The sequence below is a fragment of the Malus sylvestris genome, chromosome 2 (genome assembly GCF_916048215.2).
Source record: "Malus sylvestris chromosome 2, drMalSylv7.2, whole genome shotgun sequence".
NCBI lineage: Eukaryota > Viridiplantae > Streptophyta > Magnoliopsida > Rosales > Rosaceae > Malus > Malus sylvestris.
The window spans coordinates 27082045-27144905 of NC_062261.1; the positions used below are offsets into that span (position 1 = coordinate 27082045).

General features: G+C 38.7%; 4 protein-coding genes across 4 annotated transcripts in view; 1 reads left to right on the forward strand and 3 right to left on the reverse strand.

The window, feature by feature from the left end:
* The window catches only part of LOC126613976 (haloacid dehalogenase-like hydrolase domain-containing protein Sgpp), a 4429-nt gene extending 608 nt beyond the window's left edge, over positions 1–3821 (reverse strand). Inside the window, exons 1-4 of the mRNA XM_050281600.1 lie at positions 3588–3821; positions 788–902; positions 549–703; positions 1–161 (exon numbers count right to left, since the gene is read on the reverse strand). The exon at positions 1–161 is cut by the window's left edge and continues 101 nt beyond it. Coding sequence (XP_050137557.1) covers positions 1–161; positions 549–703; positions 788–902; positions 3588–3745 — 589 coding nt within the window. The 5' untranslated portion in view covers positions 3746–3821. The remainder of the gene's footprint in view (positions 162–548; positions 704–787; positions 903–3587) is intronic.
* An 8933-nt stretch (positions 3822–12754) lies between these two features.
* Positions 12755–19806, reverse strand: LOC126613973 (phragmoplastin DRP1E-like). Its single transcript, XM_050281597.1, has 15 exons — positions 19484–19806; positions 19135–19198; positions 18908–19015; positions 18260–18361; positions 16783–16833; positions 16633–16694; positions 16051–16141; positions 15885–15949; positions 15397–15591; positions 15185–15304; positions 15027–15097; positions 14222–14447; positions 14050–14100; positions 13530–13964; positions 12755–13088 (listed from the first exon to the last, which is right to left on the reverse strand). The coding sequence occupies exons 1-15, from the start codon at positions 19610–19612 to the stop codon at positions 12960–12962; spliced, it is 1899 nt and encodes a 632-aa protein (XP_050137554.1). The 5' UTR covers positions 19613–19806; the 3' UTR covers positions 12755–12959.
* A 7247-nt stretch (positions 19807–27053) lies between these two features.
* LOC126613975 (26S proteasome regulatory subunit 8 homolog A) lies at positions 27054–30702 on the forward strand. Its single transcript, XM_050281599.1, has 9 exons — positions 27054–27325; positions 28082–28179; positions 28319–28543; positions 28674–28736; positions 28844–29007; positions 29445–29601; positions 29705–29803; positions 30139–30249; positions 30346–30702. Exons 1-9 carry the CDS (start codon positions 27130–27132, stop codon positions 30484–30486), a joined length of 1254 nt encoding a protein of 417 aa, XP_050137556.1. The 5' UTR covers positions 27054–27129; the 3' UTR covers positions 30487–30702.
* An 808-nt stretch (positions 30703–31510) lies between these two features.
* On the reverse strand, positions 31511–59619 carry LOC126613974 (NAD-dependent malic enzyme 62 kDa isoform, mitochondrial). Its single transcript, XM_050281598.1, has 19 exons — positions 59240–59619; positions 58623–58719; positions 57603–57721; positions 57250–57417; positions 49126–49254; positions 48335–48395; positions 47384–47487; positions 47197–47280; positions 44499–44605; positions 43905–44016; positions 43237–43350; positions 42727–42792; positions 34717–34789; positions 34526–34612; positions 33485–33539; positions 33315–33386; positions 32471–32533; positions 32232–32346; positions 31511–31908 (listed from the first exon to the last, which is right to left on the reverse strand). Exons 1-19 carry the CDS (start codon positions 59429–59431, stop codon positions 31834–31836), a joined length of 1893 nt encoding a protein of 630 aa, XP_050137555.1. The 5' UTR covers positions 59432–59619; the 3' UTR covers positions 31511–31833.
* Positions 59620–62861: the final 3242 nt, after the last annotated feature.

Here is a 62861-nt window from a genome sequence, read left to right on the forward strand (position 1 = left end):
CGAGAATTTCAAAGAAGTCTGTGAGCCCTAATGATGATATCATTAGCTCCCCACTTGCTCGTGGAGAATTTGTCACTGCGGCCCGTCTCAAGCCTTGCTTTTCAATCCATTTGCACAACTTGTCAAGGCCCTTGACAGGTTCCAATTCTTCAGATGCCAATCTGCATGTGTGTCGTAAGTTAGGCTCAGAAAGGTTCTCCTTAGATAACAGAAAAAATAATGGATAGAAGCAAAACTTGAACACTTAAGATCGAGTGTGTCTTTACGGAAATCTTCTTTTAGTTACCGGAGTCTGACATGTTATGCTAGGACACTGTCAAATCCAGAATGTAGACAGGTAATGCGACACGCTATATATATAACAAGATCAGAATCTTTTACAAATCAATAAAGGTGGTAGTTGATACAACTTTAGCTATAGAAGTCCTGTCATTCGTGACAAAAGTACAAACTTCATCCAATATCCATACATAAATATGCCAAATCATTTTATATAACAGAAAAAGAACATTAATTGTGTGATCAAAGACAGTTTGATATAGTTTTACCTTCGGAAAAAGGCTTCCTTATCTTCCAAGAATTTTCTTGCCCTTTTGATTTCCCAATCGGGAAAGATGGTACCGCAAAGATACTCATTGTTCTTTCCACTAATATGTTCACTGTAGAATTCCTCAGTGATAGGAACCCCTCCATTATAGCCTACCTGCGGTACACAAATATTTGTGAGTTTCATATGCTAAGTATGCGTGTATGTGTGTGTGCGAGAGAGAGCGAGCGAGAGGTCTACTTCTTGAAGCATTTCACGGAAAGCATGGTAATGGAGGGGATCTGAATCACACAATGTTCCATCGATATCAAACAGAATTGCTTCAAGAGGAGCGAGAAAAGCCAGGGAGGATTTGCTGCCATTACGAAATGGGAGGATAAGGATGATTAGGGCCAGCAGAAGAGCAACAAAAGTTTTAAACATAAAGAAAATAAAATAAAACAAGATGCTTGTCTGGACAAATTTACAGAAACTATGCAAGTTCTTTGAGGCATTTCATCAACTACCTTGTGCGCAATGATCGTAATTAAGCAAATATTAAAGAAATATTACAGTGTTAAGAAAGATCATCATTTATCACAAACCATATCATTGTTGCTAATACATTTGATATCAAATTCAAAAATATTATTCTTACCATCTTTTTGTACACATCTTTCTAATAGAGAAAGAGCCCACATGCATTAGCGGATCTTAACTTTATTAAAGAGATTATATAAATGTTGGTACAAGTAGATGGTAAAAGTCGGACTACTCTGTCAAATTTAATTTGGAAAAGTGCTTATGGATTAATAAAAGCCAAATGACACATAACCCAAGTCATCATCAATTCGTCATGCAAATATTTCAAAGATTTTATGGAATGCACTTGTTTGATTAATATAAGTATGTTGATATTTTTAAATAGAGTTTTGTTTTTGGTAAATGTCTTAATGATTTGTTAAATTACACATTTAAAAACTTTAACTTACAATAAAAATTAAAAAAATTTAGATTTTAAAAATTGGCCGAATTTTTCAAAGTGTTATTACAACAAAACTGCAGAATTATACACGCACTACATACATTTCATATTTTACTAACTACGCCTTTGCAATTGTCAAAGCACTAAATATAATAATTGAGAAATAAAAAAACACTAAATATAAACTATATTTCTCTAAATGCGACAAAATTTGTGCTTTTTCAAGAATCTCACATGTATTTTTCAAACGTTTGGTTGTTGTTAAGAACTTTAACAAAATACACGTGACATTCTGGGAAAAGTATTATATGTTAAGAAAAATATCACATGTGAAAAAACATTAGATTCATGAAATACAAAAATAATGCACAAAACGATGAGTTATTGTTTAGGGGGCTCAATTTTAGGATTGGCTACAAAACTTACACGTGTTTAATAAATTGACATTTGGTGGACAAAATAATTCATGTAAATATATGTATTTATTACATTTAATTATTATTTGACCGTCGAAAATGATAATTATATTATATACATGCAAGTTGTAGTTAAATCCCATTTGAATGTACTATTTCTATTATTTTAACACCTCTCGTTATTTTAATTATAATAATGAATGGATTAAATCGAAACAATATACATGATTAAACATATAATTTAGAAAATTTTAACGAAAAGCTCTTGGTACTGTTCACTTTAACGAAAAATCACATTTTTACACTAAAAAGTCAATTATGGTACTATTCACTTTACCCTGTATTTGATCATTATCGTTAAAACTTAAAGTTTTCAAGCCATTTTCATTCATTTTCCTTATATTTTATCATCTCTTCTCTATTAATTAATGAAACTCTCTCTATCAACCAAAAGATGGTGAAAATACTACTTAGTCTTCCTTCACACAAAAAAAAAATGATGGGTAATAATGTAATTTTATAGGTTCAAATTTTACTGTTTTTTATTGAAGTCTCACCTACAAATGATGTTAAAATACCTCCAATATTAAAAAAATAAACAAATAAATAAATAAATAACCAAAAACAAAAACCTATCACTCCTCCACGTTCTCTCTCTCCCCCTCTCTTCTCATTTTCTAAAAAAATATATTATAATGAAACGTTCTTTATCAACCAAAAGAGAGTGAAAAAACTACTTAGTATTCTATCATACAAAAAAAATGATGGGTACTAATGTAATTTTACAGGTTCAAATTTTACTAGTTTTTATTGAAACTTCATCTACAGGTGATGTTAAAATACCTTTAATATTAAAAAAAATAAATAAATAATAAATAAAAAACTTCTCACTCCCCCACGTTCTTTCTCTCTCCCTCTCTTCTCATTTTCTAAAAAAATATATTCTTATACATAAAATATGTAGGTAAATGCTAGTATCTATTAATATTAGCGTACGTGTGTTTCGATGCCTGTAAGCAAAATGATATACGTAATATAAAAGCCTATCTTGGTAGGAAAGACAGACGCATTTATCTTCCTTATGTGAATAAAATAAACTGGTTTGCTTAAGGATAACGCATGCACGGTGGAGGTGCATCCAGCAATCATCATCCCGATGTGGGAAAAGCAAACTGTGTTACATTGCAATACTTAATATAAATTATTTAATATTATGATCTAATCGTATTTTTTTACTCGTAATCTACAGACTTTATTCGTTATTGGTCTTATTTGAAATTTATATACACAATCATTAAAAATGATACATATTTTGAGTATAACAAGCGTGTACATACTAAATGAAAAACCTAAAAATTTATAAAAAACAAAAGGACTGACGCATTACCATCATGTAATATTTTTCTTTGACTATACAATATTCTAAACTACCATAATCTATATATAAAAAAGAGATTGAAAATAGAAAGCAAAGGGGAGGACCCACGACCCTGGCCAACCGCCTTAACGTTTGTAATTAAACAAAAACAAAACACACTCAAACAAATAACTCAATACTCATCTTTAAACTCAAAATTTCTAAAACATGTAGTAGTACTGAAACAGAAGGAAGAAGGAGGTTGAAACGAGAAGCTTCATGTGCAAGAAAAGAAAAGCAAACCTGTCATCAACAGCTGGGAGAGAATTTGATGAAATATTTGACATCCTGCTGCTGCTGGTGTAAAAACAGGATACAAGAAAGGAAGGTATTTCAGAAGCTGAGTTAATTCCTTCTGTGATGAGCTTTTGGCTGATATAGTCTTCTGCAAATTCTATCATCTTTTATAAGTGGTCAGAAAAGAGTTTGATATGCAGCTGGACGTTTCCTATAAGGATATACTTTCTTAGGTCAAAATTTAATACCAAAAATATCAAATTGACGTGAGTGAATGAAAATTTTAATTACGATTGTACAGTTAAGTTGAGTCCAAAAACAAGTGGATTTCAGTGGACGTGTGTGCCATGTTCCATGTCTCTTGCATATTCCCCTTTCATTCTCCAGTAATCTTTCAGACGGTCACATAGCGTTAATAATTTCGCTTATTATAATTTTTTCACTTCAAAATAGTAAGTATATGGCGCTAGCATTCGCTAAGTCTGATGGTTGCTTCCACGTAACCTCCAACATATTTATAAAATATTTTGAAAATCACCTACAAGAATCAATCAGTGCAACCAAAGAATATTCCACTACTGAAAAAACGAAGTGACAGAACACCACGGAATGGAAAAAGATCGATAATTGTGGTCCAGAATTAACTAAACCTACATCATTAACCCCTCCCTTAGATTTTAATTAGACAATACAAGACAAATATTAGAAGAGTAAGAATATTGACAACATAATCTAACTACAGTAAAACTTCTTTAAAGTAATACTTTATAAAATAATAATCTTTTTTAACATCACACAAATTTTTGGTCCCAACTTAGAACCAGTTAACTATAGGAATAAACTCCACATTGTATTAAGTGATAATTTTTCTTGGTCACATTTTAAGGAAACACACCTCCGCATTGTTATAATTGTCAGTGAATACACAAATATGCAATATCAGAAATAAAAGTTTTAAGATGAACTAAAATATTTCTCTAAAGTTTGGGATAATGTTTTAGATTTTAGAGTTGATGGCTCATCTTTGAGCTTGCGGGTATGTAATACTTCATTAGCATAGATATCTTATTGTTGAAGTCAAAATGTTTCTAACTTCTCAAGTATGTTGGGTAAGAAACAAAATACTCGGTGCCAAAAGAATTCTATTTAAGAGATACGAGATTTATTAAGGATAAATATATTTGTATGATATTTTTGTTTCTTTGAGAGAAAAGATAAAGAGTTTTATTGATAGAAGAACCAACAACATTACACCACACAGGGAGCTTAAACAAAGTAACCCAACTGCCCATTACACTCTTCCAACGACAGATCATAAATGATGTCATCAGAAAGTTGTTCAAACCAAGAAAACCTTCGATCCTCAAAAAGAGCATTACGTACGCCAACCTTTGATAGGAAAGGTCGTAGCGAACCACAATTACCATCTTAGATTAAAAACAAAAAGAGCATTACGAGCAAGGTGGTGGGCAACATTGTAATACCCTGAAAACTTAAATATATGAAATATATTCATAATTATGAATATGTGGAGAAAATTGAAAATAAATCGATTTACAGTTATGAAGATAGAATTGAGAAATTATTATAATTCACGTAATTGTATTATTGAGATTTTATGTTATTTTTCAAGAAATTATATTAGTTTATTTGAGATCGGTTTTTAAATTAAACTAATTACGAAGGTTAAAGTTTGGAAATTAATTATTTAAAATCCATAGATCTTTTGAGGTTATAATTATATTTTTTTAATAGAGTTCGATCTCACGAACGCGTAGGCGCAAACCGTTCGTGAAACGGAGTTATAATGAGAAAGTTATGAACGATAGAAGTTGAGGGTAAAATAATTATATTGTCATTAAGTGGGAAGATTCTAGAAAATCTTGAAACAAAAGGGGAGTGCCACGTGTGTGGCACTGATGGAAAGGAAAGGAGAGATAAGGGAGAGTCTCGGACCAATCATGGGGGGAGAAGGAGGGAATCAGGGAGAGAAAGGAGGGAAAAGAGAAACAGGGGATCGGGACCCGACCTTTGGTGACACGACCCGATCGGCACCCTTAGCAATTTCCGATGGGTTTTCACCCATTTTTCCTGTGAATTACACCAAACAATCACTTGGAAACCCCTCCACGACCTCCCCCTTCCTATTACATCCCAAAAATATAGGGATTTGGACTTTAAATCGGGAGAAACCGCACGGTGGGGTGCGGCGAGTGGGTGTTCGAATCCACTAAATCTGAAGCAAACTACATCCATCTCCACCACCATTAGACTCCCCTTGAGGTCTGGAACAAAGCTCAAACAATGGTAGGGACGGCGGAGCACCGGAGGTGACGAATCGAGGACACCCATTTATAGGGTTTTCGGTGGGTTCAAGGAAAATTGGAGCCTTTCTAGGCCAAATTGGACTTAGCCACAGGTATAAAGTTTTCTCTACTATTTGAGATCTTTATTTCTGTAATTTTTGAGAATTTTTAGAAATAATTAATTTTCCAGCTAGTCGGGGCGGCCGACCGCCACCCGCGGCGGCGGGTGCAGTGGCGCACGGCCAGGGAGCCGACAATTGTGTTTTATGCAAATTTCATTATTCTAATTATGTTTTGAGATCAAATTGCTGTGGTTTGAATATTAATACGATTTTGGTATATGTTGGATTAAATGAATATATTCAGATTTGGTTTAAATTTTGGAATATGTGAACTATGAAAGGCTTGATCCCGCTAACGGGTACGTAGGCAGTCTAACAGTGTTAGATGCAGCCTTAAATAACCGAGATGAATCATACTTTAGAATTTGTCTAAGAAGAGAAATTGGTAGATTAATTTACTACATTTATCTTATGCTCTTGATGAATGAGTTGGGTTATGGATTTTGTGGGTAACTCATAATTTGTCAATCAAGAATTATTTTATGTTGAGAAGTTGAGTTATTAGAAGAAAATTAGATTTGATAGAAAATCTAGGCACATGCCTTAGTGATTAAGATATGTTACAGTTAATGAGGAGGAATTAAGAAATTTAAATAGAGAATCGTGATTTAAACTTTGCTAAATAAAGCGGGAGTTTATTTTGGGCCTATCATCAACATTATTCCCCGTAAACAAAATATATATTTTCAGGGGCGGGGTGTTACAAACACCGTTTGCTTGATGGTGAGTATGGTAATTGAAACTCCAATGATCACGAAGAGTAGAACCTTTGCGTCCTCCCCAATGTGTAAAACGGGAACCAAATTGGTGAGTTGCTGTTGGAGAGCTGCCACGATCTGAAGTGAATCACACTTATGAAATCCCATTTTCGTCCAATGGGAGATATCTATATGATTCATATTCTAGCTATTGTTGTGAAGCAAGTAGAATCCTTGTTTGACACATCAAATTGCACCTTAATATCACAATGATCATGTAATAAATAGCGATACAATGAAAGATAGAAGACTATGTTTGTAGAACTCAACTCAATAATGAGTGAGCCGAATTTCATTAATATTTATAGGTGAACACAACTAATCAATACAGGAGTAGGATTTACAATTCAATTATAACTATGCTAGGATTCTGTGAAACTAGAAGCAAACTTCATATCTGATGAGAAGTCTTTCTGCGATATGGACAAGTTTGGACAACAAGAACTCAAAACGAACAGCAAATAAACCCTTGGTGAGAAGATCAGTGAGTTGGAAGAGACATAATCAACCTGAAGTTCCTTACAAGTACCTTCTCACGGGCATAATGATAATCGACCTCGACATGGCACATTCGTTGGTTGTCAAGTGGATTTGAGGTAACAGAAATGGTACTGACATTATCACGCCAGAGGCGCATATGAGCAAGAGGAAGGTGAAGATCACAAAACATGGTTCAAAACTAGGAGAGAGCAGCGGCAATGTAGTCGAGTTGTCGATATTCAACTTCCGTACTAGAACAAGACACTCCTCGTAGCTTCTTCAAACTCCAAGAAATAAGGTTGTCGTCAAGGAAAATACAATATCTACCAGTAGAGCGTCAGTCATCAGGATCACCAGCATAATCAGCATCAACATAGGCAGTGAGTGGAAAAGCACTCGGACAATAAATGACACCAAACGTATAAGTGCCTTTAATACAACAGAGAATACGCTTAACAGCAACCTAATGAAGTGTAGTTGGCTTAAGCATAAACTGATAAACTTGATTAACAGCAAATGTTATATGAGGACGAGTGAAGAAAAGATATTGTAATGGTTCTACGACACTCCGAAACTCGGTGATGTCCGATAATGGTTCACCATCATGCACACTAATACGACGGCCACTAATCGCAGGTCTTGAAATTGGCTTGCAATCCACCATCTTGGTACATTTGAGATGATCAGTGATGTACTTGGTTTGAGTGAGATGGAGACCATGACTAGTACGATGAACTTTCATGCCAAGGAAATAATGGAGGGGCTAAGATCTTCATAGAGAACAATTGACTCAACTGCTGAATTAATCAAGTGATATGAGCCATGCTATTACTAGCAACAAGAATATCATCCACATAAATCAACAAGTAGATGATCATAGAGCCATCAAAGAAAGTAAACAAGGAGGAATCCGTATGTGATGATATAAATCCTACATTTCCAAATGTTGAGAAAAACACTGAAACTAAGAACGAGGTGCTTGTTTGAGACCATAGAGAGACCAATGCAATTTGTATATATGAGAGGGACGTTGAGGGTCAATAAAACCTGATGGTTGCCATATATAGAGCTCTTCATTCAATGTTCCATGGAGAAACGCATTTATACATCCAATTGGCGAAGTGGCCAATTAAAGTGAACTGCAATGGAGAGAATTAATCGAATAGTCACATGATTAACAACGGGACTAAACGTCTCACCGTAGTCCAAACCTTCTTGTTGGTGAAACCCATTAGTGACTAATTGTGCCTTATAGGGCTCAATGGTGCCATCGGATCTCTGCTAGATTTTGTAAACCCATTTGTTTGGAAGGATGTTCATATTGGATTGGATATGAACCAAAGTCCACGTACCATTCCTTTGCAAGGCATTGAATTAATCGGCCATTTCTTTGCACCATTCTGAAGATTTGTTAGCCTGACTAAAACACTTAGGCTCAACCAAGTCATGATCAAGATTAGTAGTAAAAGCATACTTTGTAACAATCTTATGAATTCCAACTTTAGCACGAGTAACTATGGAATGGGATGATTTACCTACCTCGAGAGTAGATGGAACCGATGCACTGGAGAATGGGGCTAGTGGCAGGTCACTTGGTGGCAGTGCAGAAAGGTTAAAAGGCTAAGCTGCAAGTTTTGGTCTGCAAGTATAAACCAGCAAAAGGTGATGCAGTGCAGGTTGAGGAGAAATGGCAAGAGAAGCATCAGAATGAGGCTGGGTAATGGGTGCAGGTTGCGATATGATAGGCTGCAAAGGAGATGGTGGCGGTGAAGGAGACGGACCAATGTGAATGACAAGATCCATAGACAAGGAGAGCGACGACAGCAAAGTAACAATAGATTCTTGATATGAAAAACTATTCTCATCAAACACAACTTGTCAAGAAAAAAAAATGCGTCCCATAGAGGGATCTAAACACATATAACCATGATGATTAAGGGAATAACCCAAGAAAACACAAATGTTTGGAACGAAATTGCAATTTATTGTTATTGTACGGACGCAAATAAGGATAACATGCACAACCAAAAACTTTGAAAAAATTATATTGAGGAGATTTTTGAAACAATTTTTCATATGGTGAAAGATTTTGTAAAAGAGTACGAGCGGGCAAATTATGTAATTAGCAGTGTGAAAAGCCTTGGCCCAATATGGTGTGGGCAAACTGGATTGAGCTAAAAGAGTAAGGCCGGTTTCCACTATGTGTCGATGTTTACTTTTGGCCAAACCATTCTATTCAAGGTGATGAAGACATGTGAGACGGTGCAAAATGCCATGTTCATCTAAAAAGTTTTGAAAATACGATTAACAAATTTCCCACCACCATCAGTTTGAAAGGCCTTAATCTTAGAATTGAATATATTGTAAACTAAGTTTTTTTTTTAACTAAGTTTTTAAAAGTAACAAAGGTAGAGAAAACATCAGATTTTCATCGTAAAGGATATAACCAAGCATAACAGGAGAAATCATCCACAAATATCACATAATACTTAAAACTAGAAACAGAAAGAGTTGGTGAAGACCAAACATCAAAATGGATTAATTCCAAAGGAGAAGAAGACATTGATGTAGATAAAGAAAACAGTAACTTATGACTCTTACCTAGGGGATAAAATTGACAAAATTGACTAGAAAACGTGCCTGTAATTGGCAATTTATTCACAGAATTAAATGTTTTGAAATAGAAAACAAAGGATGACCTAGCCTAGAATGCCACAAAGCATCAGTTACACGTTCACCTAACAAAGCAAAAAAAAACCTTGAGTTTAAGGAGAAGAACGACAAGGATAGAGTCCATTGTCACTCCGGCCTTGTAAAAGGGTCATCCCCGTCCGTGAATCCTGCACACGATAAAAATTGGGATGTAAGGTGAATAGTCAATTATTATCATCGGAAAATGGTTTAAAGAAATTATGTTAGTGGAGGCTTGAGAACAATATATTGTATTAGGCAAACGAAAATAAGCATATTGGGTGCGAAGAAAGGAGTCACCAATTTGAGAAATTCGCAAACTTGGACCACTATGTACACCACAAATTTGATCAGTTCCATGATATCATGAAGATTATGTAATTGACCAGCATCATTGGTTATGTCAGAGTTGGCTTCGGAGTCGAATAACCATTGTTGCACAAATGGTGCAGCTGTAAACACATGAGAAGAAGGGACAACTGCATAAGCCTGAAGATCAGACGAAGGAATCCTACCTTCATACGACATGTTGAGACGATTAAAGTAATCAATAGCTGAGTGACCATAGCGTTTGCAAATCTGACATTGAATGCGGCCAGATGAAGAGAAGGTTTGCGGTGAACTGAAGAAGCCATTGGAACCAGGATGAGGTATGAGAATGTCATTGGAAGAGGATTACCCTAAGAAGGGGCTGCATATGAAGAATGTTGTGGAAAATAATTGTTTGAACTATGAGAAAAACCACCACCACTTGAATAGCCACCACTGCGATCACCACGAAACGAACTAACACGGCCACAGGAATAGCGCCACCGCAACCACCACGCACAGCAGCAAAGGCAGAGGTGTCGACATCTGAAGGAAGAGAGAATGCATTGTGACGTTGTTCTGCACTCAGGAGTAAAGCTTCCAAAGCATTGTAGGTAATAGGAGTGTCACGGGCTTAGGCAGAAGTAACTGTAGTCTCGCACTGGGGACCAACTTTTACTCATAATGAGTGAACCAGATTTCATTCATATTTATAGGAGAACACAACTAATCAATATAGGAGTAGGATTTACAATTCAATTATAAATATACTAGGATTCTGTGGAACTAGAAGCAGACTTCATATCTGATGAGAAGTCATTCTGCGATATGGACTTTGTAGTTGTAGTTTCAGTAACAGAATGGAACTTTGGTTTATCATACAATACAATATAGATAGTATTGCTCCCTTCCAGAAGGGTTGCCTTCAACAAAATCAAAAATCAAAAACAAAAGAAATAAGAGCAAAATTAGCTCTTGATATGATAAAATTATGCAATATGCAACAGTTTATCTCTATAGATAATTATAACACTGTTCTAAAAATCCTAGGCTAGCGCCGCCTAGCACTGTCTAGGCCCTGCCTAGGCACTAGGTGGCTGGCCACCGCCTTGATTAATCCCTAGGCATTTGAAAATTCAAAAAATGCGCCTAGCCCACCAATCTCACTTAGACAGAAAATAGTTACATTTCATTTTTTTCAATAATTTGTAAGAGAATTGATTAATACTTAGAGAACATTGTAAACACGGGAATTCCTGCGATGAATGAGACAAGAACACGTGTACAAAATAATATTTGTATTAATGATTTAGGGGTTACAATCTCTTCTACAAATTTAGCCTCTGATTCTATCTTTGTAATGGGTAGATTTGTTGATGTTGTTGATCCAAAGGGCCGTCGGGACTTGATCTTTAGGATGAACGGATGATGAATGATGAACACTTTCTTCAAGGGCCGTCGGTGCTTGATCTTGAATTAGTGGAAGTTTCTTCAAGAGTCGTTGGGGCTTGATCTTGAAGGAGGATTTTAACGAAGAACGAAGAGGGCTTTCTTGATTCTTCGGGATTTGCTTGAGAGCTTTAGAGTTTCGAGGCTTCAAGGCTTTGGTGTGTGTGAATTCTCTTCCAATTTGAGAGTAGAGAAAATGTATGTCAAGTCCTCTTCTATGCTTGATGGAGAAGCCTATTTATAGGCTTTGAGAATGAATCACCACCATCCATTTGTTTGGTGAAGTAAGAGGATGTTGTAGGTGGGATGAGTGTTTGTTGTAGGTGAAGTGAATGAAAGTTATAATTTTAATACAATTGTCAATATTTATTTCACCGAAATTTCAATGTCTACAAACACCTTATATACTTGTTCCCCATGTTTTCATTATGTTCTAATACTTAATAATCTATAAGTCATTCTATTTTGCAATTTATGTATCTCAATGCAATTATGTAATTTGTAGTATAGGCAAACTTATTTATACAATATATAATAAATTTACTTAAATCCGCTAAAACCCCCTAGTTGCCAAGGTGGTAGATCCTAACCCACTGCCCAACTAATACCTAGTGTATTTTAAAACCTTGAGTATAAGTGGTGTACCAAGCAATGATCCTTCTAGCTAAGCTTGGGTGTGCTCGATCCTCGTGCCTTGTCGAGTCCCAAGCAAGGTGTGAACGCTTGGTGGTCATCCAAAACAAGCAAGGTGTGGCCTGCGTTGGTTACGGTTGCCTCGTGGACCCCCTAGGGCTTCACACACTAGGGTCGTACTACGAGAAAAACACCATGAATAATGCTAGGAACACTAACTTTGTGCACCAAATTTGAGTCACAAGTGATGCGGCAAACGACAAACCCTGTTGTGGCTCCAAGTTCACTTGAATTAAGAAGGACAAAACAGGATCGTTACCTTGCAAGGGAGGAATGTGATCACAATCCAATCATTGACATATTGGTCCAAAAACTGATTAAAATTAGGGGATGAAAAAAAAGATTTGCGAGACAAAAACAAGTAATGCGTGATCAATCTGATATACTATACATATATAGTAAAAAATACTAGAATTTCCCAAACCATGAGAATTTGGGTCAACACCTACAAGAATAACAATCGAAAAACAGAAGAAAAAAAGAGAGGACAACATCTCTGTTGTCCAACAATTCAACAAATTCGATCGTGTTAGCAGCAGTAACTATAACGTCTCGGAATAATAATCCATCTCAGCGGACCCATGCTACAGAATCAATCTCATCCCTAGCTGATTTGTACAATTCAAGCCTTTTAGCACACTCTTGCCTCCTCTCCATCAAGGCCGGATCTTCGTCAAGCAGCTGGGAAAGCTGCTTAGCCTGAAGCACAAACCAAAGCAACAGTAATTAAAAAACAGAAGCGGTAGTAGTTATTCGTGTCCCAAACAAAAATCATTCTTAGTTTTGGTGGTTATTTTGTATTTCACATTATCATGAACCACTGAACTAGAGATGTTCGGACTTCAGAGCATAAGCTTTCACCACCAAAATTAACACCGCATTTGGAAACTGAAAGGGCATAATCACATAAAATAGTAACCAAAACAAAGCAACAGCTCCAAGCAATGCACTGATGACAATCAAAGACCCATTACGACACTTCAAACTTTAAAACTTTTCTATTTTCAGAAAGTTTTAAATATGTTTTAATCATGATTTTGAGGAGTATTATCCTATTTAACAACTCTGATAAGTCAATGAGCATCAAAAAGTGTTCCTGTGCATTTTAGAGAGAGAGAGAGAGAGAGAGAGAGAGAGTACCTCTCTCTTCCCTATTTGTATGTAGAAGTGATTCAGCAACGACATTTTAGCCTCTCTGACTTGACAATGAACAACAGCCTTGGGGATTGTGTTCCTCAGTGTCTCAGACACCATTCTCACATAAGAGGATACGTTCGATCCTATCCTCTGAAAGTGGCCCTCTGAGTAGCGGTCCACAGCAGAGGCAGGTGTTGTACCAGGCTTTCCTGCTGGTGTTGTACCAGGCTTTCCTGCTGGTGTTGTACCAGGCTTTCCTGGGTTTCCTGTGTTCTCTATTTCCTGGGGAAGTCTCCGAAAGAAATCCACAGTCAAATATGCAGATTCCATGTCCACTAATCGAAGAGTTGTCTTCTTACTTTCATCACGGAACCTATCCAAGGCTTCATTACATGCAGCCGCTATTTCAGCTTGCAGACTAGGAAAGCGCTTCAATTCCTGAGTTACGAACATCAATATCAATCCCGTTTCTCACTAAAAGAACACTAGTTAAAATTTATAACTAACAATAAACTCCATTCACCTGAGTTTCTGCTAATGACTTCCTCACAAGTTCTTTTAAGACAAAGTGAACCTACAGTGGATTTTCAGCCAGTAAGTGATAAAAGACTGATCAAAAGTTCTGTACGACTAGACGAACTTTAAGAACACTCACAACCTGAATAGTAGAGAGTAAAGAAAAAAGGATAACTTACAGCATCCACGGAAGCTTCAGCTGGCCCTCTAAAATACCTCAGTGACCCTTCAATTAGGCGGCGGTAACCTTGCTCCGGAGCAATCAAGTGTGGCTGATAACCATCAGCCTCTGAAACCACTTTCCTTACATTCTGCATAGAAAGATGTCGATCAAATGGAAGCTTCTTCAATGCAGCAGGCAGTTGGTTATCAAAGACACCATAAATCCGATCACCTCCGGCCCGTCTAATATGACAAAATGAAGAACAAAGATATCAACAAACCATAGTAATTATTTTGGTCAAAAGAAATCAACAAATCTGATGATACTACATACAACTTTAACATCATAAATCCCTATGAAGCAGAGTATTACACAGATGAAACTATTGGCAACCAAGTACCAGCACATGTAACCACCAGGGTTATCCAGATCCAGAAGAGAAAGGATGGGTTAAAACCTACTAAAACCAATCCAAAGCCAAAACCTAAGTTACCTAATTATTAACTACTTATAAATTTCAAACCATGATAGTCCAAGGTTCTTTCGTATTAAATACTGGAACCAGCCAAACAATTTAATGCTAACTAAGCATAATACATTATATTTAGATCACCTGCATGGGCTGTCCAGCATACTGTATTGAATACAGAATACCCACATGGAGTTTACAATCATACTCATCAATCATATCTCAAGCAAGGTCAGCTTATGCCAATTTTGCTAAGGATTTGAGAACTAAAGGGAAAACAATACATAAATAATCCCCACTACCTTAAAAAGGTAAACATTGGAGGGACAAAGCTTAAACAAGTAGATCTTACCCTCCATCTAGATGCTCCTTGAAAATCCTGTCAAATGCACGGCAGAGTTCCAGTATAGTGTACAATTGGGCCTAAAATACAAACTCTTGGTCACAAACTCATGATTGCTCAAAGATCATTTCATTTATGGTCAAGTGTCACAGATAAAGACGGCTTACCCCAGCATCAACGGCAACAGGCCTACCGAGATGGTCCATCTCAGATTCAAGTTCATCAATGCTTTTGTTAATCATAGACAAGATGGTTGGTATTCGAGCCCTAATCACAGCCTCCAAATGCTACAAACAATATCAACCCATCAAAATGATACCCAATTATATTCAATTGCAACAATAATATTCATACTCAAATACATTCAACTGAGTCAAACCTTTGAGAGAAGTTTTGCAAGATACTCAGAACCCATTCTATTAGCTAAGTGCCCATAGTCAGGACTGGTTTCAAAGTATTCGCGCTCCTTACGCCTCGCAAGAACCATGTCTGTATTTTTATTAATATCTGCTTGTGAACGGTTCACAACTCCAACCCAAGGATGTTGCAGGCGATAAGATCTTCCTTCAATAACCTATGTGGACAGACATAAGAAATGTAAACTATATTTGAACATATTTCTTTGTTTCAGGCACAGAGCATGTAAAGAAAACCACAGTAGAGCTTGAAGGATCACTTCCATTAAATACGAACACATAACTATAGCATGACTGAAAACTTCTACAGTTTAAATGTAAATGCAACTTGCTAAAAGCCTGGTCTCAACTATTGGAAAGTATTAATGTAATTTACTTGTTAGAAAGTCATTCATATAACAGTTAGCTGTGTAGGAAGGAAGAAAGAAAGAAAGAAAGGAAGAGATCATACATCCAATGCGTTAGTTCCCTTGTCCATCAAATCAAGCTTTGTCAACACCCCAAATGTCCGTTCACCTGCGTAAAGAAAATGATATAAGAGAAGACAAAATAGAGCAATAAGACAACTGCGCAAGTCAAAAGGCAGAAATGGTTACGCTAGAATAAATAGAGCATACCTGTTGGATCCACTTCCCTAGAAAGTTTGATAGCATCTGATGTGGCTATATCTTGGTTGGCAGGAGATATTGCTAGTATAATGCTATTAGGCTACAATAAGCACAAACACATCAATTAGAATTTAGAACACTATTGACGTTCATAGGAAAAAAGAAATGATTATTGACTTTTAATGGATGTAGAGAAATCACATAAAAACTTCAGGAGTAGGACCTATGTTGCGGGAATGCAAGAGGTCAGTCAACGACCAACCTCTGACATTCCTGCAAAACCGGATCTCACTCCTGAGGGCACAAGAAGTAAAAATAACACCACATGTTTAAATAAAGCAGTGACAGAATGATTTTATAAAACTGAAACACTAAAAGTACAGCTTTTGACAAGGCTATTTGGAATTGAAAAAGGCCAGGAATCTTCAACTACTTGCTCTACCAAATCTAATTCCACTCACAGACTGAAGTTATACAGTGAACAAAAATATCAACCACACCATACTACATCAATATTTCCGTGCATAATGACAAGTCAGTGACTTCAAAGCTCCCGTGAAAATTATATGTGATTTCGTAATGATTCATTACCTTCTCAACATAAGATCGAACCATGTTTTCAATATCTTCAACAATACTTTGAGGCTGGCCCTCTGAAAAGAACAACCGTCATTGTTAGCATCTGATAAATAAATTTGCATCATGCAAATCACATCAATTATCATTGGAAATATAACATACCGACAGCAACTTTCGTCAAACCGGGTAAGTCAATTAGGGTTAAGTTGACAACTGCCAAACGAAGGAGATCAAGAATTAGTGTATGGAAACGAACACAAAAATTAATAATGTAAATAAAACTCCAACATTCATCTCTGTGGAAAAGTGAAATATAAAAGCAAGAGAAGGAAAAATAGATTAAAAGCAATAATACCTAAAAGTATCAAAAGGGGTCTCAAAACTATGCCGCTTAATTTGCAAATATCAAGTATCGAGCTTACAACTATATTTTCCTCTAACATAGAAACATATTTCTCTTGGGCCGCATTTGTTATGGAGGTGTACTTACACGGAAACTGCATTGGTTTCCATTCCATCAAAATATAAAAGAAAGGCGTCTATGGAATTGCCTGCAGTCAATTCTGCCACACAACCTGAATTGCAATACTGACAGGGACGCCCGAATTTCTCTTCCGTTCACTTACGTAATGAAAAATTACTTCGTATGCCCCTCGGCCATTCGTGTACACCAATTAAAGTGAAAATAATATTTAAAAACTATGGAACAAAAGCTTGCTGGTGCTGCTCCTCCATTGAATCCCTCACTAAATCCTTATCTCTCCGGTGCATAATTAAAAGCTGCCTACGTTGGTACTTCATCAGTTAATCGTCATTGAATTTCATCAACCCACTAGTACATTTGACCCATCTCATCTCCAATCTAGAAATTTTGCTTGATTTCACAAAATTTTCCTTGTCTCCTTTGCTTTGGCTATGATATCTCTTCCCTGTCCATCCTTCCCTAGCGATTATTATTGGCTATGGCTTGTTCTAGAGCTAGCTTTATATTCTAGTAGTATTTATTTATTTTTAGGTCGGTTTACCAATATATAGATCTGAGATGAGAAAGCCACTCTCCTTTCTCATCTGCTTATCAATGATTTTTTTTTCTTCCCTTTATCAACGTTCATCAATGGTTCTTTTAGATATTACGTCTTTTTTTGTATGTTATATATTTTTGTGAACAGAGGGAGAAAAAAGTGTGTTCGTATGATATTTTCAATGCTTAGAACAAAAAGAGCATTAAAGGAAATGTGTTGAATCTTATTTCATTCCTAGCCTTCGATCCTACAATTGTTTCAAACACTCACTGGAAATACCAATTCAATTCCTTTAAGAGATGGAATGGAAAAGAAATACAATTCCTTCCCATCGTAGATTCATGTAATACAAATGTGGCCTAAAGAGTCGGGATAGCAGAAGTGGATATGTGAAATAAACATCCGAGCAAATTACAGTTATAACTACAACTAAGCAGAATAACAAAGATGATAAATTGTAACACATTAACCCGCAAAAGGCACCCACACAAAAGAGTAACATTAAATTGTGCAAGCTTTAAAATTTACGGCTCGTTATTGGACAACAAATTTCCAATGGGCGAATCCAAACTTTAGATAATAAATAAACAAACAAAAGATCGGTATTTGCAACATACCATTCGGGGAGTAGATGCTGAGATGGATAGGAACAGGAGATATCTGCTTTGACTTTCCTGTTACTCTATCAGTTTCGTCCTGAATTTCCTTTCGAACCAAGGCTGCAAAGAGACAACAGCATAAAAGTTTTGGGTGTCAGTTCCTTTCAGCAAACAATAGACAATTTCATAAGCAAAATCTAATATCTCTAAGTAAAAGTAGCAACTGTTAAGTCAAGATGCTAAGGTGTTTATTAAGAGCAAGTGCACAAGTTAATATTAATCCTAAAAACAAGACAAATCCAAAAACAAGTTTATTAGAAGCCCAGCTGAAATATACAACAACAACAACAAAGCCTTATCGCATGGCAATCACATTGCCAGGTTGCTTCTACCTAAACTCAAATAAATGTATCACTGGAGGTGTTCAAGAAATTTCAGTAAGTGGTCCAACTCCATACAGTATACTTACTGACTCGGCATCAAATTTCCAGCTCTACTACAAATAAGGTGATCAACTGAAAAACTATGCAGTTGTACATAATCTATTGTTTACGAGCTAAAACTTATCAGCTTTTCATTGTTATTAAGTGACATATCTAGTATACCTACCTACCTTCAAATCTAAACAAATGTGAAGCAAACATAAAAGGGAGATAATTCACATACCAAAATCAGTGAACCTTCTCTTGGACAGGTGAAGGAACTCAGCGTACTCCTGGGTTCCTTCATCTGTCTTGTGGAGCTGCAACACCAAAGGTCGCCTCGTCACAATCCCTGAAATCGTAACAAAATCAACAACGCCATGGTAACCAAAAACAACACCGGCATGGTAATCGAATGCCAAGTAAGCTAAAATTAAACATTTCCAAATACATTAAAAGGTTATAACTAACCAGATCCTCTGGGAAGAAAGTCACGTCCAACAATGCTCTCCAAAACCGAAGACTTCCCGGAACTCTGTTCTCACAAATACCCAAATGTTCAAAAAACAAAAGGGGAAAAAGAATCAGCTCCAAAAAATATACACACATGTTCAAAATAAAAATCCAATTAAAAGTCCAGCTTTACTTTTGCTTCTTAACCAAAAATTTGCTCTTTATCTAGTGCAAGTAACTTTCCATTAATCTCTACCTAAAAAGTTGCACACTTTTCTCAAAATTTCTCCCTAAAAACCCCTTTAAACGACAGAGTTAGACGAAAACGAGAAATAATCAGTTAAAGGCGATTATGGGAGAGGCAGACCTGGCCGCCGACGACGGCGACAGAGGGCAGAGCTTCCCACAAGGAAAAAGCACTATCGCCGCCTCCGTAGTCACCGAGCACAGTACACGCCCTCTGGATACGATTCACCAGCCCTATCAAGCTCTCCATCGTCGTCAATCTCAGCTCTCTCTCTCTTGATTTGAAACTCTGAATTCGCTTACTCCTTAAGAAATGGGAAAATCAGCGGAGCAGCAGAACTTGACTTCTCTTCCTCTTTGAATGCTTCTCGAAAGGTGAAATGTGACACAGTTTTTCTCCCTCGTTTCTGTTTTATTTTCTCTCTCTGTTTTTTAGGACAACCGCCAAAGTCGACGAGGTTGAATTATATGTATTTTCGGGGTTGAATCCAATGAGCACCGTTTGGAAAACTGGCGGGCCCCGCTGAGGAGATGGGCCTTCGCTAAAAAGCAACGCGTTTCAAATTTTGAAATTTGAATAGTCTTTCATTCTGGAAGAATAGGACATTCATGTTCAAGTTATGGTAGAGAGACTTAATTTATACACAAAATTTTATGAATTTTTGTGTATTTTTTGGGTACGTTTGTTGGGCCGGGCTATTTCGGACTGGATTAACTTTAGGAACTAAGCTGGACTGGTTTGGACTAGACTAATCATGACTAACTTAGTGAAGCGTTTGGTGCAGTACCGGACTAAATTATTTTTAAAATTTAGATATTTTTCTTTTGTTCATTTTAATTCTTTCTCCCCTATCTCTACCGTTCCTTTCTCTTCCCACTAGACAAAACTTCTCAATTTTTCTCTAGTTCTCAGATGAAGAAAATCACAGCTGACGAAGAAAATCAAGGGGACGAATAGTCCAAAGAAAGTAAGAATCGCACGAGGGAATCGAGATACAGTGGCTCGATTCTTGTGGGTGCCGATATTGGACAGCGACGGGACTGGGTATTCGACAGAGGCATGATTTATTCCCACACTAGATGATCTTAACTCTCTCTCTGATCTGCCTTTACGATTTTGGTCAAATCCCAAAAAAAAAAACACCAATCAAGTTCATGAAAATAGAAAATTAATAATAAAAAATTTAAAAAAAATAGTGAAAAACTGAAAATTCTGAGATTGGAAGGAGCAAAAATGGATCCAGTCCGTGTGGGACAAGACGATGAGGAGGTAGGCTCCACTCATCTCTCTACTCTCTTCCGTTCGAATTTTTATTGACTTTTTTTGCTTTGATTACACTTGTTCTTGCAAATTAGCTGCTTTAATTCACTTGTTCTTCCATGGGTGGGAATTGGAGTTGCAGATGACAAGGGGTGGGTGGAGGAAGACGAGTCGTCATCAGAGATGGCGCAATCATGCAAGACGAGCACGAAGACGCGGCGTGAGAGGGAAGATGGTCTTATAGCTAGTCCCAGGGTATTTGGGGGGCCTTGCTAGGACCGGCTAAGCAAGGTTTTAGTCGGAGAGAGTGAACTTTAGTCCCACTAAAGCTAGTCCCATGCTGATAACAAACACAAGATTGGACTAACTTTTAGTCTAGTCTAGTCCAATGAGACTTAGTGAGGGCAAACAAACGGGCCCTTTATGTTATAGATATTCTTAGATTGTAATTGTGTAAATTCTGTATAGATTTGGTTTATAGTTATTCTTTCCTTATAATATAGTATTTACTTGGGGGACAAGTTAATCATCTCCTCATTTTCTATTATAAATAAAGACATTGTGTAGGGTGAATAACAACACAGAAGAAATCCCTATAATTCTCCATTCCCTTTCTTGCCACACCCATCTATTCCCTTTCAATTAAATAGGCTAGTTATCTGCACACTCCTCCACTGTGTTATGGAATTTGACAGGGATTTTTCTGCTACAAACCAATTCACCAATATCATCACATAACCAGGTTCTTCCAAAACAACAATTTTTCATTTTTTTAGCCTTCATTGCATGAACCGTCACTATAATGCATGTCCAACTTTATGTTTACAAATTTTAGATTCTACATAAATTGTTTATGCATTATATTCATAATTATACAATTACGTGAATTGATATGTGAATAAAGCAAAAAAACAAAAACAAAAATTAAGATTTTTAAACTCGGCGAGGCTCGAGCCACTAACAGCCTGCGTAGCTGAGCCACTTTGAGCCGCGAGCACAAGAGCCAACAACTCCCACCGAGAACGAATACAACGACATTTGGCGCCAACCCTAAACCCAAAAACCCTCAGCTTATAACCAAGCATGACCTGTTGTTTTCTGGCTAATAACGACCTTAAGGCTGAAGTCATGTTTCTTTGGGAATGATTTCATCATCTCCCGATGATGTTCTTCAAAATTCTAGAAGATTTTCGTTAAATTTTCGAAGGATTCATATAGAATCATCTCGATTCTCACACTCACCGACATCGAGGATCCCCTCTGTCGCCAAAATTGGTTCACCATCGAACCTTAGGCTTGCACCAACTGTCCCCGACCCAGGAGACAACCGCCTGAAGCAGCGATGCTAGTTTTCCTACACCATTGACTAAACCCAGCGACGCTGGGGTGTCCTATTTTTGGTCCAACCTTAGCCCACTTTGGGTTTGGACCCTTCGGTATGCACACCCAGCCCATCTAGGCTTGGCTCACTCTTGAACCGTGTGACAACAGCCCAAAAAGGCTTTGTTGTCCCTACACAGCAGAGCACATGATCACATTTAATGGGCCTTTTGCTGATTGCCCTATGTGGGCCTGCTTCTGGAAAATCCCAGAAGGCTTGTAGTCTTTTGTCCAGCTTTGGCCCGTGCACCAACTCAACCCAGATTTAGGCCTGGGCCTTTTTGGTCCCACATTTTCTTGTTTTTCCAACCCACATAAGTTTTGGTTCAATTTTTTTAGACCATCAAAATTTCAACTTAGATTTTTTTTTTATGCATTATTAGGTTTTATTACTTTTTGCCCATCACTCTAAAGCTCAATAACAAAAAATTATATGGCAGCTCCATGCAAATGCGGTGAAGTTTGCCAATCGATGCTAGGCTTTCTTAGAGAAACCTTAAGGAGATAAAGAAGGGACAGATGACTGGATATTTAATCGTGCAAATGAAAGGAAATATGAGTATAAAATAGTAGCATAATGGGTTGAATGCCTACCCAATGGGGTTTTACGAAATCTTAGGGGGAGATGCCTGATTTTCTAAAGCCTAAAATACCATATAAAATCATTCTAAGCCCATCAAAATCCTTAACTTTTTAAAATACTTTAAAATCAATTCCTAATTTAATACACATGGAGTTTTATGGACTACTTTAAAATCCAGATTAAATACACCAGATTCCTATGAAGTTTATGAAATAATTTTTTTTATTAAATACCCATGAACTTCCATAAATTCATTTAAAATTTTGATTGAGTACCCTTAAATTTGTAAACTTTTTTAAAATCTTTTAAACTTGCAATTGAATACAACCACTTAATATAATTTGCAATTCAAAATACCCAAAACATATTCCACCAATAACATCATAAATCTCTATAAATTGATACACGACCAAGAGAATATTGATACTAAAAGTCATTGATAACGAAGTGCTCAGCCCAAATGGTACGCCATGGCATCTTACTAGCATTTATGGATGTCCGGTTACGGTGGAGAGATACAAGACCTAGGCATTGATGTCGAGCTTAAGTGGAAACAGTTCTCTTCCTTGGCTATGTGTGGGGGAATTTAACGAAGTGCTGCAGCTCATATGAGCATCTAGGAGGGAACCTTCGAGCGGAAAGGTAGATGGATTTGTTTCGAGAGGCAATGAACTCTTGCAACCTAGTGGACCTTGGGTTTGTAGGATATGAGTATATATAGGGTCAAAATAGTGAGGATGGTGTGAAATGTCGTTTGGATAGAGGTTTTGCTACTCGGGATTGGCGGGACCTTTTTTGCTTGCACATGAGTGGTGCACTTGAATCCTTTTAATCGGACCATCTTCCTTTGTTATTAGAAATCCGAGCTTCACTTAAAACGGTTCGTAAAAAGACCATGCGTTTCCGTTTTAAGGAGATGTGGTTGAAAAATAAGGGTTATGAAGAGGTGGTGAAGGAATGATGGAGTCGGGGCATTCGAGGTGTCAAGCTTTTCCAAGTTTTCTCTAAAATCAAGGCGACTATAGTTATGTTGCTGGACTGGTAGTGTAGTTCTTTGGGCAATACATAAAAGGAGAAAAGGATTGCTAGAGACAAACTGTGAGTTCTTTTTAAACAGCCCTACACGGAGGATGTTTTAGTATAAAGAAATTTTTTAATAGAAAGGTTAAATACGTTGTTTTCAAGTGAAGAAATCTACTGGAGGTAGGGATCACATACGATATGGTTGCAGGAAGAGGATTGCAATATGAAGTGGTTTCATAAGAAAGCTTCCACTAGGCGAAGGAAGAATTTTATAAAGGGCTTAAGGGACGAGGTAGAGACGTGGCACGAGTCTCCGCAAGGTACATAAACTACGGTGCTTAGTTATTTATTTCTCTAATATCTTTGCATCATGGGGCATACTGCCAAATGCACTCCAAACCGTGTTAAATGTTAGTCCCTTGTGTGATGAGTGCAATGAATGAGGATCTACTTGCACTAGTTACTATGGAGGAAGTAAGGCTTGTTGTCTTCCAAATGCACCCCTTAAAGTCATCGAGGCTGGATGGACTGTCCCCATTATTCTACCAAAAATTATGGCAGATTGTTGGTAGGGATGTTGAAGTTGTGTGTTTGTTCTTCGAGTCAAAGGAGGTGTGTTTTACACTTGTTGTTTTGATTCCAAAAGTGAAAGAACTCCAGGATATGACTCAGTTATGTCCGATCAGTTTGTGTAATGTTTTATACAAAATATGTGCCAAGGTGATAACGAATCATTTGAAGCCTTTGATTGCCTCAATGATTTTGCCTTTTCAGAGTGCTTTTATTCCTGGTAAGTTAATTTTTGACAACTCACTACTAGCAGTCAATGTGGGGCACTTCTTACATAATAAGAGGAGTGGCAGTGATGGTTACTTAGCTCTAAAGTTGGATCTTAATAAGGTGTATGATTGAGTGAAGTAGGGTTTTTTTGGAGACCGTTCTACTACTGTTGGGGTTTGCAAATGCATGGGTCTGACTCATTATGACCTATGTGTCAACGGTCACGTATTCTTTTATGGTGAATGACAAGGTGAAATGTTATCTTATGCCTCCACGTGGGTTGAGACAAGGCAACCCCCTCTTGCCATATCTTTTTCTTCTTTGTGTGGAAGGCTTATCAGCGTTAATTAGGAGGAAAGAAAGGGAGGAAGCACTGTATGAGATTCATATCGTTATTACATACCATGTCTACATAATTTGCTGTTCGCAGATGACAGTTTCTTTTTTTATTGCGAGCATCGATCAAGGATTGCGGGGTGATCTAACATGTTTTAGACATATACTCTTAAGCGTCGGGACATGAGATCAATTTTCTTAAGAGTTATGCTACTTTTAATGCCAATGTGGCGTTGGCTTTACAAGACCAACTTGCCTTGTTTATGAGGGTGCAACGAGTTAAGCGACATGATCAATACTTGGGTCTCCCTACTTTTATGGGGAGGGACAAGAAACAAACGTTCCCGTTCATCAAAGAAAAAGTTACCAAAGGCTTAATGAGTGGAAAGGTAAGCTTCTTAGTAGTGGGGGCAAAGAGTTGCTAGTGAAGGTTGTTAACTAAGCCTTACTAGCATATGCCAATCATGTTCTTACTTCCGAAATCATTTTGTAAGCAATTTCAACAATTAATGGCACGTTTTTGGTGGAGTAGTGACATCGAAGCTCGTAAGATACATTGGATGTCTTGGGATAGAATGTGTAAGCCAAAGGAAGATGGGGGAGTGGATTTTTGCGATCTTTACGCGTTTAATCTCGCACTTTTGGCGAAATAGGGTTAGCGCATTGTGCAGCAACCAACGTCACTTGTTGCTCATGTTTTGAAAGCAAAATACTTCCCTGATGGTTCTTTTTAGAATGCTACTGCCCATTTTTCGGCATTGTACTCCTAGAAAAGTATCTTGAAGGCACATTTCGTGCTTAAGGGTGGTATGCGTTGGACTATTGGTCGATGGTGAGTCCATTCAAGTGTGGAAGGATTGTTGGATTCCTAAGCCTAATTCTTTCAAGATTCTTACTACGACCCTCCATCTACTGAGTTGATTATGCAAGAGACTAGAAGCTTATAGATTGAGATGTTGCAACAACTTTTTACTGTAGAGGATGTCCGATTAATATGCTCATTTTCGCTAAGTTTTTGTAGTCAGCCTGATCGGTTGATGTGGTACTTTAACAAGAAGGAAGTGTTTTCAGTGAAAAAGTGCTTATAAGGTGGCACGAACCTGTTGTGCACCAACATCTCTTTAGGCCTCTTCTTTGTTGAGTGAAGGGCGGTGCGTATTGAGGTTTGTGGCAAGCTATTTGAGAGGCTTGTGTTCTGCAAAAGTGAAGGTAGGTGGATGGAGAATGTGTATTGACATTCTCCATACTAGAGCCAATTTGATTAAAAAATGACTGTGAATGGAGACCTCATGTCTGTGATGTGATGATGCTCTCGAGATGAAAAGCCATGTTATGAAGGTGTGCAATTTTGCTCGAGTGGTATGGGCAGCTTTGGGCATTGGAGGTGGATTTACGTACCACGAATCAATGAAGGAGTGGCTAACCTTCGTTTTGGAGTTTAAACAGATGGAGTTTGATGCTATGTTGATGCTCTTGTGGGTGTTGTGGACGAATCGCAACACTTTGGTGTGAAAAATGATCATTCAATACTGGTACAACGTACTCTTGCATGGAGGCAGGAGTTTCGTCTAGCTGATACTCAACCCCTTCATTTTAAATTGCCTAAGTAGCAACGATGGTTGGCTCTTAGCGATGGTTGGTTTAAACTGAATGTTGGCGTCGCTGCAAAGGTGAAGGTGGGTGTAGGAGGTGCCATGAGGGTGATATGAGGTGCGGGGGGAGCTTTCAAGGCAGTCAGCTCGTGGTGTTTTCAAGATGTCATTTCTGCAACACAGGTGGAGCTTATGACACTACGGGATGGTCTGTTACTTGCTAGAAATGTAGGGTGCCACCATGTGTAGGTGGAGATTAATTAACTCGAAGTAGTAAATGATTGCAATGATGGGTCAACCGATTTCTCTAGTCTTGGCTTTATTATAGCTAATGTTATGGAGTTGGTATCCTAGTTTCGTGGATGTACAATCTCTTATATTCCTCATTCTTGTAATGGAATGGCACATAGTCTCGCTAAGATGAGTTTAAGTAGTGACTTTATAGTAGTTTTGCATGAGGAACCCCCAGACAGTGTTGGGGTGTACTCAACCAAGATATGTTATCTACTTGAGATGATGAAATAAAGCTATCGTATTCCATTAAAATAAAAGTCATTGATAACAAACACCCCCCTAAACCCTAGCCCATTTTACCAAAATTTGAAAGAAAAGTCTCAAATTAACAGCATGGGCCCCCAAATAATTTGCAACCCAACTGAAAGCCCAACTAAAATAAAGCCCAATCCATAGGAATTCAGAATTCTTGTACAACATAAATACAACCTTTTATTCTCGGTTTCTCCCTACTTCTCAGATTCAGTACGCCACGCACCGACACCAACCACTGCACCAATCCCACGTAAAGAATCGCAATGGCTGCCGCCGGAGTCGAGATCAAGCACCCGGACGCCGCGCCGGAGGAGACGTGCTCCGCCAAGGCCTCCAAGCAAGGCGAGGGACTGAGGCAGTACTACCTCCAACACATCCACGAGCTTCAGCTCCAGGTCCGCCAGAAGACTCACAACCTCAATCGCCTCGAAGCTCAGCGCAACGAGCTCAATTCCCGAGGTTCGATTTTCCCCTAATTCCAAAACCCTAATTTCTGATTCTTCAAAATTTTTAGTTTTGTTTGGTCTGTTGTGGATTTTAGGTCGTGCCTTGCGGTTTGTGTTTGGGGAAATTAAGGTCAAGATTTGATTTTTTTTTGGTTTGGTTTACTGATATCTAGGAATTTAAATGTTGAAGAGGACGATGATTGATACTTTCGGTAGGAAATTCGAGATAATACTAGGAAAGTTTTGGTCTTTTATAAACTAGGTTGTTGAATTCTTCTGTCTGGAAATATCTTAGATTGAAAACTGGAACGTGGTACGCGGTTTCATGAATATAGCAAATGTGCTTGCTCACTCTCGAGTGTTTCGGTGAAAACGCGTATGCTCGAATTAATTTTCTTTGTTGTCTTAGTGTAATTATAACTGAGATGTATACCGGTAAACTGGAGTAGAAAGATACTTGACTATAATAACAGAGGGGATAATGTGAAATCATCTGATTTCGGCATTGGAAAGTGGGTTGTAGGCAAGGTCTATTTCAAATTTTTCTAACAACAGTGTCTGTCTGTTATGTACTTGAGCAAGTACGCAGTTTGTATTATCTAATACCGATCACAATGCCAATTAATCGGTGTTTTTGCTTACTTGGATTTCTTGTTGCCTTTTTTTTCTTCCTAATTTATTTTTCTTCATCCTTTAAACATATGGTCGCAAGTCAAGTTGGAGTTTTCGGTTGATCAATTAGACTTATTTAAATTTGCAACTGGAACAGTGAGAATGCTCAGGGAAGAACTGCAGCTGCTTCAGGAGCCCGGATCGTATGTTGGTGAAGTTGTTAAAGTAATGGGAAAGAACAAGGTTTTGGTTAAGGTAAGTAGGAAATCTTTAAGATCAAGTTGAAAATTATGCGACTTGACTTAATTACAAGACTATTCAATGTATTCATTAATTATGCTAACTAAATTGTTTGATACCTTTTTTACGTACTTTGTTTCTTTTTGTTTTCCAGGTTCATCCAGAAGGGAAATATGTCGTTGATATTGATAAAAACATTGATATCACAAAGATCACACCATCAACAAGAGTTGCTCTCCGTAATGACAGCTACGTGCTACACTTGGTCTTGCCAAGCAAAGTTGATCCTTTGGTCAACCTTATGAAAGTTGAAAAAGTTCCCGATTCTACTTATGATATGATTGGTGGTCTGGATCAGCAAATCAAAGAAATAAAGGAGGTTTGCTTTTGCACATTCCTACCTTTTTTTTCCCCTGCGTTTGCATGTTTTGCTTGTTTTATTTGATAATACATATACACTTTCTTCTACATGTCTTGTAAATGATGTTTAAAAATCTTTCCATCTCCAGGTCATTGAGCTTCCAATTAAGCATCCTGAACTGTTCGAGAGTCTTGGTATAGCTCAGCCAAAGGTAATACTATTTTGCCAAGTTATCACATTTCATTATTTGCTTACTAGATAGGCGCTAACTGTTACAACTTACATTTCTTCCTTGAAACTAACACTTCAATACAACAGGGTGTGCTGCTTTATGGACCACCTGGCACTGGGAAAACACTTTTGGCTAGGGCTGTGGCCCATCACACCGACTGTACATTCATCAGGGTTTCTGGTTCGGAGTTGGTCCAGAAGTACATTGGGGAAGGATCTAGAATGGTCAGAGAACTTTTTGTCATGGCCAGGTTGGTTGTGATCTTTCTCATCAAGATTGGTCATAGATTTCTGTTTCTATTACTTTTGTTGCCTTGATTTAAAATTTTGTTGCTTTATGCCATGGACGGCTATCCTAAGCTAGAGCAGGCTAAATATTCATAATTGTAATGTTGGCTGTTGGCATCAGTATTAGTAGTATGGAGTCATCTGGGGCATATATGTTTCTCCGGTCTATGGCACTTTGAAGAACGAAAGGAACAGTATCTTATTGGGTTCTCCCTGAACTTTCAAGTATATCGCTGCAATGAACCAGGTTTTGGATGAATCTGTAATCATTCAATGATCTTGTCAAGCCTGCCGGTCCAAATGGATTGAAAATGATTATGGGATGCTCTCACTTACAGTTGCTAATCTGATTTGCACTCATTTGTTTGCTTAACTTATGTTAATTTGGTTTTTATTTCAGGGAACATGCGCCATCTATAATTTTTATGGATGAAATCGACAGTATCGGATCTGCTCGTATGGAATCTGGTAGTGGCAATGGGGACAGTGAAGTGCAGCGGACCATGCTTGAGCTTCTCAACCAGCTTGATGGGTTTGAGGCATCAAACAAGATCAAGGTACTGATCAGAATGTGGATTCACCAGTTAGAAACACAGTATAATGTTTCTTTACGTTAATTTTCATCTGACCACTATCTTCTTTCAATTGCATCCTTTACAGGTCTTAATGGCTACAAATCGTATTGATATTCTGGATCAAGCTCTCCTTAGGCCTGGACGAATTGACAGGAAGATTGAGTTTCCAAATCCTAGTGAAGAGGTACACGCTGGTCACTATAATAGAATCGATGGTTTGCAGTAGGTTGTTTTACGTTGTCATAGGTCAGCATTTATTCTATTGATTGTCTGTATCCTATGGAGGTTGGTCAGCAGTAAATGCTTTAGTAGAGTGCAGTTGCTTTCTGATCGGAATAGATATGAATAAGTCAGATAAGAAAAGAAAAAGCCACAGAAGTTGGAGGTTTTGCATAAAAAAAAATTGCAATACTTGCATGTTTGCCTTCTAGTCCTATTGCACTTTTGATTGTTGTCATTGCCTAGGTTATCGGACATGACTTGAATAAATTACTTACTAATGCATTTCACAAATTGCAGTCTCGTTGGGACATCTTGAAAATTCATTCAAGAAGAATGAATTTGATGCGTGGAATTGACCTGAAGAAGATTGCAGAGAAGATGAATGGTGCATCTGGTGCAGAACTGAAGGTACTCATCTTTTTTTTCCCCTCGGGGTTTATCATTAAGTGAGGTTTTGTGTGCTGTATCAAATCTTTATTCTCGATTTATTTTTCCTTTGTGCAGGCCGTTTGCACAGAGGCTGGAATGTTTGCATTGAGGGAGAGAAGGGTTCACGTAACGCAAGAAGATTTTGAGATGGCAGTGGCCAAGGTAATGAAGAAGGAGAACGAGAAGAACATGTCGTTGCGCAAGTTGTGGAAGTAAATTACGTTGTCATGGTGTTGTTTGAGCAATGTAGGCACAAAAGACGATGTTTATGATGATAGATGCAGACATGGGCATCTTGCCTGGCTTCTACTTGCGTATATTTTACTGCCTGGTGGAGGGTTTAAACCATGAGGTTTTTACTAGCGAACTATCAAGTGTGCCTCTTATGTTAAAATATATGTACTCTTCAATACCAAATTATTTTTATGCTTCCTTCTAGTGCTAATGCATCAAATTAGACTGGCAATATGTATGTGTTGAACAAATGAAGGGTCGGTTAGAGTAACAAATGACATTATTATGAAAAATGGACGCCACATTATTGTTAATGGAGGAGTGACTCCTAAGAAAAATTATGTTGAAAGTCCTAATTTTGTAACAGAAAATCTTTGCCCAGGTTCGCGATATTCTATTTTAATCTAATCTAATCCAAAGTTATAAACTATGTAACTTAGGAACGGAGTACAAGTTCACTAAGAGACTTGTTTTGCGCGTAAACATGGACATTAGTTAGTGTATCTAACTGGGTATAACAGTGGATATCAAACGTTGTTTGTCTACGAGCTGCAGATATATGGGTGTATTGCTGGACAAGGTCGAGAGAGATGGATACAAAATGTTCCCATATGATGGCACCAATCACAGGTTTGAAACCACCAATGCAGGTACAAGTACCCATATGGCATGCTGCTAGCTACGGTGGCATCTTGGAGGAGGAGGAGAACGTGCGTGCAGTGGTTTTATCATCCATGACCGCGATGGAGGTCTTTAAGTACGTTTTGCTTCATACGGCATGCGGAAAATCCTGACAAAGTACCCCTTTTGGCCTGCCAATGTTCTTACGAACCAAACAGATGGGACGTACACATCATACATGGGCATTTATCATGTGTTACGTGCCAATCCTGTCAAAAGTATCCCTTTGGCCTTCTGTTGTTCATGACAGAGGTGTGGATCTTACCAAACTCACAATGCAAAGTCAACTAACGTTAACAAATCTTTCAACAAACACGCGCAAGTATGAAGAAACACAATTAACTTTTTAGTTATGCCCATCCAAGTGTGGATCTTACTAAAAGCACAATGTACGTAATACATTCAAAGTATGGAAGCACTCGATCTACAATTTCGATCCATGTAGTTTGAATCGTTTATGATACAAATTAGAAAACAAAAATCTGCAACTTTACTTGTAAGTTAGAGGTATATATCTCACAAGAACCCGCTAAGATTTTGTAAAAACTTATAGGATACATGCTCACAATTGAAGAGGAATGTGACAAAACACGTACGTTTTGACCAAAAGAATCGATACATACAACACTTCTCGTCTGTGGGTGATGGTCATTCGTCCCTGTAAACTAGTGTCGGGTATTCTGGACTCCACATGTTGTTCTGCACATATTCTTTAATTTCTTCCTACAATCCATAATCATACAAGTGACCGTTAGAAGTTCAATAACTAAAAATTAAAATAATTATGTGAATGAAACTTCAATTACTAGGTTTGATCTCAACTATCGATAATGTTTAGAGAATCAAGAAATTCATCCTATCTTATCCATGAAGGCTGGAAACTGATTAATACCGGCATAGATATAAAACAACAGCCTTCATCAATATTCATACGACATCATAAATTTAGATTCATGAGCAAAGTTGGTTTGTACTTCGAATAGAATTATAAGACTCTCAAGTATCTTATCATCTGAAATAGCAAAAGAAGTGTAAAACAGATATACCTGACTAAGTTTCTGGAGCTCTCGAGCATCCATTTCACGGTACCCTTCTGCTAGATCCTCCTCTATGGCTTCCTTTATCACAGCTGCAGCCACCTCTTTTGTGATATCTCGTATGCTGCAAATATGAATCCAGTGTATAGATATGCATAAGATCTTGGGTATAAATCTTTTAACATTAAATAAAGATAAAAACAGGGGAAATGACACAAAAAGAAGCAATAAGTCCACTGATTCTATACCTAGATATAGAAGGGTAGATAATCCCCTTAAGAACGTCCTCGTCTGACATATATGCTGCTAGGCTGTTGTTTTCAATCAAATGTTAGAACTCACAACCTAAAGCATAATCTGGAAAATACTCTAGAAAGTTGAAATTTTCGTATGCATACACACACACATGTATATCATTTCAAGAAAAAATCTGTACGTATAATCATATAACAGGAATAGAAATCTGTACCATAACCAAAGTCTACAACAAATAAGAAGAATTTTCCACACTAAAGTTTCAAAAAAATATCCTTGATGGACAAAATAATAAGTCACAAATAAGGGGAGCATAATAATTCTAACAAACTTCTCTGGAATACTTTCTCAATATCTCTCCACTTGCGTTGTGTACAGTCACTACCTTATACTTGGCATTACGTGCTCAACGAGAGAGTTATCCTTAACAATCTTTCCCCCATGTCCAATTACAGTTGACTTCGATATCTTCTTCTCTGGAATACTTTCTCAATATCTCTCCACTTGCGTTGCCTACGGTTACAACCTTATTCTTGGCATTACGTGCTTAACAAGAGAGTTATCCTTAACTATCTTTCCCACATGTCCAATCACAGTTGACTTCAATATAAGGGAGAGTTTATACTTGGGAGAAAAGGAACGAACCCTCTTCAATTGATTAATTAACACTATTTACCGCATTTTTTATGCGTCAAGCAACATGAATCTTATTGATTATAACAGATGATGCAAGGTTAATTTTAAAAATGCATAGATTATGAAATTCATTTCGAGCCAAGCTAGACTGTCGAAATGTACATCCAGTAAAAGCTGGTTCATAAAGTAGATGAGAAATACCACTCAGCCGCGGCCTGTAGCATGCCATCGGAGACGACTCTGGAGCCAGATAATAGAGTACCAAGTCCAATACTGCATGAACAAAGTAGAATTTATATCATGAAACGCAAGGACTGAAAATTTTAAGTTGGATTTGGATTACTCCAGAAGAGGGAAAGTGGACAACTAACCCTGGAAAGAGGTACATGTTGTTTCCCTGGTTGCAGTGCCCAATAGTGCCATTTCCTATAAAATATAGAACTTCAGGTAAGAGCTTCCGGTAGTGTAGATGTATCAAAATAAGAATACAGAGAAATGATTCAGATTTCTGGTGGTGATTCTTTTTACATATAAGAATGCAGAGAAATGATTCGTGGATCTGGAATATTACTAGCTATCATTAAATCTACATGAATCTGACAAATCTTTTCTAGGGCTGAAAAATAGGTTTTCAGTTCTCATTTGGTAGGCATATGCTCCAAGAGCCACAAACAGGATCAGAATCAAGTAACTGTTGGCCTTGGTGTGTATGTTGCATGAAGTCAGAGTTATGTTATTTTATTTCAGTAATTCTCTGACCCATCACCTATCTAAGATGATGCATTGTATACTCAGATTCGGGTCTTAAGTTTTGCAATAAAAAGTCAAATCTTTCATTCTCAGCATCAAGGGGGTGTGAGACCCATCTCATTTGAGCATAAAAGGTTTCCAGTCTCAGACCGGTTTAATCATGAACTTGTCTCTCTGCCTCAGTCCTTGGCCACACAATATCTTGAAGACTTTGCCTTCCACTACCAATAAATCTTCCTTAAGCCTGATTTTTCCCAAGAAGTCCTTATAAATGCTTGTAAAATACTGTTTTCATTTCCTTAATTAGCTGTATTTGAATACTCAAAATATCGTGTAATCATCCCAAAATGTACATGAGCAAACCAAAGGAAAGAAGGTTTGCTTTAAATAAAGAAGGGAAACAAGCAGAAAAGGAGCGAAACATAATGGCCCCATATTTGACCGATTAAAGGAATGAGGTACAAGGATAATTCTGCCCTTAACAACCATTTGTGCCCCAAATTCGTCATAGATTATAAAAAAAAAAACATCAGTAATGTAGTACTTAATATACTTATCAGTTAACGGTTACCAGTTACACTTGATAAGAAGTCCAGAATTATGCTTATTCAAACAGTAAGAAAAAACGCATGAAGAAAAAAAAGAAGTTTCTTGATACATACCAAGATCCACATCTTTGAATGGACTTCCACTGGCAAAAACAATATTGTCACCCACGATAGAGAACGCTTCTTCGGGAGTGCACTCGGCTGTTCCAAAACAAAACAATGTAGCTCAACACTACAAGCTAATCTGAATTTCCATACCCTTTTCTCCCCCAATCCCAGACCCGAAAAGAAAAAAAAAGGCATACCATTTGTTGTTGGATTTGACATTGCAAAAATGGCTGGTCTAGTTGAAGTTGAACCTCTAAGGGCCTCTAATACCTAAAATTTACACCTGCTTGGCATCAACTTTGAAAGAACAGAACTGCCAGGCGTAGCACAATAAAAATTATAGAGAGGAATACAAGACAAGCTAACAAACATGGTACAAATGATCCTTCATCACATGACAAACTTGGCCGATAAAGATGCAGTGAATCAGTTAACAGAAAAGAACTGAGACAGTTCATAAATACTTTTGTACTTCACGTTCAGACCACCCCCACGAATTTTGCATTTGCATCTTACAAAATAGGTTGAAAATAACAGAATTTGTACATGACCATGAGGCAAAACAAATGTTTCATTTTGCAATCTATAATGAGAAATTTTGCTACATTAAACCTTCTTAATTTAGAAAAATTAAGCATTTCGTTCTTGATAAAAGCGCTACTGGACACCCATGTGCTAAATTTTTATAGGAGGAGATTTAAATGGACACGTGGGCAGGGAGACAGGCAACTATGGAGGTTTTCATGGTGGCCATGGTTTTGGGGAGAGAAACGAGGATGGGGAAGCTATCTTGGATTTTGCAATGGCATATGATCTCTTCTTAGCCAACACCTTCTTTAAGAAGAGAGAAGAACATGTGATCACCTACAAGAGTGGGTTGTCAAAAACACAAATAGATTTTCTTCTAATGAGGAAAGGGGATCGTATAACTTGTAAGGATTGCAAAGTTATACCAGGAGAGAGCGTGGCTAATCAACATCGCTTGTTGGTGATGGATGTACATATCAAAAGAGTAAGACAAAAGAACAAGACTTGGAAGTGCCCAAGGACTAGATGGTGGAATCTAAAAGAAGAAAAACAAGCCATTTTCAAAGAGAAGGTAATCACCCAATGTGTGTGGGATAGAGAGGGGGAAGCTAGCCAAATGTGGGATTCCATGGCTAGTTGTATCCGAAAAGTAGCAAAAGAGGTATTAGGAGAGTCCAAGGGCTTTGCCCCACACCAAAAGGAATCTTGGTGGTGGAATGAGGAGGTACAAACAAAGGTGAAGGCTAAGAAGGAATGTTGTAAAGCCTTATACAAGGAGAGGACCGATGAAAATGGTGAAAGGTATAGAAAAGTGAAGCAAGAGGCGAAGAAAGCTGTCAGAGAAGCTAAGTTAGCGGCTTACGACGATATGTATAAACGACTAGATACTAAAGAAGGAGAGTTGGATATCTATAAACAATCTAGAGCAAGGGAAAAGAAGACAAGGGACCTAAACCAAGTGAGGTGCATCAAGGATGAGGATGGAAAGGTTCTTGCTACAGAGAACGCGGTTAAAGACAGATGGAGAGGTTATTTTCATAATCTTTTCAATGAAGGACATGAAATGAGTGCTTCTTTAGGGGAGTTGAGTAACTCAGAAGAGTGTAGAAACTACTCTTTTTATCGTCGAATTCGGAAGGAAGAAGTGGTTGTAGCTTTGAAGAAGATGAAGCATAAAAAAGCAATAGGCCCAGACGATATACCAATCGAAGTGTGGAAACTTTTGGGAGAGACAGGTATAACATGGCTCACTGACCTTTTCAATAGGATTTTGAAAACGAAGAAGATGCCAAATGAGTGGCGAATGAGCACTTTGGTGCCTATCTACAAGAATAAGGGCGACGTACAAAATTGCATGAACTATAGGGGTATTAAGCTAATGAGTCATACAATGAAGCTCTGGGAGAGAGTCATTGAGCATAGATTGAGGCAAGAGACACGGGTTTCGGACAACCAATTCGGGTTCATGCCAGGGCGCTCAACCATGGAGGCAATCTATCTCTTACGAAGATTGATGGAAAGATATAGAGATGGGAAAAAGGATTTACACATGGTCTTTATAGATTTGGAAAAAGCGTATGATAGGGTCCCAAGAGACATTCTTTGGAGGATTTTAGAGAAGAAAGGAGTACGAGTAGCATATATCCAAGCTATAAAGGATATGTATGAAGGAGCAAAGACTGCTGTAAGAACTCATGAAGGACAAACCGAAAGCTTTCCCATAACTGTAGGATTACATCAAGGCTCATCCTTAAGTCCTTACCTTTTTGCGTTGGTAATGGATGAGTTAACAGGACATATTCAAGATGATATTCCTTGGTGTATGCTTTTCGCAGACGATATAGTGTTGATAGATGAAACTCAGGAAGGGGTAAATGCAAAGCTTAACCTTTGGAGAGAAGTGTTGGAATCTAAAGATCTTCGCCTAAGCCGATCAAAGACAGAATATATGGAGTGCAAGTTCAGTGCAAATGGAGGCCAAAACGAGTTAGGGGTGAGGATCGGAGATCAAGAAATACCAAAGAGCGACCGTTTTCCTTACCTAGGATCTATCTTGCAAAAGAATGGAGAATTAGATGGAGATCTCAACCATAGAATACAAGCTGGATGGATGAAGTGGAAGAGTGCATCCGGCGTGTTATGTGACCGCCGTATGCCACTGAAGCTCAAGGGAAAATTTTATAGGACGGCAATAAGGCCGGCGATGCTGTATGGCACAGAATGTTGGGCGGTGAAACATCAACACGTACACAAAATGGGTGTAGCGGAGATGAGGATGCTTCGTTGGATGTGTGGGCACACGAGAAAGGATAAGATTAGGAATGAGGATATCCGGGGTAAAGTAGGAGTAGCCGAAATTGAAGGAAAGATGAGAGAAAATCGGTTACGGTGGTTTGGACATGTGCAAAGAAGGCCTACTGACGCTCCGATTAGAAGATGCGACTATGGGACAGAGGTTCAGGGCCGAAGGGGTAGATGAAGACCTAGGAAAACTTTGGAAGAGACTTTAAGAAAAGACTTAGAGTACTTGGATCTAACGAAGGACATGACACAGGATCGAGCACAATGGCGTTCTAAGATTCATATAGCCGATCTCACTCAGCGACTTGGATTTTCCAAGTCTCCAACCGAGAAGTTTTCCTCACTCGGAAAATTAAGGGAACACTACCCAAACCTACATGCTCCACTCAGAAAGCTTCAACATACAAGCTTCAACAAAAGAAAATTCAAAGAACTTAGCGAAGAAGGCTTTGGTGTATTTAACACAATACGTTGAAATGAAGGAAAGCTTATTTATTGATATCCCCGATAAGCTACAAATATGTACATATACAGGAGTCAAAATAAACACACAAGAGGGAGCCTTCACAAAGGTTGCTTAGGAGAAGCCTCAGCAGTCGGTAGAGCCCCAGAAAGAGAAGGCACCGGAGGGGGATCATTTGGAGCCTCAGTACTGGACAGAACCCTAGAAGGAGGAGGCATCAGAGGTTGATCATTTGGAGCTTCATTACGCGGTACAGCCCCAGAAGACGAAGGCAATAAATGCCTTTGGAACAAACCCACAAATCTCTGATGATCAAGTAAAACCTGACCATCAGTTTCCTTCATCTGGTCAAGCTTCCTCTTCATGTTTGTAGCATAGTCATGTGCGAGCCGGTGCAACTGTTTATTCTCATGCTTGAGCCCTCTAATCTCCTGTTTGAGACTCATCACTTCAGTCGCCAATGATTCAACTTGGCGGGTTCGAGCAAATAGGCGTTGGGCCATATTAGACACAGAACTTGCACACTGAACACTGAGAGCCAGCGAATCCTTAACAGCTAACTCATCAGACCGTTTGGAAAGTAGTCTGTTATCTTTGGGAGTGAGAAGGTTCCTGGCCACCACCGCAGCGGTCATATCATTCTTCATCACGGAATCACCAACGGTAAGAGGACCAGTAGGGGAGACGAAGGATGGGCGCCATATGTTGTCTGGAGAAGGCGGGGCTGCCTCTTCAACAAGGTTCAAGTCAAAACGACGGTCGGAGGGGCCAGACATTTTCAAAGGTGTTGAAGAGAGAAGAGGTCGGACAAATCAAGATCTTAGAAGTGCAAGAATGAAGCTTCTACTGGTGGAGATTCAAGTGTCCTTTGGAACTTAATGCCAGCCCTTATAAAAATCTGCACTCGACGGAGCTTCAGAAATCGAAGAGGCGCCTGCTCAGAAACCGAAAAGGCGTTTGCTTTCTCAAAACCTGGGCTGCTTAGAGATCACGAGGGTTGATCTCAGAAATCGAAGAGGCGTTTGCTTTCTCAAAAGTTGGGCTGCTCAAAGACCACGAAGGCCGATCTCAGAAATCGAAGAGGCGCTCGCTTTCTCAAAAGCTGGGCTCCCCAGAGACCACGAGGGCCGATCTCAGAAATCGAAGAGGCACCTACTTTTCCAGCCTTGTCAGCACCTGTCACACGCACACTCAGCTTTGCGGAAATTATGGGCATTCTGTCGAAGACTTCTGGGGAAGTAGAAAACACATGAATCTTACTGTTCAATCACCCACTTCCCACACGCAACAATAGCTCATGGGTACCACAGATAACTTTGCCAAAGTTCTCTGCCAAAGGGTAAAGGAACAGTACCACTGCTGGATAATTGGAAAGTCCCTGTGTGTCAACCTCTGTGCTTCGCGGCAAGGTAGACTAGCAAACATGCCCAACCTTTACTCACATTCGAGAAAACACTCCCAATAAGATTGCTTGCTCCAAAATCGAAGAGGCACCGTCCTCCGAATCTCGAGAGCCAGACTCCCAACATGACTACTTTCTTAAAAATCGAAGAGAGGGTAAAGGAACAGTACTATTGCTGGATAATTGGAAAGTCCCTGTGTGTCAACCTCTGTGCTTCGTGGCAAGGTAGACTAGCAAACATGCCCAACCTTTACTCACATTCGAGAAAACACTCCCAACAAGATTGCTTGCTCCAAAATCGAAGAGGCACCGCCCTCCGAATCTCGAGAGCCAGACTCCCAACATGATTACTTTCTCAAAAATCGAAGAGACACTACTCCCCGAATCTTCGAGAGCCAGACCCCCAGCATGATTGCTTTCTCAAAAATCGATGAGGCATCGTTCTCCGAATCAATCGAAGAGGCGCTCGCTTTCTCAAAAGCTGGGCTGCTCAGAGACCACGAGGGCCGATCTCAGAAATCGAAGAGGCACCTACTTTTCTAGCCTTGTCAGCACCTGTCACACGCACACTCAGCTTTGCAGAAATTATGGGCATTCTGTCGAAGACTTCTGGTGAAGTAGAAAACACATGAATCTTACTGTTCAATCACCCACTTCCCACACGCAACAATAGCTCATGGGTACCACAGATAACTTTGCCAAAGTTCTCTGCCAAAGTTGAGCACGTGAAGCTTGCAGCTCCCACTACATCGCTCTGACCAAGAAAGGTAAAAGAATAGCAAAGAAACAGCACTAACAAAGTTTAGACACATAAATTTTGAAGGTCTAGCTACCATATTATTACCCACAAGGGTAAAGGAACAGTACCACTGCTGGATAATTGAAAAGTCCCTGTGTGTCAACCTCTGTGCTTCGTGGCAAGGTAGACTAGCAAACATGCCCAACCTTTACTCACATTCGAGAAAACACTCCCAACAAGATTGCTTGCTCCAAAATCGAAGAGGCACCGTCCTCCGAATCTCGAGAGCCAGACTCCCAACATGACTACTTTCTCAAAATCGAAGAGAGGGTAAAGGAACAGTACCATTGCTGGATAATTGGAAAGTCCCTGTGTGTCAACCTTTGTGCTTCGTGGCAAGGTAGACTAGCAAACATGTCCAACCTTTACTCACATTCGAGACAACACTCCCAACAAGATTGCTTGCTCCAAAATCGAAGAGGCACAGCCCTCCGAATCTCGAGAGCCAGACTCCCAACATGATTACTTCCTCAAAATCGAAGAGACACTGCTCTCCGAATCTCGAGAGCCAGACCCCCAGCATGATTGCTTTCTCAAAAATCGAAGAGGCATCGTTCTCCGAATCTCGAGAGCCAGATACCACAGACCACTTTTTCAAAAGTGCTCTGACAGAGTTAAAACATGTGAAACTGGCAGCTCCCACTACCGTGCTATGACCAAGCAGGGTAAAGGAATAGCATTACTACTTGTTGTTAGGGAGACTCCTATATATGTCGACCCCCATCCCCAACGGACAGGCAGACCTGCAAAAATGCCCAACCCTTCATCATATCTGAGAGGGCACTCCCAACGAAGCCTTTCGAAATATTCAGCTTTCTTTCCCCCCGATAGTACCTCTGCAAACAAGCTATACTAGAGCAAGAATATCTCATATCATCAGGGTTAAAAGCAAGAGTATCCCATATCATGCTTTTTCCCTGTCTTTCCCTTTGGCCTTGTTTTTACCTGCAAGACAAGGAGAAAGAGAGCAATCAGTCAGCACTTGGAATCAAGCCTCCAGCCAGGAACTGACTGCCTGGAACCCCTTACCTGATTACTTACCTGGCATTGCTCTCGAGTACTCATCTTCAACATCTTATGTTTCCAGGGAAGATTCCGCACATGCTTGAGGAACAGATAGGGCAAGTGCAAAGGATACAAGGAAGCATGTGGAGACAAGCGTAACAGCACACGTGCCGATACATCCATTACTCTGTCAAAAGCAAAAGTATCCCATATCAGCAGGGTGGAACGTACTCTAGATTTGATGGACTTGTTTTGACTCTCAAATTCTTCAGTCGGCCTTATACTCTGGAGGAAACCAGAAAACCCTCAAGCTCAGTTCAAGAATAAGCCTGTGGAAAGTTACTTCTTCAAAAGCAAAAGTATCTCATATCATCTCTTCTCATTTTTCTTCTCTTTATCCTTCATGCTGCTGCAAGATGGGGAGAAGGTGAACAATCAGTCGGAGCTCTGATTGCTTACCTTGTCTGTCACCTCTTTCAGCAGACCCCCTAGCTCGGCGACTTGGGGGACTCCTACTACATGGTTTGTATCGCGCTTGACCAAGCCTGAAACTACAAGTAAGCTTCAAGTGAAATTGATACATTACCTTGTGCATCTCCACCAGTTAAAGATACCACCCCTGGATGGAGGAAGAGTATTTCCAGAGAAGATGCCACATCTACCTATGAGACAGATAAGGCAAGTCAAGACGACACCACACTCCGATACTTAGAAGTTTCGTGATTACGAGATCATTCTCCCACAATATTTCCTAATGTCATTTGTACTAAATCATTCACTTGTACTCACTAAAGGAGAGCTTGAACCTATGTACTTGTGTAAACCCTTCACAATTAATGAGAACTCTTCTATTCCGTGGACGTAGCCAATCTGGGTGAACCACGTACATCTTGTGTTTGCTTTCCTATCTCTATCCATTTATATACTTATCCACACTAATGACCGGAGCAATCTAGCGAAGATCACAAAAAGCGACCGTTTTCGCTACCTAGGATCTATCTTGCAAGAGAACGGAGAATTAGATGGAGATCTCAACCATAGAATACGAGCTGGATGGATGAAGTGTAAGAGTGCATCCAGCGTGTTGTGTGACCGTCGTAGGCCACTGAAGCTCAAGGGAAAATTTTATAGGACGGCAATAAGGCCAGCGATGTTGTATGGCACAGAATGTTGGGCGGTGAAGCATCAACACGTACACAAAATGGGTGTAGCGGAGATGAGGATGCTTCGTGGGATGTGTGGGCACACGAGAAAGGATAAGATTGGGAATGAGGATATCCGAGGTAAAGTAGGAGTAGCCGAAATTGTAGGAAAGATGAGAGAAAATCGGCTCCGGTGATTTGGACATGTGCAAAGAAGGCCGACTGACGCTCCGGTTCGAAGATGTGACTACGGGACAGAGGTTCAGGGCCGAAGGGGTAGAGGAAGACCTAGGAAAATTTTGGAAGAGACTCTAAGAAAAGACTTAGAGTACTTGGATCTAACGGAGGACATGACACAAAACCGAGCGCAATGGCGTTCTAGGATTCATATAGCCGACCCCACTTAGTGGGAAAAGGCTTTGTTGTTGTTGTTGTTGTTGTATCATTTCTGAAGTGTAAAACTACTACTCAAGATACAAAATGATCCCAGAAGCATGAAAAAAGAAAATGCTTATACTCCAAGATTTTAACGAAAAACTTTTCACGTGCATAATGCATTCTAAATACCTCTTTTGAGAACAATCCCCCGACTGCAGAAAGTCCAAGAAGCACATCAGGCTTAACTTGTTTAACCTGATAAGCAAAGAAAACGTGGTTATGAGTATTGAAAAACTGACAGTGCCTACAGAATAAGGTATTAGACAATATAACAAATAATATAACTATCTTCCCATAACATGTGTATAGTATAGAACTTAGAACATTCAATAAAACCGTATTATTATAGGGATGATAATGCTAATTATTCTTTTATGTATCGCTAGGTTCAGCTTAAATCGCTAACACAGTGCATAAATAACTCTTAGGTAAACCAGTATTGTTGTACAATTAATTGTAAAAAATAGATAAATTTAATTACAAATTCAGTAATGCAATTCTTGCAAGATGTGTACACAATATTTTTTTTAAAGCGATAGGTCATATCCAGATTCCTGTACTATATTTTAATTCTCTAAACATGGAAAAATCTTAAGAAGATCCAATTTATATTGTCTGAAGTGTGAAAAATAGACTAACCACTTCCACAAGACTTGCGCCTTCCCTTAACCCCTGACGATGAATTTCTTTGACTTTCCTCGCAAATGGACGGGCATCTGGATCAATATCTTCACGTTCCTCTGTGATCAGACCCTGCATACATGACAACCAACATAATTTTTTCAACTTAATTATCTTGTCTTGCTAATGGTGAAGCAACTAGAACAGGCAATGTTTTAATTGCATCCACTTTCAAAATCATCGATCTGGATATCGAGTACACATATAGGGAAGAACTCTATAGCCACCATAAGGTTATCTGATGAAACAAAGAAGCCACAAACAGGAGTCATCGTACCTTACATTGTAGTATCACATACTATACTAATGCCTCATTATATAAAATAGCCAATTTGGTTTGCTCAGCAGATATTTCAACAGTTCTGCTAATAGAAAGAAACTGCTTCAACGGCGTGATGGGGAAGAATATGTGGAAATGAAAAATCAGGGCATTTCCATCGAGGCTCGCTATTGAGTGGAGTTCTATAATGAACTCTATTGAAACCAAAAACTAAGTGATTAAGGATATTCCCTAGTGATAAAAGCAAAAACTTGGTTTTTATTTTTTATTTTTTATTTTTTTTCTTAAGCCGAAAGAGTTTTTTATGGTTCTAGCCTTCTAAGGCATTGTGTGACTGCTCACTCACCTTGGCATCAACCACCCAGAATTGCCTGCCTGCACTCTGAAATGCATCTTCATTGTTTCCTAACATCCTTGCCATTGTTTTCCGTGCTGCATTAAGAACCCCTATTCCTGCACTGTAAAAATGCAAAGAATAAGCAAAGAAGCCTTGATAATTCATTGTCACTGTAAATTCTTTAGCCTTATTTTGCGGTATAAAGATGCATAAATTCAAGGCCAAATAGAAGCCTCCCAAAACAACCGTTGGCAGTGTTGCATGTTTATTTGACAATGTAAATCAGAGACTGTACTCCACTCCGCAAGAGAATATCTCTCCAAGTAAAGTCCAACAGAACAGAAAGTAGAGCAATAAGAAAACAGGCCCTCTCTCTAAGTCCCATGTTGAAATAGAATAAACTGACAGGCAAACAATATTGTTTATAGTTGTTGGAGGTACAACCATACTCAAAGGACCACTAACATCTTACCAGATAAAATAAATTAATGCTCTATCCGGTTTTCATTACCACTCTATCAAAACATCCATACTCCTTGTATTCATGTCTTTCACTGCTCAGAAGTATATGCTTTAAAGAATTGAGTATCCTTAAGTACTAACCTTCCAGCACCAGCAACAACAATTTTTTGTTTAGGGAAGTCAATCATTGGCCTTCCTTGTGCTCTTACAGCTCCTAAAAGTCCAGCTATTGCAACTCCGGCTGTTCCCTGTAAGAAGATTGACATGAAATTAGGTAAAATAAACCAGAATGAAAAGATAAGTTATATGTCCAATCCATATATCCCAGTTTCAAAAGCCTGGTCCAGATATAGAATTAAGACAAATTTAAAACAGGTCAATATATATAATTGCCCACGTCATACAAATGCTTAAGCAGTTAGTGAATCATGCAACACTGAACATCAAACCAACACCCTCCTTCACATGCATCCTTTTCTTGCTTCGCAAATGGAAAGGCAGGCAAATATCTAGATTCAAGTTCTACAATCAGGAAGGTTGAAGAACTGTTACTCAAGTTCCTGCTATCTAGTGTCCAATGAATTTCCCATCAATCATTATAGCAAAAATTGTAAATACGAGTCCCCTTCTATTGAGGGATCAAATAACCTTATTTGAGGGGCACCTTGTGGGCCCCACTTTGAGTTTCATTTCAAACATAAGAACCGTCTATATTTAAAAAATTTAAATTCATCATTAAAAAATTGGGATGTGCTATTCACACACCCCTTTTTACTTCTCACACACCCCTTGTTAATTTATATCCGTTGATCTTTTTCAATTCATTCGATCTGACGGCCGAAAACCAAAAAGGTGTGGGAGAAGTAAAAAGAGGTGTGTGGATATCACACCCCTAAAAAATTATCCTTAGAAAAGTGGAGGCAAATAAGAAACTATAAAGACATCCTATTGTAGTGAAGAAAGTAGACGAACACGGTATTCCAAGAAAGACTAAAGTAATAACCTAAGGTTTAATCATTGAAATGACTCAGATTTGAGTGCTTTTTTTGCAAGGATCTTTGAGGGACTACTTCCAAATTAAACGGGTTTAATCATTGAAATACAATGAAGAGTGGGCCCTAAAAGGGTGTTCCCCAGAAAACCTTATTTGAGGGATCCCTCAATTGGTGTTGGAGTAAAGGTAATAAGGACAACAATTATATATACATTCTTATAAGCCCACACATATACATTTATGCATCTACACACACACACACCCACACACACACACACACACACACATACATATACATACATATACATATACATATACTGCAGCAACATATACAAATCAGTAGTAAATGGGTATAAAACAACATATACGGGCGATATGTTTTCAGTTCCCGTTTATTACACTAAGACAAAATTGACAGCCTGGTATACAAGTATATCCGAAACTGTAATTTTGCCCAACTAGCCATGATAAATTTCTGGGTAGTTGACATACTGCGAATGATACATCTTCACTGTACCTATATTCTGAAAGTAACTAAATGGCTAATAAACGTTCAATATTACCCAAGCATCTGAATAAAGATGTACAGTGAAGATGTATAATTTTTGTTGTAAACCAAGGATATCATGTAAAGACACCGTTCTTTTGACTTTCACCTACAACTAGCAATTTCTTGCACGACTCGTTAACCTAACACAAAACGACACGAAAATAACAATTTCAGGTCAATGAGTTAACTAATTGGGTTGTTATCATGTCACCCGTCAAGAACTTGTTAAGATAACGGGTCGAAACGGGTTACCAGCGGGTAAATCATTTCAACCCATTAAGAAAAATGTTTTTATGGTAATTTTTTAACTACTAAAGAAAACCTACTACAATAGCCATAGGATTCAATCTAACATAAGTGAGATTAAATCCTTACTGCTGGATTCTTATACTCTCACCCTCTCTCTCTCGCAGACTCCCAGTACCAACTCTACTCGGTTTGTCTTCTCTCGGTCTTGATGCTCACTCACTCACTCTCTCTCTCTCTCCCATTGCCATCTCTCTGTCTCATCTCGCCGGCCAAGCCCTTACCACGACCACGGGCTTGTCTCATCTCACCTTCCAAGCCACCACTACCATGCACCACCGCAACTAGTGATGAATCACAGCCAACTACTTTTCCCATAACCCAACTGCAAGGTTGCGAATCAAGATTCCCAGCTAACATTCATATTTGACCACGAATCCTTCCAAATTAAGGTAATTTCTTTAATTTTATGCAACAATGTGGTATGTAGATATTGCATGTTTAGTAATTTAGTATGACATTTTTCATTTGATTATTTATTGAAGTAAAATATATTTTCTTTAACAGGTTGGCTCATATTACCTGTTCATTTTAATGGGTTTGACACAATCGTGTCATGAAAACGACGCGAAAGCGGCAAACACGACACGGTCGCCAACCCCAGAGCTAGCGAAAAATGTAAGGATGAAAAGTGTGCCTCAAAGTAGATTTCTAATTTTTTTTTTCCTATGGAAAAGTTAGTATAGTTCTTTTTCTTTTGCAGGCTAAGAAGATAGGATTGGACTTTTGAACTAGAAAGAGACCTTTAATTAAAGCTATAAAACTGGGCCTACGAACTATACTTTAATTTGAAAGTGTAAATAGAGACCTTTAATTAAAGCTATAAAACTGGGCCTACGAACTATACTTTAATTTGAAAGTGTAAATAGAGGCCTTTACTCAAAAGGTGAGCAAGGAGTTTAAATTTACCCTGATTGATATAAAACGATGACACAGCCATCAACTAAAAATGATCAGATGCTACCTCATGAAATGAAGAAGTCAAATACCTGAACATCATCATTAAACATTCTATAGGTACTTCTGTAACGCTGTAACAACTTAAAGGCCCACTTGCTTTGGAAGTCTTCAAACTGTACAGAAAAGTTGTGTAAGTGTTTTTTTTTGAGAAAAGTGGTGCATATTAGCATTCCAGCTTCGTGTAACTATGTAAACAGGAATGACACTTCAAATTACCTGCACAATCACATTTGGCCAACGACTAAACACAGCTTCCATGAATTCATCAACAACAGCAAGATACTCATCACCATCAAGACGATGTCTTTCCAATCCCAAATCTAAGAATAAAGAATGGATGGTTGTTGATTGCTATGGATATAAAATCAACTGTCAAAGAATACTTGTACATAAAGAAAGAACTAGCAATACAAATGCTACTGATGCCACAGTGAATATTAATGATCTGAAAAGTGAAAGCTAGACATAAAAAAGAAAAATTGAACCATAAAATATTAGAAGTACTTGTTATAGTTGTTGAATATAATGTTTTATCATTTGGCTACGACCTGTCCCAATTACTGTAAAAATATCGACTGGATTTTTTACTAGACAAAATGAAACTAGTGTCACTTACCTTTGTACTTTTGTTTTTCCTTTTCTACTTCTACATCTAGGACACGGTAATGGTAAAAAAAAATATATTCAACCAGAAAAACAGAATAGGAGTTTTGGGCATCTAATTCAACGTTATACAAAAAAAAAATTTGCATGCTGCCCTTATGTTTATATGTTCTCTTTTTCTCGCAACGAAACTGCCTCTTGTTTTACAGTGTTAAGAATCACCAAACTTCTTGTACTCCACCGCTTTTACAAATCCTGTATTTAGAACACATTTGCCATGTGCTCACTCATTAATATATATGAACATCTTAAATTGCATGTCTTAAAGGACAATGGAACACCAAAAGTATAATCACAAAATCGTGTACCAGAACCATATTTTGATTGACTTCAAAACAGAATAATTGTTTTCTGAAATGATTGTTACCCAATTCTTCAGAGCGCCAATTCAATTCACATAAATATTATTTATTGTACCAGCACCATATTTACAATGTAAAGAATCATAACAGCGGCTTCTTATACCATACTAGATTGACCAAGATTGGATGATGAAATACTTACACAACGGGTCTTTGAGCAGCTTTTCATTGTTAGTTCCCACATCAATCATCACAGGAAGTACCTACAGGACAAGGGATGAAGAACAATAAGAAGGAAATATTTCAAAACAACTTCCCGCAAGTGACCATGAGGAGAGTATGTACGAAATGATGCATAGTACAAATCAAGAAGAAGGTTCACCAGGTCGACACCTATGGAAAACACCCAACAAGATCTAGTGGTTCACAATCTTGGAAGACGAAAGTATCACTCCCAGTATTACATCAAAATAACTTTCCACATGTGACCGCAAGGAGAGTATGTGCAAAATGATGCACAGTACAAATCAAGATGAAGGTTCACCAGGTCAACATCAATGGAAAACACCCAACAAGATCTAGCAGTTCACAATCTTGGAAGATGAAAGTATCACTAATTCCCCAGTATTACATTAAGAACCCTCTAGCAGTTGGTGTATTTTATATATACAATACAAGAAACAAGTTTATAGCTAAAAGGAAATAGAAATAGATGGAAAATTGTCATCCTGGGCCCATTAAGCCAGGAGGGATACCATAAAAAAGAATGATACATAAACTCAAATATCATTTATCAAAAGAATTTAACATATAAGGATCAATGTAATTTAAATGGGGTCACCGACATAAATTTGACAATCATCACTTCCAATCATACTAGGAGTAAACACTTTTGCTGCATTTTATGGATGTATATGTTGCGACAAACATATCACAGTTATCTAATTTGGTGATGAACCGTAACCAAAAGAAAACAAATGAGCAAGACATTACTCTTTGAGGGTTTATTCCAGCAGCAGCAACATATAAATCCAGCTTCCCAATCGCAATTCCAATTCCCTGGACTCCAAGGTCTCCAAGACCCAATATTCTGCTCCCATCGGTAACAACGATCATATCAACCTACAAATGATTTCCACGATTGATCACATGAATTATGTTGAACCATTTCTTATTTCGGTAAAGAATTAGGCTGTGTTATTTCTGAAATACCAAGACTGATGGTCACATTCAAAAATCATACCCCAAGGAAAATGTTAAAATGAGAAGAAGGGTAATAAATTTAGCCTCTGTTTCTGGTTTACTATCTTTAACAATTGACCTTCTATTAATACTTAAAACCTTTTCTCCTCCTAGTTTTAGACGCATATGAACCTCAATAAATATAATCTATTTGGTTAAACTGGTTAACTATGAACCCACGTCTCTCACTCTGAAGTCCCATATCTATACTTCTACCATTTTGCGCATTTACTAGTCCTGGCTTGTATCACTCATTTACAACAACAACAACAACAAAGCCTTTTCCCACTAAGTGGGGTCGGCTATATGAATCCTAGAACGCCATTGCGCTCGGTTTTGTGTCATGCCCTCCGTTAGATCCAAGTACTCTAAGTCTTTTCTTAGAGTCTCTTCCAAAGTTTTCCTAGGTCTTCCTCTACCCCTTCGGCCCTGAACCTCTGTCCCGTAGTCACATCTTCGAACCGGAGCGTCAGTCGGCCTACTTTGCACATGTCCAAATCACCAGAGCCAATTTTCTCTCATCTTTCCTACAATTTCGGCTACTCCTACTTTACCTCGGATATCCTCATTCCCAATCTTATCCTTTCTCGTGTGCCCACACATCCCACGAAGCATCCTCATCTCCGCTACACCCATTTTGTGTACGTGTTGATGCTTCACCTCCCAACATTCTCTGCCATACAACATCGCTGGCCTTATTGCCGTCCTATAAAATTTTTCCTTGAGCTTCAGTGGCCTACGACGGTCACACAACACGCCGGATGCACTCTTTCCATCCAGCTCGTATTCTATGGTTGAGATCTCCATCTAATTCTCCGTTCTCTTGCAAGATAGATCCTAGGTAACGAAAACGGTCGCTTTTTGTGATCTTCGCTAGATTGCTCCGGTCATTAGTGTGGATAAATATATAAATGGATAGAGATAGGAAAGCAAACACAATATGTACGTGGTTCACCCAGATTGGCTACGTCCACGGAATAGAAGAGTTCTCATTAATTGTGAAGGGTTTACACAAGTACATAGGTTCAAGCTCTCCTTTAGTGAGTACGAGTGAATGATTTAGTACAAATGACATTAGGAAATATTGTGGGAGAATGATCTCGTAATCACGAAACTTCTAAGTATCGGAGTGTGGTGTCGTCTTGACTTGCCTTATCTGTCTCATAGGTAGATGTGGCATCTTCTCTGGAAGTACTCTTCCTCCATCCAGGGGTGGTATCTTTAACTGGTGGAGATGCACAAGGTAATGTATCAATTTCACTTGAAGCTTACTTGTAGTTTCAGGCTTGGTCAAGCGCGATACAAATCATGTAGTAGGAGTCCCCCAAGTCGCCGAGCTAGGGGGTCTGCTGAAAGAGGTGACAGACAAGGTAAGCAATCAGAGCTCCGACTGATTGTTCACCTTCTCCCCATCTTGCAGCAGCATGAAGGATAAAGAGAAGAAAAATGAGAAGAGATGATATGAGATACTTTTGCTTTTGAAGAAGTAACTTTCCACAGGCTTATTCTTGAACTGAGCTGGAGGGTTTTCTGGTTTCCTCCAGAGTATAAGGCCGACTGAAGAATTTGAGGGTCAAAACAAGTCCATCAAATCTAGAGTACGTTCCACCCTGCTGATATGAGATACTTTTGCTTTTGACAGAGTAATGGATGTATCGGCACGTGTGCTGTTACGCTTGTCTCCACATGCTTCCTTGTATCCTTCGCACTTGCCCTATCTGTTCCTCAAGCAGATGCGGAATCTTCCCTGGAAACATAAGATGATGAAGATGAGTACTCGAGAGCAATGCCAGGTAAGTAATCAGGTAAGGGGTTCCAGGCAGTCAGTTCCTGGCTGGAAGCTTGATTCCAAGTGCTGACTGATTGCTCTCTTTCTCCTTGTCTTGCAGGTAAAAACAAGGCCAAAAGAAAAAACAGGGAAAAAGCATGATATGGGATACTCTTGCTTTTAACCCTGATGATATGAGATATTCTTGCTCTAGTATAGCTTGTTTGCAGAGGTATTATCGGGGGGAAAGAAAGCTGAATATTTCGAAAGGCTTTGTTGGGAGTGCCCTCTCAGATATGATGAAGGGTTGAGCATTTTTGCAGGTCTGCCTGTCCGTTGGGGATGGAGGTCGACATATATAGGAGTCTCCCTAACAACAAGTAGTAATGCTATTCCTTTACCCTGCTTGGTCATAGCACGGTAGTGGGAGCTGCCAGTTTCACATGTTTTAACTCTGTCAGAGCACTTTGAAAAAGTGGTCTGTGGTATCTGGCTCTCGAGATTCGGAGAACGATGCCTCTTCGATTTTTGAGAAAGCAATCATGCTGGGGGTCTGACTCTCGAGATTCGGAGAGCAGTGTCTCTTCGATTTTTGAGGAAGTAATCATGTTGGGAGTCTGGCTCTCGAGATTCGGAAGGCGGTGCCTCTTCGATTTTGGAGCAAGCAATCTTGTTGGGAGTGTTGTCTCGAATGTGAGTAAAGGTTGGACATGTTTACTAGTCTACCTTGCCACGAAGCACAAAGGTTGACACACAGGGACTTTCCAATTATCCAGCAATGGTACTGTTCCTTTACCCTCTCTTCGATTTTGAGAAAGTAGTCATGTTGGGAGTCTGGCTCTCGAGATTCGGAGGACGGTGCCTCTTCGATTTTGGAGCAAGCAATCTTGTTGGGACTGTTTTCTCGAATGTGAGTAAAGGTTGGGCATGTTTGCTAGTCTACCTTGCCACGAAGCACAGAGGTTGACACACAGGGACTTTCCAATTATCCAGCAGTGGTACTGTTCCTTTACCCTTGTGGGTAATAATATGGTAGCTAGACCTTCAAAATTTATGTGTCTAAACTTTGTTAGTGCTGTTTCTTTGCTATTCTTTTACCTTTCTTGGTCAGAGCGATGTAGTGGGAGCTGCAAGCTTCACGTGCTCAACTTTGGCAGAGAACTTTGGCAAAGTGATCTGTGGTACCCATGAGTTATTGTTGCGTGTGGGAAGTGGGTGATTGAACAGTAAGATTCATGTGCTTTCTACTTCACCAGAAGTCTTCGACAGAATGCCCATAATTTCTGCAAAGCTGAGTGTGCGTGTGACAGGTGCTGACAAGGCTAGAAAAGTAGATGCCTCTTCGATTTCTGAGATCGGCCCTCGTGGTCTCTGAGCAGCCCAGCTTTTGAGAAAGCGAGCGCCTCTTCGATTGATTCGGAGAACGGTGCCTCACCGATTTTTGAGAAAGCAATCATGCTGGGGGTCTGGCTCTCGAGATTCGGGGAGCAGTGTCTCTTCGATTTTTGAGAAAGTAATCATGTTGGGAGAGTGGCTCTCGAGATTCGGAGGGCGGTGCCTCTTCGATTTTGGAGCAAGCAATCTTGTTGGGAGTGTTTTCTCGAATGTGAGTAAAGGTTGGGCATGTTTGCTAGTCTACCTTGCCACGAAGCACAGAGGTTGACACACAGGGACTTTCCAATTATCCAGCAATGGTACTGTTCCTTTACCCTCTCTTCGATTTTTAAGAAAGTAGTCATGTTGGGAGTCTGGCTCTTTAGATTCGGAGGACGGTGCCTCTTCGATTTTGGAGCAAGCAATCTTATTGGGAGTGTTTTCTCGAATGTGAGTAAAGGTTGGGCATGTTTGCTAGTCTACCTTGCCACGAAGCACAGAGGTTGACATACATGGACTTTCCAATTATCCAGCAGTGGTACTGTTCCTTTACCCTTGTGGGTAATAATATGGTAGCTAGACCTTCAAAATTTATGGGTCTAAACTTTGTTAGTGTTGTTTCTTTGCTATTCTTTTACCCTTCTTGGTCAGAGCGATGTAGTGGGAGCTGCAAGCTTCATGTGCTCAACTTTGGCAGAGAACTTTGGCAAAGTTATCTGTGGTACCCATGAGCTATTGTTGCGTGTGGGAAGTGGGTGATTGAACAGTAAGATTCATGTGTTTTCTACTTCCCCAGAAGTCTTTGACAGAATGCCCATAATTTCCGCAAAGCTGAGTGTGCGTGTGACAGGTGCTGACAAGGCTGGAAAAGTAGGTGCCTCTTCGATTTCTGAGATCGGCCCTCGTGGTCTCTAGGGAGCCCAGCTGTTGAGAAAGCGAGCGCCTCTTCGATTTCTGAGATCGGCCTTCGTGGTCTTTGAGTAGCCCAACTTTTGAGAAAGCAAACGGCTCTTCGATTTCTGAGATCAACCCTCGTGATCTCTAAGCAGCCCAACTTTTGAGAAAGCAAACGCCTCTTCGATTTCTGAGCAGGCGCCTCTTTGATTTCTGAAGCTCCGTCGAGTGCAGATTTTTATAGAGGCTGGCATTAAGTTCCAAAGCACACTTGAATCTCCACCAGTAGAAGCTTCATTCTTGCACTTCTAAGATCTTGATTTGTCCGACCTCTTCTCTCTTCAACACCTTTGAAAATGTCTGGCCCCTCCGACCGTCGTTTTGACTTGAACCTTGTTGAAGAGGCAGCCCCGCCTTCTCCAGACAACATATGGCGCCCATCCTTCGTCTCCCCAACTGGTCCTCTTACCGTTGGGGATTCCGTGATGAAGAATGATATGACCGCTGCGGTGGTGGCCAGGAACCTTCTCACTCCCAAAGATAACAGACTACTTTCCAAACGGTCTGATGAGTTAGCTGTTAAGGATTCGCTGGCTCTCAGTGTTCAGTGTGCAGGTTCTGTGTCTAATATGGCCCAACGCCTATTTGCTCGAACCCGACAAGTTGAATCATTGGCGGCTGAAGTGATGAGTCTCAAACAGGAGATTAGAGGGCTCAAGCATGAGAATAAACAGTTGCACCGGCTCGCACATGACTATGCTACAAACATGAAGAGGAAGCTTGACCAGATGAAGGAAACTGATGGTCAGGTTTTACTTGATCATCAGAGATTTGTGGGTTTGTTCCAAAGGCATTTATTGCCTTCGTCTTCTGGGGCTGTACCGCGTAATGAAGCTCCAAATGATCAACCTCTGATGCCTCCTCCTTCTAGGGTTCTGTCCAGTACTGAGGCTCCAAATGATCCCCCTCCGGTGCCTTCTCTTTCTGGGGCTCTACCGACTGCTGAGACTTCTCCTAAGCAACCTTTGTGAAGGCTCCCTCTTGTGTGTTTATTTTGACTCATGTATATGTACATATTTGTAGCTTATCGGGGATATCAATAAATAAGCTTTCCTTCATTTCAACGTATTGTGTTAAATACACCAAAGCCTTCTTCGCTAAGTTCTTTGAATTTTCTTTTGTTGAAGCTTGTATGTTGAAGCTTTCTGAGTGGAGCATGTAGGTTGGGGTAGTGTTCCCTTAATTTCCCGAGTGAGGAAAACTTCTTGGTTGGAGACTTGGTAAATCCAAGTCACTGAGTGGGATCGGCTATATGAATCTTAGAACGCCATTGTGCTCGATCCTGTGTCATGTCCTTCGTTAGATCCAAGTACTCTATGTCTTTTCTTAGAGTCTCTTCCAAAGTTTTCCTAGGTCTTCCTCTACCCCTTCGGCCCTGAACCTCTGTCCCATAGTCGCATCTTCTAATCGGAGCGTCAGTAGGCCTTCTTTGCACATGTCCAAACCACCGTAACCGATTTTCTCTCATCTTTCCTTCAATTTCGGCTACTCCTACTTTACCCCGGATATCCTCATTCCTAATCTTATCCTTTCTCGTGTGCCCACACATCCAACGAAGCATCCTCATCTCCGCTACACCCATTTTGTGTACGTGTTGATGTTTCACCGCCCAACATTCTGTGCCATACAGCATCGCCGGCCTTATTGCCGTCCTATAAAATTTTCCCTTGAGCTTCAGTGGCATACGGCGGTCACACAACACGCCGGATGCACTCTTCCACTTCATCCATCCAGCTTGTATTCTATGGTTGAGATCTCCATCTAATTCTCCGTTCTTTTGCAAGATAGATCCTAGGTAACGAAAACGGTCGCTCTTTGGTATTTCTTGATCTCCGATCCTCACCCCTAACTCGTTTTGGCCTCCATTTGCACTGAACTTGCACTCCATATATTCTGTCTTTGATCGGCTTAGACGAAGACCTTTAGATTCCAACACTTCTCTCCAAAGGTTAAGCTTTGCATTTACCCCTTCCTGAGTTTCATCTATCAACACTATATCGTCTGCGAAAAGCATACACCAAGGAATATCATCTTGAATATGTCCTGTTAACTCATCCATTACCAACGCAAAAAGGTAAGGACTTAAGGATGAGCCTTGATGTAATCCTACAGTTATGGGAAAGCTTTCGGTTTGTCCTTCATGAGTTCTTACGGCAGTCTTTGCTCCTTCATACATATCCTTTATAGCTTGGATATATGCTACTCGTACTCCTTTCTTCTCTAAAATCCTCCAAAGAATGTCTCTTGGGACCCTATCATACGCTTTTTCCAAATCTATAAAGACCATGTGTAAATCCTTTTTCCCATCTCTATATCTTTCCATCAATCTTCGTAAGAGATAGATTGCCTCCATGGTTGAGCGCCCTGGCATGAACCCGAATTGGTTGTCCGAAACCCGTGTCTCTTGCCTCAATCTATGCTCAATGACTCTCTCCCAGAGCTTCATTGTATGACTCATTAGCTTAATACCCCTATAGTTCATGCAATTTTGTACGTCGCCCTTATTCTTGTAGATAGGCACCAAAGTGCTCGTTCGCCACTCATTTGGCATCTTCTTCGTTTTCAAAATCCTATTGAAAAGGTCAGTGAGCCATGTTATACCTGTCTCTCCCAAAACTTTCCACACTTCGATTGGTATATCGTCTGGGCCTATTGCTTTTCTATGCTTCATCTTCTTCAAAGCTACAACCACTTCTTCCTTCCGGATTCGACGATAAAAGGAGTAGTTTCTACACTCTTCTGAGTTACTCAACTCCCCTAAAGAAGCACTCCTTTCATGTCCTTCATTGAAAAGATTATGAAAATAACCTCTCCATCTGTCTTTAACCGCGTTCTCTGTAGCAAGAACCTTTCCATCCTCATCCTTGATACACCTCACTTGGTTTAGGTCCCTTGTCTTCTTTTCCCTTGCTCTAGCTAGTTTATAGATATCCAACTCTCCTTCTTTGGTATCTAGTCGTTTATACATATCGTCGTAAGCCGCTAACTTAGCTTCTCTGACAGCTTTCTTCGCCTCTTGCTTCGCTTTTCTATACCTTTCACCATTTTCATCGGTCCTCTCCTTGTATAAGGCTTTACAACATTCCTTCTTAGCCTTCACCTTTGTTTGTACCTCCTCATTCCACCACCAAGATTCCTTTTGGTGTGGGGCAAAGCCCTTGGACTCTCCTAATACCTCTTTTGCTACTTTTCGGATACAACTAGCCATGGAATCCCACATTTGGCTAGCTTCCCCCTCTCTATCCCACACACATTGGGTGATTACCTTCTCTTTGAAAATGGCTTGTTTTTCTTCTTGTATCACTCATTTAAAAATTAAAAAAAAAAACATAACTTCCAAACAAGTAGCTAGCAAACGTTACAAACCTGCTGGTGTCTTACATCATATGGCCATGTAAAATGCAAGGAAGATAGAAAAACAAGCATCAAGAACTAGCATATTGACAGACAATAATGAAACAAAGACATCCGAAAGTTGGAACTAAGTAAAATAAGACTCGGGAAATTAACATTATGAAATACCAATAGCCAGGACTAAATTTTGGGCGACTTAATAACTCTTCAAGTCATTACCAATGATTCAATGCGACTAATTAGCAATCAAGATTTATGTATATAATTTTTCTGTAGGACGAAGCAGAGAATATTATATTAAAAGAAAAAAGAAAATGAAGACCAAGCATTTGAAAGCCTGAGAAAACAAAGACCAATCTACAAAGTGATGATAGCTCATATAAAATATGGCATACAATGAGGGCGCCCTTAATAAGTATAAAGACCTGATCAGCAGGCCAATTATAAACCATGGACATCATTTCTCCACGATCTTCTGCACTGAAGTACATTCCCCTCGGCCTTCTAAACAGACCACTGTAATTCTGGCATACAAGACCCACAGTAGGAGTGTAGACTATAGGTGCATACTCCTCAATGTTGGCAATCAAAACCTGTTCACAGTTACAATTTTAAATAAAACATGATCCATAAAAAAAATGTAACATTTCAACTTACGCATTAAAATTTTGAAACATGTTATTTTTTAAATATCGCCTAATGAAGATAAATGGTACACGTCAATTTTAAAGTATTATTCACATCCACATTAAGTAGATGAATGCTGAAGTTAACTCACTTTATAATACATTGTCTCATTTCTGTCATGCAACCGGTTAAGTATCCGCCACTTTGCCAGAGCATTTGGATCAGACGGTCCATCTCTTGCTTGATGTTCAAGTCTTTTCAGGTCAACCACTGTCAATTAACAAATTCCAATAGGTATTAATAAAAACATTTCAGTTAGTTTATCTGGAAATAAAATGGGTTTGAACATCTAAAACTAAGAGAGAAAGCACGATGCTTAAACACTATGAAAATCCACGAATATGCAAAACTCTTGCTGCTCTAGTAAACTATTAAGAAATCTAACACACTTGGGGACTAACTTCAAAAACTTAAACGTAGAAGAAGCAAGGGAGGAGAAAGAGACCTGATTCGGAGACCGTAACAAACTAATACGATCTTCCCCTTAGTCCCCAACCTAAGCCACTAAAAAGAGGCCTGAGGACACAATTGTCCAATCTATATCACATACAAAGATGCAGGAAATTTTGAAAACCATTCCTTGCCCCTAACATATTCCCCTATTTATTTATATGCTGGCTATCTACTCCCAGCATATTTGAGAAACCAGTTAGTTAAAAATGGCCCTTTAAAAAGAGTATCAGTCAGTCAGGACTCAGGACATACCTTTGACTTTAACAACAAAAACAATTAAACTCTCAACATATCAAGGTTTATACACCAATGAAATTAAGAAATGAAACTATAAAATAACGTATTAGTAGAGATAGTCGAAAGGGAACTAAAATGTTATGTAACTTGCTACACATTTTCTTCTTTAACTATACACTATAACTCTATTACATTCAGTAATTTTCATCATTCGTTGAGGTTTAGATATGCAGTTCCTCCATCTTCTAAAAATTATTTGAATTAGTCATTTATCCAAAGTAACTGAAGGCCCTCATTGACAGTTTTTACATAAGTTATATGTGTGTCTATATAACTATTTACGTTTAAGATTTATTTCTTAACCTTAAATGGGAACAGTATTAACTTTGTCTCTACAAAAGGGAAGTAAGAACAGACTTACTAAAGCGTTCAATTTGCTGCTCGGTAGACATAACGTTTGGAGGGAGAAGTCCCCGAAGATCAAGACGATCTCGTTCTGTAAAGGAAAATGACGTCCCCTAATTTGACAATCATTTAAGGGCAAAAAAGCAAAAGCAAAGATCAATTATTTGCAACTTTAAAATCAAATTAACCAAACATCGAAAACACGAAGATGATAAACACCATCAGTATTCATATGCAATATATAGTATCACACAATGCCATGGTTCAGCACCACCAATATTCAACACTCATTCAAATTCCAATAACGTTCGTATCTCAAATTTAGATTAAACAGAAAGAGTGTACCGCTATATCAAAAAGACTCATTCAAATAATTAGGCACATTGCTTATACTACACTTGAATTTCGGATTATGCAGTAATGAACATGATTTTAGTTCAATTGTTTGCTTAACCAACAACAATTTCGATAATTAATCTCTTACATTTTAAGTTTTAACCCAACACACATAATAACAATCCAATTTACCAAATGTGCCGGTGCCGCACATAACCAAATCCCAACCACTAATTGATCAGATCATATAAACTGTAATTAATTAAAAAAAACGAGGGATTTGGATTTGGGTGTTACTTTATTGAACCAGGGGTCGTGTAGAATGTCGAGGCTGCGCTTGTGGACAATGATTGGGCGGTGGCCCTCGGTTGTGGTGAAGGATCTGGAGTGCGGGAGCAGCGGATTGCTGCCCATTCTCCTCACTCTGTACTGCTTGAGGTGTCTGACGACGGACGACGACAGCCTGATCGGCGAGTTGAAGTTCGACATTTCTCCGACCCCACCGGAGTAGTCGCAGCTCTTGCCTGTAGAGAGAGAAACTAGAGAGAGAGAGGAGTGAAGTGGGAAGAGGAAGAATCTGTGATTGGATGATTGACGGTGGAGACTTGACTTTATTATTCTGTTTTGTCAAATTGGCTGCCTTTCCACCCGAATTGGAAAGAGGGATCGCGATTTCTTTGTTAACAGTCAAAGCAATTGGCTAAATACGCTGGGGTGGGACCGACACAAACATTATCCGCGCCGGGTCCTTTTGTTTGCGCGTTGCCTGTTCTAGCAATCGAGTAGTATTTTTTTTATTAAGAGATTTTAGATTCGATATTTTCTAAAGGCGAAGTTAAATCATATTATTACTAGTTTATTGTGAGATTCAGCCAACCTCACTTTTTAGTGTAGAAATAATGTTTGTTAAAAAAAAAAAAGGCTATGCTTGAATTTTTTTATTTTTTTTTTATTTTGAATTTTGAAATTTTTTATATTTTTATCCAGATAGAGAAAATGTATATGGAAGAATGAGAAATGAAGAAGGGTGAAGGGCGAACGAAGAAAGGAAGGTAAATGAAGGAGAAAGTAGGAAATAAAAGTATAAGATAAAATCTACTAAAAATTAATTTTTGTTTTCAGTTTTAGTTTTCTTTTTCATGTACATTTGTTTCACTTCCTTCCCATCACCTCTCGTACATCTTTGCTCGTCCCATTTTTCTCTCTTGTATTTCTATGTGACGACGGAGGAGGAGTTGATATGCTGGTGGTCATCTTTAAGTTCTTAATCATGTCTACTTTATAACAATGAGTAAGGTTGTGAAATCTCATTCTTGGATTTTACTGTTATAATCAACGTACTTATCTTGTTAAGATTTTATATTATTTTTTGGGAATTGTATTAATTTATTTGAATTTAGATTTTAATTAAATTAGTTACGAAATTTGAAGTTTGGGAATTAATTATCTAAAATCCATAGACCTTTCGAGGTCATTTATTTCGAACAAACATATCGGTGATAGGCCCAAACTAAACTCTTGTTTATTTAATTACCATTAAACACGATTCTTTATTAAAATTCCTTCATCCCTCACAAAATCTATAACCATAATTTACTTACCACATCAAACGATATTATTTCCAATTTATCACCATTTTCTTCTCTTAGATCCAATTTTCCAACTAAAGATTAATCAGGTTTAATTTCGTTGACCGTTAGAGTCGTGATATATAAATTTCTCTCATTTGGTTGATGGAATGTGAATAATGCTCTGGAAGTGTGAGTCACTAATTTATTCAATCTTTGGTTACACTTGAAAGCAATTTAAAAGAGAAACAATTGAAAGAAATATTTAAAAGGCTTTTAAATTTACTATGGGTAATTTAGTTTAATTGCGGAAATGAATGAAATCATAAAATGAATTTTGATTTCGTTCAATGTTAACGGTATGGTAGATTTGGTTTTAACTTTCTTTCCATTACCTAGTGAGTGTGATATTTATTTAGCCGATGATGATTATGGCTTGCATTTCTGATATCTCTTTGACTGATGATGGTTGTGGCTGAAATGTATGATATTTATTTTGGTAATGATGAATATGACAAAAAATTTCTAATGTTGGGTATCGCCAGTGATTGTGACAAGAAATTTTGAGAAAGAATTGTGGTAACGATTGTGTATAACCAAAGATGGAAAATGGTTTACCGATGATTTGGATTATTATGCTAGTATTTATCTAACCAACAGTAGATATGGTTTGATAACCTAGTATTTATTTTAAGCCATGAAGATTGTGGCTTGATGTGGATATTTATTTTGCCAATGTGTGAGGTTAGAAGTTCTGGTATATTTTTCAAACAAATGTGGTTGGAAATTTGAGGAAAAGTCTGTGAATCATGATGATTCTTTGTTGATCTATTTATTTTGGAGCTTGAATAAAATCATATGGCTTGGTTCACTATAAATGGAAGGGTGGAATAGTCCTAATTTCTTTTCATAACACGGTGGTTGAAATCTCGGGGACGAGATTTATTGTAACGGAGGGTGAATGTAATACCCTAAAAATTTAAATATATGAATTTGATATTCATAATTATGAATATGTGGAGAAAATCGAAAATAAATCGATTTATTGTTATGAATTTCGAACGGGGAAAATGTGAAATCCCGCTTCTAGATTTTATTATTATTAATATAATTTTTCGTTAAGTGTAAATTAACGAAAATGCCCCTAGTGGATTAATGTAATTATACGAGGAAGTAATTTTATCCTTATATATTTTATCATATTTCTTTGCATATTTGAATAGAGCTCGATCTCACGAACGCGTAGGTGCAAACCGTTCGTGAAACGAAATTATAACGAAGAAGTTATTAACGTTCAAAGTTGGTGGCATTTTAGTAAATTTAACCTTCATTCTAAAAGGCTCCAGATTTTCTGGAGCAATCTGATGGAGCCACGTGGACAGCTGGGATCAGGAGTAGAGAGAGAGAAAGGAGAGAGATGGACGGAAGGGAAGAGGGGAGAAGGGAGGGAAATGAGAGAAGAATAAGTAGGGGAAAATCGGGTCTCTTGACCCATGTGAACCGGCTAGCGGAAACCATGAAACCCGATGGTTTCCCGGTTAATTACCGACGAATTAAGTCGAGAAAACACTTGGGAAACATCTCACAACCCTCCCTCTTCCATTTCCACACAAAAATTTGATGAAATTTGGTTGTAATGTGGTGCGAAAACCACCATGGGTGCCGCGAGAGAACCATGCCTGAGATCCACCATTTGTGCAACTATCTCCATTAATTACCCACCAAAACACTCCTCTAAAGGCCAGGAACAAAGCCCAAATAATTTTAGGGGTAGTGGTGTTGCGTATTAGACGAATTGATAGACATCCTTTTCTAGGGTTTCGACGGGTTCGAGGCAAATTGGGGCTTTTCCTGGCCAAATTGGACTTGGCCATAGATATAAAACTTGCTCTGCCATGGGTGGCGGTTGCGTGGCCACTGGGCCGACATTGTGCAGATTATGATATTTTTAATCCGTAATTGGTACCCAAGTGACGTAATTCGATTGTGAAAGCTAATGTTGAATATTTCCGTTACTAGAATGTTTTAGGAAATGGATAAAAGAATAAATTGTGAACTACGAAATGCTTGATCCCGCTCAAGGGTACGTAGGTAGTCTAACAGAGTTAGATGCAGCCTTAATTTAAAAGAGAATTAATCTTTAGTTGGAAAATTGGATCTAAGAGAAGAAAATGGTGATAAATTGGAAATAATATCATTTGATGTGGTAAGTAAATTATGGTTATAGATTTTGTGAGGGATGAAGGAATTTAAATAAAGAATCGTGTTTAATGGTAATTAAATAAACAAGAGTTTAGTTTGGGCCTATCATCGATATGTTTGTTCGAAATAAATATTTTGGGGTGGGGCGT

Coding starts and splice junctions, on each gene's coding strand:
- LOC126613974 (XM_050281598.1), bottom strand. CDS start 59,431: ATGTCGAACTTCAACTCGCCGATCAGGCTGTCGTCGTCCGTCGTCAGA. Junction 57,418..57,602: donor ATGAGACAATGTATTATAAA/GTGAGTTAACTT, acceptor AACTGTGAACAG/GTTTTGATTGCCAACATTGA. Junction 33,387..33,484: donor AACATGTACCTCTTTCCAGG/GTTAGTTGTCCA, acceptor TTGTTCATGCAG/TATTGGACTTGGTACTCTAT.
- LOC126613973 (XM_050281597.1), bottom strand. CDS start 19,612: ATGGAGAGCTTGATAGGGCTGGTGAATCGTATCCAGAGGGCGTGTACT. Junction 15,305..15,396: donor TTGCAAAACTTCTCTCAAAG/GTTTGACTCAGT, acceptor TATTGTTTGTAG/CATTTGGAGGCTGTGATTAG. Junction 15,098..15,184: donor CTGTTGCCGTTGATGCTGGG/GTAAGCCGTCTT, acceptor TTTGTATTTTAG/GCCCAATTGTACACTATACT.
- LOC126613975 (XM_050281599.1), top strand. CDS start 27,130: ATGGCTGCCGCCGGAGTCGAGATCAAGCACCCGGACGCCGCGCCGGAG. Junction 27,326..28,081: donor CAACGAGCTCAATTCCCGAG/GTTCGATTTTCC, acceptor CAACTGGAACAG/TGAGAATGCTCAGGGAAGAA. Junction 28,737..28,843: donor TTGGTATAGCTCAGCCAAAG/GTAATACTATTT, acceptor TCAATACAACAG/GGTGTGCTGCTTTATGGACC.